This window comes from Pseudophryne corroboree, chromosome 3 (assembly GCF_028390025.1).
Source record: "Pseudophryne corroboree isolate aPseCor3 chromosome 3, aPseCor3.hap2, whole genome shotgun sequence".
Taxonomy (NCBI): Eukaryota; Metazoa; Chordata; class Amphibia; order Anura; family Myobatrachidae; genus Pseudophryne; species Pseudophryne corroboree.
Genome location: NC_086446.1, coordinates 135,222,277 through 135,283,224, shown reverse-complemented (window position 1 = coordinate 135,283,224; position 60,948 = coordinate 135,222,277). Strand labels below are relative to the sequence as shown.

Below are 60,948 nucleotides of genomic sequence, written 5' to 3'. Positions count from 1 at the left end.
CACAGTGTCAAAAGCAGCAGAGAGATCAAGTAGAATAAGTAGAGAGTAGTGTCCCTTAGATTTAGCAGCATGGAGGTCATTGCATACTTTTGTAAGGGCAGTTTCAGTGGAGTGGAGAGGACGGAAGCCAGACTGGAATGGGTCAAGCAGTGAGTGTGAGGAAAGAAAGGAAGTAAGGCGGTTGTAGACAATACGCTCAAGGAGTTTGGAGGCAAAAGGGAGAAGAGAGATGGGTCGGTAGTTGGAGAGAGTGTTTGGATCAAGGGTAGGTTTTTTAAGAATAGGAGAGATGAGAGCGTGGTTGAAGGCAGAGGGGACAGTGCCTGATGAGAGGGAGAGATTGAGAAGGTGGGAAAGATGGGAACAAGCAGAAGAAGAGATGTGGCAGAGGAGGCGGGAGGGGATAGGGTCAAGTGGGGAGGTGGTGAGGGGACAGGAACGAATGAGGGCCATGACTTCCTCTCCAGATGCATGGGAGAAAGATGACAGAGTTGGTGCGAGGGATGGGGAGGGTTGGTAAGGGATGGGAGAAGGCTGGTTACTGATAGTCTGGTGTGATGTGATGTCAGCTCTGGTAAAAGTCAGATTTCTTTGTCTCAGATCTTCCTCTAGCCTTGTTCTTATTTCGAGAGTTCCCTTGTGCTGCCTCAGTTGGATCTCCTTCACTTGACAGGGGGGTGCCCGAGCAGCGACCCTCCCCAGCTCTAGCCCAACTCCTACTAACCTGCCAGGTGAGATACTATAATCACGAAGGTGCTTCTCCCAGGGCAAGGCTCACCCATTGCACTCTGGGTGTGCTGCTCCTGCGATTTCCCCAAATGTGGGAAACTTGACTGCATAATTTGTGTTTCCCCTGGTCGGCTCTCGTATAATTCAGATCTCTTTGTCTCAGGTCTCTCTCCAGCCTAGTTTGCTGTCTGTTTCCACTTCTCTTTTCTTGAGCTGCTCCCTTCTATGCCCTTGCGCACTATCCTGACTTCTCCCGTCTGCTTACTTTGTGCCTTCCAACGCACAATGCGAACTACAGGTAGTGCTGCAGGTCCCACACCCTTTTATTTGCCTTACAGAGCAGCTCTGGAGCTGTTACAGTGCCCAGCTGCTGCAAGAAATCAGCTTGAATGCTTCGGGGCTGGGGCATAGCCAACATGAGCCCCACACCGAAGGAGGGTGGAGGTGTTTAATGCGAACTAGGGGTCATCCAAGCGCCGAAAAATGCTGCCATGCCCTGCACGCCCCTTTTCTCTTTTCATATGCAGACGAGGGTTGAAGCCAACTTTGACCCACTGCTTGGATGACATCACCATATGCAAATCCATCTGCTGCAGGCCTTCCCCCAGGAATGCTTGCACTAGTTGTTGCATTTGGTTTGTTGTTTGGGGGTGCTTCAGTATTAGGTAGCCTTCTGCCCTCCCATGTTCATCTGAAAATATGTGTTCTCCCTGCAGTTGTTGTCCCCAGATGAGAGTTCCCTTGTGCTGCCTCAGTTGAATCTCCTTTACTTGACAGAGATGTGCCTGAGCAGCGGCCCTCCCAAGCCCTATCCCAAATCATACTTATTTTGCATAGGAGATACCATGGTCATGAAGATTGTTCTCCCAGGGTGAGGTTCATTCATTGTATTCTGGGTATGCTGACCCGTATGATTTCCCCAAATGTGGGAAACTCGACTGCATTATTTGTGGTAGTGGGGGACTGTGTTTGTTCTTTCCTCTGGTCAGCTCTGGTAAAAGTCAGATTTATTTGTCTCAGATCTTCCTCTAGCCTTGTTCTTCTTTCGAGAGATTCCTTGTGCTGCCTCAGTTGAATCTCCTTCACTTGACAGGGGGGTGCCCGAGCAGCGACCCTCCCCAGCTCTAGCCCAACTCCTACTTACCTGCCAGGTGATATACTATGATCATGAAGGTGCTTCTCCCTGGGCAAGGCTCACTCATTGCACTCGGGGTGTGCTGCTCCTGTGATTTTTCCAAATGTGGGAAACTTGACTGCATAATTTGTTTTTCCCCTGGTCGGCTCTCGTATAATTCAGATCTCTTTGTCTCAGGTCTCTCTCCAGCCTAGTTTGCTGTCTGTTTCCACTTCTCTTTTCTTGAGCCGCTCCCTTCTATGCCCTTGCGCACTATCCTGACTTCTCCCGTCTGCTTAATTTGACTACAACCACCAATATATTCTGCTGCACTATATATATGCAAAGCTAATTCTGCTGGGTAATTACAACTGACTAAAACCACCAATATATTCTGCTGCACTATATCTATATTTGCAAAGCTAATTCTGCTGGGTAATTACAATTGACTACAACCACCAATATATTCTGCTGCACTATATCTATATATGCAAAGCTAATTCTGCTGAGTAATTACAATTGACTACAACCACCAATATATTCTGCTGCACTATATCTATATATGCAAAGCTAATTCTGCTGGGTAATGCAAATTGAAACATTATTGCATAGTATGTGATTTTGAAGTACTTTTTTAAAGTTTTGAATGATATAGACCCAGTTTAATCTTTGTGGAATGCCTGGTTGTTGTTTTTAAGGTAATTTATTGCCTGGCATTTGAGGGGGTGGGGTGTGGTTACAGATTTCAATTATTGGTTTCACTTGTAATAGTCTTCTACTTAAGTCCAATGGTGTAGGCTGTGCAAAGCCGTTTGGCTGTGCATTTATTGATCTAAGCATGCATTTTTATCAAAGCGTGATAAAATTGACACATAACAGCAGTGTTCAATCAGCATTAATTTATCTTCAGCTGATATCGATTGTGAATTGACGTTTCTTCTCTTCTTGTCACCTACAGGTAATTACAATTGACTACAACCATCAATATATTCTGCTGCACTATATCTATATATGCAAAGCTAATTCTGCTGGGTAATGCAAATTGAAACATTATTGCATAGTATGTGATTTTGAAGTACTTTTTTAAAGTTTTGAATGATATAGACCCAGTTTAGTCTTTGTGGAATGCCTGGTTGTTGTTTTTAAGGTAATTTATTGCCTGGCATTTGAGGGGGTGGGGTGTGGTTACAGATTTCAATTATTGGTTTCACTTGTAATAGTCTTCTACTTAAGTCCAATGGTGTAGGCTGTGCAAAGCCATTTGGCTGTGCATTTATTGATCTAAGCGTGCATTTTTATCAAACCGTGATAAAATTGACACATAACAGCAGTGTTCAATCAGCGTTCAATCGAAGTGAAAAAGAAGGAAAACAGAAGCACACCAATCTAACAAAACAAAGAAAACTGAAGAACTAATAACAAATGTGAGTCACTTACTCCTCAGATCACTCACCTCCTGATTGTTGCATCTGATTACATAGCACAGAACTACCTTACTTGGACATTTCATAAACCATCCATTTCACCTACAAATGCCTGTATCTGTATTATTGTAATTTTGTTTTTTAAGCACAGCTGCACCAATGCAATTTTACCTGCAAACACTTAAAACATCTAACATAATTACCATTGCTTCTTAAACCTCTCACAATCCTTTCATTTCTTACACTCCAAATACTTTTCTGCACCCACTTTATCTACGCTTTTGACTCATTTCATACTAAATCTACACCCCTTGAGCCTACACAGCTTTTCTCACCTGCATTTCTGCAATTCTTCTGCTCGGATTGCCTTACAGTCTCCTCTCCTACTTCCACTTTCCCTCAACCTATTTACCTACTTAACACTATGTCAAGGTTTTCTTATACTCCCCACATCACTAAGTGTCTACCTAATAATGTATCTTTAGCCTTCCCCCCTAGTCTCCTCCACCTCCTCCTCTCTCCCCTCCTCTGTCTCCCCTCCATCCCTCTGTTTCCTTCCCCCACCTTTCCTGTTACCCCACTTTCATTCACCTCTGCCCCATGGTCCTGCTACCCCACAACTCAGCCCTGCTCCCTCTCTCCCTTCCCTGTCACCTCCCCACACCCCCATCCACATCACACTGACCTCCCTCCCTGCCCACCTCCTGCAGTTTCCCCTCCTAGCTCAGGCACCCGTACCATCACTACTCTCTCATCATCCCTGCCCTCAAAGTTAATCCCACCTCATCGCTACAGCAACCCTGAAAATCTAATTCACATCTCTCCCACAAACTCATACCCCCTATCCTGTGCCCTCTGGAATGCCAGATCTGTTTATAACAAACTGGTCCCCACTCATGACCTTTTCATTTCCAACTCCCTACACCTACTAGCCATTACTGAAACTTGGATTACGCCCTCTGACACTACTTCTGCTGCTGCTCTCTCTGCTGGGGGCCTTACATTCACACACACACCCCGACCTGGGGGTCGCCATGGGGGTGGTGTTGGGGTCCTTTTACCTTCTAGTTACTCCTACCAACTCATACCACCAGAACCATCCCTTATATTCTTTACATTTGAGGTCCACGCCATATGCCTCTTCCAACCAGTTTATCTTAGAGTAGCTGTCATTTACCGCCCCCCTGGCACTGCTTCCAAATTAATCGACAACTTTGCTTCCTGGCTTCCTCACTTCCTCTCTTCTGACATTCCCACCATTATCCTAGGCGATTTCAACATCCCTATTGACATCCCCACACAATCCCCTGCCTCTAAACTCCTTAACCTCACCTCTTCACTTGGTCTCTCCCAGTGGACCTCCTCACCCTCCCATGTGAATGGGAGCTCACTGGATCTGGTCTTCACTCACCGCTGTGATATTTCTGATTTTTCCAACTCCCCATTTCCCCTCTCTGACCACCACCTGCTCTCCTTCAACCTATCTCTCTCGACTTTCCCATCTCTACCTCCTAAGGCTACCATCACTAAGCGTAACATTGAAGCTATTGACACCACATTCCTTTCCTCCCTGTTTGACTCACTTCTCTCTCCTATTCTCTCTCTCTCATGCCCTGAACAAGCCACTTCCACATACAATGCTTCCCTTACTTCTGCTCTTGACTCTGTTGCTCCACCAACCACTATTCACCCTCACAAATTAACACCTCAACCCTGGCACACCAAATGCACCAGATATCTGCAAAAATGCTCACGTACGGCTGAGCGACACTGGAGGAAATCACGCTCTAAGGCAGACTTCCTCCATTTCAAACTTATGCTCTCATCCTTCAGTGCTGCCCTTTCTCTTGCTAAACAGTCATACTTCAAGAACCTCATCTCCTCCCAGTCTTCCAACCCCCGGCGCCTCTTTGCCACTCTCAACTCACTCCTCTGCCCACCTCCACCTCGTCTCCCTTCCTCACTCTCTGCTCTTGACTTTGCCACTTACTTCACATCCAAAATTGACTCCATACGTCAGGACATCACATCACACCAGACTATCAGTAACCAGCCTTCTCCCAACCCTTACCAACCCTCCCCATCCCTCGCACCAACTCTGTCATCTTTCTCCCATGCATCTGGAGAGGAAGTCATGGCCCTCATTCGTTCCTGTCCCCTCACCACCTCCCCACTTGACCCAATCCCCTCCCGCCTCCTTTGCCACCTCTCTTCTTCTGCTTTTTCCCATCTTTCCCACCTTCTCAATCTCTCCCTCTCATCAGGCACTGTCCCCTCTGCCTTCAAGCACGCTCTCATCTCTCCTATTCTTAAAAAACCTACCCTTGATCCAAACACTCTCTCCAACTACCGACCCATCTCTCTCCTCCCTTTTGCCTCCAAACTCCTTGAGCGTATTGTCTACAACCGCCTTACTTCCTTTCTTTCCTCACACTCACTGCTTGACCCATTCCAGTCTGGCTTCCGTCCTCTCCACTCCACTGAAACTGCCCTTACAAAAGTATGCAATGACCTCCATGCTGCTAAATCTAAGGGACACTACTCTCTACTTATTCTACTTGATCTCTCTGCTGCTTTTGACACTGTGGACCATCCTCTCCTACTGCAAATCCTTCACTCCATTGGTCTGCGTAACAAAGCCCTCTCTTGGTTGTCGTCCTAACTTTCTGACCGTTCATTCTCTGTCTCCTCTCATGACTCCACCTCCCCCTCACTTCCACTAACTGTAGGGGTACCCCAAGGTTCTGTCCTTGGTCCTCTTCTCTTCTCTCTCTATACGTCCTCACTAGGTAAGCTCATTAGTTCTTTTGGTTTCCAATATCATCTCTATGCTGATGACACTCAAATCTATCTTTCCTCTCCAGACCTCTCCCCTACTCTCCTCACTCGTATCTCCAACTGTCTCTCTGCTATCTCTTCCTGGATGTCCCAGCGCTTTCTTAAACTTAACATGTCTAAGACCGAGCTGATCATCCTACCTCCCTCCCGCATAACCTCACCTCCTACAATCTCATTATCTATTGATGGCACTACTATCTCCTCTACCCCCCAAGTGCGCTGTCTTGGAGTAATCCTTGACTCCTCCCTCTCCTTCAAACCACACATTCAGCACCTCTCACAAACCTGCCGTTTTCATCTAAAAAATATTTCCAGGATCAGACCCTTTCTGACCCAGGATGCTACTAAGACTCTTATCCACTCACTGGTCATCTCCAGACTGGACTGCTGTAATCTCTTCCTGACTGGCATTCCTGACAAATACCTCTCTCCACTCCAATCTATCCTCAATGCTGCTTCCCGGCTCATTTTCCTCACCAAACGCACTACGTCCACCTCTCCTCTCTTACTAGTTCTTCACTGGCTCCCCTTCCCTTTCAGAATCCATTTCAAGCTTCTCACACTTGCTTACAAAGCCCTCACCCACTCCTCTCCCATCTACATCTCTGATCTTATCTCGCTTTACACTCCCACCCGCCCTCTTCGCTCTGCTAATGCACACCGACTCCTGCCTACGGATTACTTCCTCCCACTCCTACCTCCAAGATTTTTCACGTGCTGCACCACTTCTCTGGAATTCCCTATCTCTCCCCCTCAGACTCTCCACCTCTCTACAAAACTTCAAACGGGCTCTCAAGACCCACTTCTTCACCAAACCCAGCCAAATCTCATCCTAAACCTCTGTTCCACGCTCTCTATGTACCCCATCTGTCTCACCCCTGTCTGTCTACCCCTCCCTTTTAGAATGTAAGCTCTCACGAGCAGGGCCCTCTTCCCTCATGTGCTTACTCTTTTCTTACTTTAATAATCTTCAGCTGCACCAAATCCAGCAGTCTTCTGCCACCTGATACTTATTCCAGTGTCATCTGCTGATGTAGCTATGTTTATTTACCCTGTACTTGTCCTATATTGTTGTCAACTGTAAATTGCTGTTTTCCTGTTTGATTATTTGTTTATGTACTCTGTAATTGGGCACTGCGGAACCCTTGTGGCGCCATATAAATAAAGGATAATAATAATAATAATAAATAATATAATATATAGCAGTACGGTACAGTAGGCCACTGCTCTACCTACCTCTGTGTCGTCAAGTATACTATCCATCCATACCTGTGGTGCATTTTAGAAAAAAACATGTCTCGGCAGAGCAATCTATAAATCCATAATTTTTCAGACAGCAACAGTGGGTATTGTAATAGTCACCCAATCCATCACTTTTATAGGGTTACATGCACCCACATGCTACAGCCTGTCTCAATAATTTTACTGTCACGGTGTGTGTGTTTGTGTTTTTATTTGGGTATTTTTTGTTGTTGTAGAACTACAGGTACCAGCAAGCCCGTTATTTCCCCGCCTGCTGGTACTTGAGGTTCTCCAAGTACCAGCAAGCGGGGGAGGCTTGCTGGGCCTTGTAGTTCCACAACAACAAAAACAATATTCTTTTTTTACACACATGGCTATCAGCCCGGCACCCACCACCCAGGGGTGCTGGGGACAGCCTCGGGCTTCACCTCTGGCCCTTGGGTGCCTCGAGGGGAGGAACCTCTTGATTTAAGGGGTCCCCACTCCTCCAGGGAACCCCGGCCAGGGGTGACTAGTTGGAGGGGTAATGCCAGGGCCGCAGGGACCTACATAAAAGTGTCCCCCGTCTGTGGCATTATCTCTCTGGCTAGTGGAGCCCGGTACTGGTTTTAAAAATATGGGGGACCCCTACATCTTTTGTCCCACGTATTTTTGGAACCTGGACCGTTCTAAGAGCCCGGTGCTGGTTGTCTAAATACGGGGAACCCCTGTCCAATTTTCCCCCCAGTATTTAAATAACCAGGACCAGCTCAAAGAGCCCGAGGCTGGTTATACTAAGGAGGGGGGACCTCACGCATTTTTTTTAACCCATTCAGACCCTTCTCCTTTAAGTTAATGGAAGCCCTGGACAACAAAAGTGCATTCATGTCCTCCTCCCTCACCCTTCCCAGTCCCAAACACTCATTTTTTTTTCTTTAAAAATGTATAATATATAACAAGAACAATGAGCAGGCAGGCAGCGGGCATTGGCGGCATCGGACTGAGATAGAAATTAGTGGTGGAGGGCTGGGTCAGTTGATTGTGGGAGAGTTTGTAAGCCATTGATGGTGGCAGCGGGTATCGGCTCAGAGGCAGTAGCGGGCATTGGCTAAGGGTCATCGGCAGGATTCGGCGGAAATTATGGCTGTAGTGCCTCACTAGCCACTGACCTCACCGCACGCCACTGTGGGACAGATGTAACATGCAGAGAGAGGTAGATTTGGGAGGGGGAATGTCCTAGCATAACTGTTAATTGCAGTGTAATACTGTAATTCAGCTGTGCAGCATTTGTGGCTAAATGTCAAAGAAGCCAGTATTTACCCCGCATGCAAAACAATAAATGTATTTGAACATACCTCCCAACTATACCAATTTTTGCAGGACAGTCACTTTTTTTGGGAATGTCCAGCTAACAACCCCCCCCCCCCTGTGGGGGCCGCAGTGTCCCATAGTCATGGGGAAGGGGGGGGGGTGGAAGGCTCCCTGTAGCTTGTTGCTCTGCAAATATGCACATTGTGGGTAATTCAGACCTGATCGCTAGGGTGTGTTTTTTGCATCCCTGTAATCAGGTAGTTGCCGCCTACAGCGGAAGGGAAAATTTGCTGTGCAGGTGTGTGATCACATGTGCACAAGAGCTGCACAGCTCAGCACTTACTCAGCCATTGAGGTGACGTCACAAATCCTCCCACAAAACGCCGGGTCCCTCCAGTGTTTTTCCGGACACTCCCTAGAAACATTCAGTTGCAACCCACACAAACACCCTCTTCTTGTCAATCTTCTTGTGATCTCCGGACCGTCGCACTTACGCATTGTGGCGCATACGCTTGTGCAGTGCAGACCTGATTGCCCGTTGGGTGAAAATAAATTGAAGCGATCTGGTCTGAATAAGCCTCAATGTCTATTCACGGGAGACAGAGGGGCTGGGGCATGGCCAGCAGCTCACAGAGCACCTATAATGACAAAAATGGGAGACATGGCTCATGATTGCGATATACCTGCGAAGGTACGCCCTCTACTGATTGACAGGCAGAGGCATTCGCATTTTCTGCGGGGCACCCGGAGAAAATGTAGGCACGCGCACAGGATGGACCCTGCGTATATGCCCCAATCCTCTTCATAGTTTTTGCGGTTGGAACGCGTATTACGATCCAAACTGAATTAGGCCCTATGTCTTATATACACGAGCAGTGTGAAAATGGGGGTAATTCGATGGGGGTAATTCCAAGTTGATCGCAGCAGGAATTTTGTTAGCAGTTGGGCAAAACCATGTGTACTGCAGGGGAGGCAGATATAACATGTGCAGAAAGAGTTAGATTTGGGTGAGTTATTTTGTTTCTGTGCAGGGTAAATACTGACTGCTTTATTTTTACACTGCAAATTAGATTGCAGATTGAACACACCACACCCAAATCTAACTCTCTCTGCACATGTTAAATCTGCCTTCCCTGCAGTGCACATAGGTGGTCATTCCGAGTTGTTCGCTCGGTAATTTTCTTCGCATCGCAGCGATTTTCCGCTTAATGCGCATGCGCAATGTTCGCACTGCGACTGCGCCAAGTAAATTTGCTATGCAGTTAGGAATATTACTCACGGTTTTTTCATCGTTCTGGTGATCGTAATGTGATTGACAGGAAGTGGGTGTTTCTGGGCGGAAACAGACCGTTTTAGGGGCGTGTGGGAAAAAATGCTACCGTTTCTGGGAAAAACGCGGTAATGGCTGGAGAAACGGAGGAGTGTCTGGGCGAACGCTGGGTGTGTTTGTGACGTCAAACCAGGAACGACAAGCACTGAACTGATCGCACTGGCAGAGTAAGTCTCGAGCTACTCAGAAACTGCACAGAGATGTCTTATCGCAATAGTGCAAATCTTTCGTTCGCAATTTTAAGATGCTAAGATTCACTCCCAGTAGGCGGCGGCTTAGCGTGTGCAATGCTGCTAAAAGCAGCTTGCGAGCGAACAACTCGGAATGAGGGCCATGGGGGGTAATTCTGAGTTGATCGCAGCAGGATTTTTGTTAGCAGTTGGGCAAAACCATGTGCACTGCATTTACGAACAGATGATTTTTTATATAAATTTTAAAATGTTAGTAAATGTGTGTTTTTTTTTCAACCTGGAAGCCCAACATCGATTAAGATCGATCTTAAATAGACCCCTGGGTTTTAAGGATAACCATGGTTGAGTCCAATGGTTAATTCACATTGACCGAAGTTCTAATTAAGTCACCCGTGCTCAAGCATGATATCCTTAAAATCTGGATTGCAATGACAGCATTTGGGAACTATGCCTAAGGGTTTAATTTTTACATTTATCCACTGACAATAAATCTACCTACAATATCCCTGTAACTGTTATGATTACAGTATTTCACTAAATAATTTAATTTGCTGAACCCTCTGTAAAAAGAAATATTAAGATGCTGTAATTCCCAGATGCAGCAAATTTGTTAGCTAGTGGGCAAAACCATGTGCACTGCAGGGATGGGGGGGGGGGGGGGGGCAGATATAACATTTGCAGAGAGATTTAGGTGGGTTATATTGTTTGTGTGCAGGGTAAATACTGGCTGTTTTGTTTTTACACTGCAATGTAGATTTCAGTTTGAACACACCGCACCAAAATCTAACTCTCTCTGCACATATTATACACCCCCCCCCCCCTGCAGTGTACATGGTTTTAGCTAATAAATTTGCTGCTGTGATCAGATCTGAGTTAAGCCCTATGTATTTGGCACTGGCAAAGGGTTAGAGCCTTGCTGTAGAACTCACACCTTTCTTATCATGCATTGTAATATTTCCTATGTCCTGATGTTGTGCTCTCTGCTCCATCCAAGTAAACAGCAATGTAGCGTGGCTATCAAAGAGCGTGAAGATTGCAGATTTCCTGGGATTAATGCTAAAGAATGCTATTATAGAGGCTGCTGCTTTAATTCAAGTGTCACTGGGGTTAAATGGTGTTTTTACCTTAAAAACACAGGTAGAGTATACAGTACAGTGGTAGAGTGGGAGCATGTAGTGCTATTGATTACAGATTTGATGGAGCTTAAACATGGATAAGGTCAATAGCTATAAGAGTTTATCTTGTGTATCCTTTATTCTTAGTCATGGTCAGATAAGATTAGAAAATACCATTTAAGTGGAAATTTCCTGTTAGCTGTTTTTCAGTTTGCTCAACTGTCTGATTAACTGGTCCTAAAAAAGGACCAAAGGAGCTAAATTGCCCTGTGATCTAGCTAAATTGCACCAGTTAAAAAAAAAAAAAAACTAAGCTGCTGTAATTCCTGGATGTTTCCTTACTGCATCAACAGGAAGTGACAAGAAACAATGTAATGTGGAACCGTACAGCAGAAGGGATTGCGGCTACCCCACAATAAGTGCAGCGGAATGTAAGAAGAGGAATTGTTGCTTTGACTGCAGCATTCCCGGGGTTAACTGGTGTTTCTTCAAGTCACAAGGTATGGAGCTGCTGTATAGTTACTCGCAAGTCAGTAGTTGTATGATGCTCACACCTGTTAAGCTGGATACACACAGAATGCCCTACACAGGGGGTGAAATTAGCGCCCCCCCACCCCCCGTACGCTCAGCACACATCACGCTGTGCTGAGCGGGGGGAGAGATGTGTGCTGAGCAGTTCGCTCAGCACACATCTCTCCCCAAAATCGGTCCGTGAATACGGACCTTTAAACTGGATCCACACTTAGATTATCTGTCCATTTTTTTTTTCTAGTTGAAACAAAATTATGCTAATATGTGGCAGCAAATGACAATTGACCATTTGCTCACAAACACTGGAAAACATCCAAAAATGGTCATTTAGATAAATTGGTTAAATCCATTTCATTTAGCTAATTTATCCAAACTACCTTTATTGTATCTTTGTGGGTGAATGATGTGTGGGTCAGTGTTGAGGGTGGTGGAGGAGATGGGTAATAGGCACAGCAGGGTGTGGATAGTCAAATAGTGTGCTTAGAGGTTCAGAGTCATTGTATGAGACTCTGGCAACAGTGAATTGATGAGTCTGGTGTCCATAGGGTGGGACGCACTAACCTTTTTATGCTATTGAAATAGTTCTCCTCCTGACCGACGCAGTTCCTTGCTCCGAGGTTGGTGTATTGTCCTGTTGCAGCGCCTCTCCACTGTGGTCACAGTGAGCTGTGTGGTGTTGCTGGCGCATGTCAATCTCCCCCCAACCTCCCTCTGGCATTTCAGACCTACGTACGCATGATGGGATCTTGTATGATATGCGCGTGTGCTGTAGAGATGAAAGTGGCGGTGAGGAGGCAGATCGTGAGATGGGGAAACTTTGTGGACTGTTAGCGAAGGGGAGCACTGGGCAATCTGAGTTGCAAAGAGGGCAGCAGAAGAGGTTATTGCATGTGCACTGGTGACAGGTCCATCCTTGGTGGCTAGCCTCAGTGGTAAAGGGGTACATGAGCTAGTGTCCCTTGGTCAGCCATGTACCATGGCCACCTCCCTACCTCCTATATATTCTCCCAAATCTGTCACTTTGTTACGGTCTGCTGCTGGCACTGGTGTATCGTCCTGCAGATGCCGTCTCCGCCCATTGCTGTGACTTCCCCCAGAGTTAGCCACACAGAGTGACAGATCTGGGAAAATATATAGGAGATAATTACTTTCACTTGCAGCCTACCTTATTTTTTGCAGCCTAGCATGCTCCTGACCCCTTCTCTCACTAATACTTATACAACATTCATGAACTCATCTTAAGGTTTCTTTATTATTCAGTCACACTGTCTTGGATCCAAACCATTTCCTGTGGCATTGCAGTCAAACAATTGAGCTATTTACCCTTGCATAGAAAGGTATAATCTAAGCTAGAGAATTCTATTTGGAGCTCACCTTGTACTTTGTGAAGAAATAATCAGCATTGTGGCTGAGCAGATATATGGAGTGTGTGGCTGCACACTGCATTGATCTGCTGAGTTGCAATGCTAATAATTTTTTTTTGCAAAGTACCAATAGCTTCATATAATGTTCACAATTTTTATGCAGGATCAAGTAGCTCAATGGGTAGGGTGTTTGATTAGAATTCAACAGGTTATAGGTTTGAATCCTGGGTATGGTAGTTTGAGGTGTTATTTAATAAAGTGTGTTTATATATTAGTCACACATGGCTTACTTGTACAAATGGCATGTCACCAGTTAGTGCTGACTGCTGATATGCCATTTGCACAAGCAAGCCATGTGTGACTGTATATGCATTTAAGGAGGGCCCCCCGGCAATACCACAAACCATTGAGTGTCAAGTATACTAGATATATCTTCATATCTCATGTGCTTTCTCTGAGACCAATCTTGTTATGCCCCTTCCCCACGAGGCATGCGCCTTTTGTCCATATTGCAAAAATAGTGGGGGGGGGGGCATATAATTCTCTGTCACAGGGCACTAAAAAGTCTAGTTATGGCTCTGGTATGCATTATGTAATCTGGCAGACCATCTCTCCAACACTGGCTGATTGGAATAGAAATCCGGTTATCTATGTGAGCAAATGACCATCAACGATTTACTCTCAAACACTAGAAAATGGACAAAAATGGTCCCCTAAACAAATTGGTTAAATTTTGGGTTTAACCAATTTGTGTAATGACCATTTTTGACCACTTTTCTAGTGTTTGGGAGCAAATGGTTAATTGACATTTGCTCCTATACATTACCAGATTTTTATTCCATCCATCCAGACTGGATAGATAGCCTGACAGATAATTGTGTAGTGTACGCCCAGGATAACTGTCAGTTATGCTTTCTTTTATGATGGCACACAAATGGGTGGGCAGATCCAGGGCAAGCACTGCCCACTCATGCATAGTTGTCAACTGATGTGAAGTTCCAGGGGGCAATCTCAGTTATAAATAAAAGTATCTGGAAATTGTCCCTAGTTTAATAAAAAAAAAAAAAATTGATCAACTCCATTTATTTAGTATGATATCCCAGGTGATAGGATGCCGACATCTCAAACTACAATACCAAGGATTCAAACCTATAACCTGTTGAATTCTAATCAAACACCCTACCCATTGAGCTATTTGATCCTGCATAAAAATTGTGAACATTATATGAAGCTATTGGTACTTTGAAAAAAAAAGTATCAGCATTGCAACGCAGCAGATCCATGCAGTTTGCAGCCACACACTACATGTATCTGCTCAGCCACAATGCTGATTATTTCTTCACAAAGTACAAGGTGAGCTCCAAATAGAATTCTCTATCTTAGAATTATACCTTTCTATGCCAAACTTAGAAGTCGGGCCCCCCACCCTGGGATCCCCCAGAGGGAGGCCCGCCCCGTCATGCGGCAGGCTTGTCCGTTTTGGAAGCAGGCTGACGGGCAGCCCAGGCTTGCTTCAGTCTGGGCTTGGCAGGTCTGGAAGCATGAGCTTGCTTTGGGTATGCCTGACCATGGGTACGCTTTACCTGGAGGATGAAAGGGCCAAGGAAAAGTACTTTTAGCCTTCTACGTGGTAGGAGTCATACTAGGTAGGCAAGTTGTTTTAGCAGTAGCCAGATCAGCTACAATCTTATTGAGGTCTTCTCCAAAGAGAGTGTCTCCCTTGATAGGAAGCACCTCCAGGGTTTTCTTGGAATCCATATCCACCGACCAGGATCTCAACCAGCTGTATAAAGTATTACCTTGGAACTGGCTCTCCACTCCCCATTATCTGGTTATCATGACTTCCTCCGCCAGTTTCCAGACTCGCTTGCTGAAGCTCGGCCACTTCTTCCTAGCAGCAGGCTCCTGGATCACTGGGCAGCAGAGGTGCTTGGGAGCCGGATGGGGGAGGAGCAATAAGGCAGGCAGCCTTTGGCACACACACACACACACACACACACACACACACCAAAAAAGAACATATCCCAGTTTAACATAACGCTATGTGGTGCAAGGTATGGAGCTGGTCACTTGTATCAGACCTCTGACATTTGCCTTTTCACCCATATTGCATACTTTTTCTTGCAGGTTGTGTCTTAATTCAAGAAGTGTTCTAAGTACTTCAGCTTAGTATCTTTACTGACCCCTCTTTACCCCACACTACATAACTGACCCCTCTATACCCTACACTACATCACTGACCTTTCTATAACCATCACTGCATTACTGACCCCTCTTTACAGTACACTGACCTCTATATACCTGCTAGTACATCCCTGATGCCTATATTCCCTACGCTACATCCCTGACACCTCTATTCCCTACGCCACATCCCTGATGCCTCTATTCCCTACGCCACATCCCTGACGCCTCTATTCCCTACGCCACATCCCTGACGCCTCTATTCCCTACGCCACATCCCTGACGCCTCTATTTCCTACGCTACATCCCTGACGCCTCTATTCCCTACGCCACATCCATGACGCCTCTATTCCCTACGCCACATCCCTGACGCCTCTATTCCCTACGCCACATCCCTGACGCCTCTATTCCCTACGCTACATCCCTGACGCCTCTATACAGTACAATGCATTACTGATCCCTCTAGACCATACATCCTCATTACATCAGAGAGTTAGTGAAACACTGGAAAAAATAAGGGTATAAGTGGACTACAGAAACTGATGGTCTAAACAAAGGAGAGAGAGAGAGAGAGAGAGAGTAAAGCACAAGGGAAAGTGGGCAATTGGAACACCATAGAGAGAGGAGAGATAGAAATGCCTGAAAAAGTAAAGGGGGTTGGGTATGGCATCCGGCGCTCGGGATTCCAGAGGTCACATGATCCCCAATCCTAATACTAACCCTCTGGGGGGGTGGCGGATAGGGCTAACCCTCAGGGGGTGGCAGCTAGGGCTACCCCCCCCCCCTCCTAGTGCCTTCCCTTACACCACCTCCCCTGGTCCGACTCCTAACCCTCCCTCCAATACTCACCTTCGGGATGTTGGCTGTCTGTGTGCCGGCACCAGTCTCCCAAGTGGTGTCAGGATTCCAACATCGGTCAAATGACCGCCGGTATACCATCTGCCGGGATGGTAAATGTATCCTGAGGACAGGTAGTGAGTGTGGAGGGATAGGTGGTTCAGTAAAATGTAACGGCTCAAACTGCGATCATTCACTTATAAATTGATTTATAGCTCTCCCTTTTTAACCATTGCAATTATAAAAGCAATGTTTTTTTTAACTTTTAAATAAAGCTTGTTAGCATCCCCAGCACACTGTATATGCTGGGAGATGTAGTTCTCAATATGAAAACATTTAATTACTGTATGAACTCTAATCCCACAACTGAAACCTGGATGGTGCTCCTGGCAAGTGACATCCTGGCCAAGGGGTAGATACGCCCCTGAGGGTCAGGGCCAGCAACAGAAATCTTGGGCCCCAGTACACTGATATCTCTGGGGCCCCCTTAAGCCCCCCTTAACTTGGCAGAGGGATCTTTAAAAAAAAAATGGAGCCTTTGACTCGGACCGTCAGTGAGGCCGGCAGGTGGTTTTCATACTGGGCTATCCAGCTCTTCGGTGGCGGTGGCAGGGACATTCAGAAAAGGGCCAGCACAGCAACATGCATAATAATGGCAATACAGTATGGACAACAGGGACTGGACAAAGTGATGGGGTAAAAGGAGGGGGGAGGGTTTAGTTGGCCTGTTGACACTGCAGCATACTTACGACTGCAAGGGATATAGGACTCTTGAGTTCACGGGCCAATTTCATGGCAGTCTCGGATAGGAGGGCATTGTGGATTCACCAAGGGAATGCTGATGCTGACTCCAAGAAGAAAGGGAGTCTCTTCCCTATGAAGGTGAAGCCTTGTTTGGCGACGGCCTAGTTAATTTGATCTCGGCAGCTCCCGCAGGTAAGCCAACCTTCTTGCCCTATGTTCCCTCTCAACGGATGAAGACGCATCATTATCTACCGCAGTCATTTTGGCCCAATAGATATGCAAGAAGTTAAGATTCCCCTTTCTTTGCAGGTAGAGGAAGGAGAAGGAAGAGGTCTGTAGCCTCTTCAAGATCGCAGGAGCAGAGATTGTCCTCTGCTTCTGCCAAATCCACTGCGTGACGCTGGGGCTTTCTTGCAGGAGCCCACACCAGTGGGGGCACGTCTAAAACTCTTCAGTCAGTTCTGGATTCATTCGGACCTGGACTCGTGGGTTTTACAAATAGTGTCCCAAGGGTACAAACTGGGGTTTCAAGACGTTCCCCCTCACCGATTGTTCAAATCGGCCTTAGTCAGCAGGGAGAAGGTTTTTATTCAAGCCTCTTCGTGGTCCCGAAGCCGGACGGCTCAGTCAGACCAATCTAAATTCTGAAATCCCTCAATTTCTTCCTAAAGAAATTCAATTTCAAGATGGAATCTCTCAGGGTAGTGATCTCCAGTCCGGAGGAAAGAGATTTCATGGTTTTGGTAGACATAAAGGATGCCTACTTACATGTTCCCATTTAGCCACTGCATCAAGCTACCTAAGGTTTGCAATTCAGGATTGTCATTACCAATTTCAGACATTGCCGTTTGGTCTGTCCACGGCTCCGAGGATTTTCACCAGGGTGATGGCGGAAATGATGGTTCTCCTTCGCAAGCAAGGAGTCACAATTATCCCGTACTTGGATGATCTCCTGATAAAGGTGAGATCCAGGGACCAGTTGGTGCAAAACATTGCACTCTCCCTGACAGTTCTTCAACAACATGGTTGGCTCCTACACTTGCCAAAATCGCAGTTGGTCCCAATGACGCGGTAGTTGTTTTTGGGAGTCATACTGGACACAGAAGAGGTTTTCTTCCAGGGGAAAGGCTATGGAGATCCAGAGTCTGGTCAAACAAATTCTGAAACCAGCAAGAGTGTTAATCCATCAATGCATTCGGTTGCTGGGGAAGATGGTTGTGGCCTACGAGGCCATTCAGTTTGGCAGGTTCCATGCTAGAGTGTTCCAGTGGGACCTGTTGGACAAGTGGTCCGGATCCCACCTACACATGCACCGGAGGATAATCCTGTCTTCCAAGACCAGAATCTCACTCCATTGGTGGCTGCACAGTTCTCACCTCCTAGAGGGGCGATGGTTCGGGATCCAGCACTGGATCCTACGGACCACAGATGCAACCCTCCGAGGCTGGGGAGCAGTCACACAGGGGGAAAACGTCCAAGGAAGATGGTCAAGTCAGGAAAGTTGTCTCCACATAAATGTTCTGGAGTTAAGGGCCATTTAATAACTGCAGACACAGTACGCACTGGGACGGGTGCCCAGCATCCTCTACAGACTAAGAGAAAAGGATTTACCGGTAGGTATTAAAATCCTAGTTTCTCTAACGTCCTAGAGGATGCTGGGGACTCCGTAAGGACCATGGGGATAGACGGGCTCCGCAGAGTTCATGATCTTCACTGAGGTAACGCACAGCACTGCAGCTGTGCGCCATTGCTCCCATACACCTCACATACTCCGGTCACTGTAAGGGTGCAGGGCGCAGGGGGGGCACCCTGGGCAGCAATATAAACCTCTTTTTGGCAAAAATATAACATATATACAGCTGGGCACTGTATATATGTATGAGCCCCCGCCAATTTTACAGTTTAAGCGGGACAGAAGCCCGCCGCCGAGGGGGCGGGGCTTCTCCCTCAGCACTCACCAGAGCCATTTTTTCTCCAGAGCACCGCTGAGAGGAAGCTCCCCGGACTCTCCCCTGCTTATACCACGGTAGAGAAGAGGGTTGAAAAGAAGGGGGGCACAAAATTCGGCGCAAATTACATACAGCAGCGCTACTGGACAAACATTAAGTTATTGTGTTATTCCTGGGTTATATAGCGCTGGGGTGTGTGCTGGCATACTCTCTCTCTGTCTCTCCAAAGGGCCTTGTGGGGAAACTGTCTTCAGAAAAAGCATTCCCTGTGTGTGTGGTGTGTCGGTACACGTGTATCGACATGTCTGAGGAAGAAGGCTATATTAGAGAGGAGCGGGAGCAAATGAATGTGGTGTCTCCGCTGACACCTGATTGGATGGATATGTGGAATGCTTTAAATGCTAGTGTAAACTCATTGTACAAAAGATTAGACAAGGCTGAAGCTTTGGGACAGTCAGGGTCTCAACCCATGCCTGATCCTATGTTGCAGGGACTGTCAGGGTCTCATAAGCGCCCACTATCCCAGATTGTTGACACAGATACCGACATGGATTCTGACTCCAGTGTCGATTACGATGATGCAAAGTTACAGCCAAAATTGGCAAAATCCATTCGATATATGATTATGGCAATAAAAGATGTTTTGCACATCACAGAGGAACCCCCTGTCCCTGACAAGAGGGTACATATGTACAAGGGAAAGAAGCCTGAGGTAACCTTTGAGGGGGTCACACGAGCTGAACGAGTTATGTGAAAAAGCTTGGGAATCTCCAGATAAAAGACTGCAGATTTCCAAAAGGATTCTTATGGCGTATCCTTTTCCATCAACGGATAGGTTACGATGGAAATCCTCCCCTAGGATGGACAAAGCATTAACACGCACAGCTACAGTTGGAAAATCAAATTTTTTACCTTATGTTCCCTCAAAGCATAAGAAAGCTCCGCATTATCAAATGCAGTCCTTTCGGTCACAAAGAAACAAGAAAGTGCGAGGTGCGTCCTTTCTTGCCAGAGGTAGGGGCAGAGGAATAAAGCTGCACAACACAGCTAGTTTCCAGGAACAGAAGTCCTCCCCGGCCTCTACAAAATCTACCTCATGACGCTGGGGCTCCACTGGCAGAGTCCGGCCCATGTGATGTCATGCAGCTGCTCTGACCACACCTCCTGTTTCTCCGTTGCCGACCCCATTTTGAAACCATGCCCCCGCACCGCTCCATCTCCGACTTGGAAATGGAGTGTTGTTGACCCCCCTCCCACCCCCCCCTTCACCGATTCACAGACAGAGGCGATCGCATTATCTGCGGCGTGTCGCAGAAAATGCAGGCGGATGCGTATGCTCTTAGCAGTTTTTGCAGTTGGATTGCGATCCAACCTGAATCAGGCCCCATTACCTATCACAATGCACTGCGGGTAGTACAAAATGGGGTTAATATAGGAGAAAAAACCCCAACCTTAACTGTCCCTGGTGGCTAGTGGAGCGGCTGCCCAGTAATCAGTGTCCACGCCAGTGCGCACACGGCCCGCCCCCATCAGCGGCCTCGTGATCCCGGAGGGCGGTGTGTGTGTGTGACTGACCTTAGGAAGAAACCGGAGCCTCCGCTGCAGTGACCCAGCAACCGGGGCACGGGAGTATACTGCGCCATTGGGAGTGATGGAGCTGCAGTAAAGAAGTCTATTAGACCTAGCCTGCTGCAGCCCTTGTAGATTCTTATAAAAAAAGTTCTTCTTTTCTTGCCAAAATTAATAGCTAAGAATAGGCTGCCTGAGGCATCCCCCTGTTAAGTGGCCTGCTACTGAAGGCACCAACTACAAACTGAGCTCCCTGTTCATGGAAGCGAGGTTATAGAGGAGGGGGCGCTGAGCATCTTGGGAACAGTCAAAAGCTTTGAGCCTGTTGGTGCCTCAGATCAAGATCCTACTCTACACCCCAATGTGAATCCTTGTGGAGTCCAGTGTACCCCACAGAAGAAATTAATGTGTCACACCCATTGGCAGCAACATTAGAATAGCTGCTGATGGGCACAATTGAGAAAGGAAGGGGGGAAAACATTTGAATCCAGCACATATATGTAATTTGAATATGTAATTTGTACCTTCCTACTTTAAAATGTAATGGATGAACCTCACCCTGTGAGAACTATCTTCATGATCAAGAGACCTCATATGCAAGATAAGTATGTGTTGGGATAGGGCTGTGGAGGGCGGCTGCTCGGGCACACCCCTGTCAAGTTAAGGAGATTCAACAGAGGCAGCACAAGGGAACTCTCATCTGGGGACAACAACTGCAGGGAGAACACATTTTCAGACGAATGTGGGAGGGCAGAAGGCTGCCTAATACTGAAGCACCCCCAAACAACAAACCAAATGCAGCAACTAGTGCAAGCATTCCTGGGGGAAGGCCTGCAGCAGATGGATTTGAATATGGTGATGTCATCCAAGCAGTGGGCATAGTTGGCTGCAACCCTCGTCTGCATATGAAAAGAGAAAAGGGTCACGCAGGGCATGGCGGCCTTTGTGGGGTTGCGCTTGGATGACGCCTAAATCGCTTTATACACCCCCACCCCCCATCAGTGTGGGCTCATGTTGGCCATGCCCCAGCCCCTGAAGCATTCAAGCTGATTTCTTGCAGCAGCTGGACCCAGTAACAGCTCCAGAGTTGCTCTACAAGACAAGTAAAAGGGTGTGAGCCCTGCAGCACCACCTGTAGTTTGCATACACACATATATAGGACAGCATCTCTTATATGCCCCAGGGTCAATAAAATAGTATCCTTATCTAGGGTATCCATCCCCTCAGATAAGGTATCCGTCCATGCCGCTACAGCACTACACACCCAGGCCGACGCAATTGCCGGTCTGAGTAAGGTACCTGAATGTGTATAAATGGACTTCAGGGTAATCTCCTGTTTGCGGTCAGCAGACTCTTTGAGGGTAGCCGTATACTGGGACGGGAGGGCTACCTTCTTGGATAAGCGTGTTAATGCTTTGTCCACCCTAGGGGAGGATTCCCATCGTAACCTATCCATTGATAGGAAAGGATACGCCATAAGAATCCTTTTGGAAATCTGCAGTCTTTTATCTGGAGATTCCCAAGCTTTTTCACATAACTCGTTCAGCTCGTGTGACCCCCTCAAAGGTTACCTCAGGCTTTTTTCCCTTGTACATATGTACCCTCTTGTCAGGGACAGGGGATTCCTCTCTGATGTGCAAAACATCTTTTATTGCCATAATCATATATCGAATGGATTTTGCCAATTTTGGCTGTAACTTTGCATCATCGTAATCGACACTGGAGTCAGAATCCGTGTCGGTATCTGTGTCAACAATCTGGGATAGTGGGCGCTTATGAGACCCTGACAGTCCCTGCAACATAGGATCAGGCATGGGTTGAGACCCTGACTGTCCCAAAGCTTCAGCCTTGTCTAATCTTTTGTGCAATGAGTTTACACTAGCATTTAAAACATTCCACATATCCATCCAATCAGCTGTCGGTGGAGACACCACATTCATTTGCTCCTGCTCCTCTCTAATATAGCCTTCTTCCTCAGACATGTCGACACACGTGTACCGACACACCACACACACAGGGAATGCTTTTTCTGAAGACAGTTTCCCCACAAGGCCCTTTGGAGAGACAGAGAGAGAGTATGCCAGCACACACCCCAGCGCTATATAACCCAGGAATACACAGTAACTTAATGTTTGCCCAGTAGTACTGCTGTATGTAATTTGCGCCGAATTATGTGCCCCCCCACCCCCTCTTTTCAACTCTCTTGTCTACTATGGTATAAGCAGGGGAGAGTCCGGGGAGCTTCCTCTCAGCGGTGCTGTGAAGAAAAAATGGCGCTGGTGAGTGCTGAGGGAGAAGCCCCGCACCCTCGGCGGCGGGCTTCTGTCCCGCTTAAACTGTAAAATTGGTGGGGGCTCATACATATATATAGTGCCCAGCTGTATATGTGTTATATTTTTGCCAAAAAGAGGTTATATTGCTGCCCAGGTGCCCCCCCCCCCCCCCCCTGCGCCCTGCACCCTGCAGTGACTGGAGTGTGTGAGCTGTATGGGAGCAATGGCGCACAGCTGCAGTGCTGTGCGTTACTTCAGTGAAGATCATGAAGTCTTCTGCCACCTCTGAAGTCTTCTTTTCTTCTCATACTCACCCGGCTTCTATCCTCCGGCTCTGCAAGGGGGACGGAGGCGCGGCTCTGGGACGGACGGCGATGGTGAGATCCTGCGTACCAATCCCTCTGGAGCTAATGGTGTCCAGTAGCCTAAGAAGCAGGACCTTGCAACTCAGAGTAGGGCTGCTTCTCTCCCCTCAGTCCCTCGATGAGGGAATCTGTTGCCAGCAGTGCTCCCTGAAAATTAAAAACCTAACAAAATACTTTCTGTCAGAAAGCTCAGGAGAGCTCCTGAAAGCATCCAGTCTCCACTGGGCACAGTATCAAACTGAGGTCTGGAGGAGGGGCATAGAGGGAGGAGCCAGTGTACACCAAGAACTAAAGTCTTTCTTAAAGTACCCATGTCTCCTGCGGAGCCTGTCTATCCCCATGGTCCTTACGGAGTCCCCAGCATCCTCTAGGACGTTAGAGAAAATAGGATTTTAATACCTACCGGTAAATCCTTTTCTCTTAGTCCGTAGAGGATGCTGGGCACCCGTCCCAGTGCGTACTGTGTCTGCAGTTATTAAATGGCCCTTAACTCCAGAATATTTATGTGGAGACAACTTTCCTGACTTGACCATCTTCCTTGGATGTTTTCCCCTGTGTGACTGCTCCCCAGCCTCGGAGGGTTGCATCCGTGGTCCCTAGGATCCAGTCCTGGATCCCGAACCATCGCCCCTCTAGGAGGTGAGAACTGTGCAGCCACCAATGGAGTGAGATTCTGGTCTTGGAAGACAGGATTATCCTCCGGTGCATGTGTAGGTGGGATCCGGACCACTTGTCCAACAGGTCCCACTGGAACACTCTGGCATGGAACCTGCCAAACTGAATGGCCTCGTAGGCCGCAACCATCTTTCCAAGCAACAGAATGCATTGATGGATTAACACTCTTGCTGGTTTTAGAATTTGTTTGACCAGACTCTGGATCTCCATAGCCTTTCCACTGGAAGAAAGCCTCTTCTGTGTCCAGTATGACTCCCAAAAACAACAACCGCGTCATTGGGACCAACTGCGATTTTGAATAGAACCTCACCCTGGGAGAACAATCTTCATGACCATGGTATCTCCTATGCAAAATAAGTATGATTTGGGATAGGGCTGGGTAGGGCCGCTGCTCAGGCACATCTCTGTCAAGTAAAGGAGATTCAACTGAGGCAGCACAAGGGAACTCACATCTGGGGACAACAACTGCAGGGAGAACACATATTTTCAGATGAACATGGGAGGGCAGAAGGCTGCCTAATACTGAAGCACCCCCAAACAACAAACCAAATGCAACAACTAGTGCAAGCATTCCTGGGGGAAGGCCTGCAGCAGATGGATTTGCATATGGTTGTGTCATCCAAGTAGTGGGTCAAAGTTGGCTTCAACCCTCGTCTGCATATGAAAAGAGAAAAGGGGCGTGCAGGGCATGGCGGCCTTTTGCGGCGCTTGGATGACCCCTAGTTCACATTAAACACCCCCACCCTCCTTCGGTGTGGGGCTCATGTTGGCAATGCCCCAGCCCCTGAAGCATTCAAGCTGATTTCTTGCAGCAGCTTGGCACTGTAACAGCTCCAGAGCTGCTCTGTAAGGCAAGTAAAAGGGTGTGGGCCCTGCAGCACTACCTGTAGTTCGCATTGTGTGTTGGAAGGCACAAAGTAAGCAGACAGGAGGAGAAGTCAGGATAGTGCACAAGGGTATAGAAGGGAGGGGCTCAAAAAAAAAGAAGTGGAAACAGACAGCAAACTAGGCTGGAGAGAGACCTGAGACAAAGAGATCTGAATTATATGAAAGCCGACCAGTGGAAACACAAATTATGCAGTCAAGTGTCCCACATTTGGGGAAATCGCAGTAGCAGCACACCCAGAGTGCAATGGGTGAGCCTTGCCCTGGGAGAAGCACCTTCCTGATCATAGTATCTCACCTGGCAGGTAAGTAGGAGTTGGGCTAGAGCTGGGGAGGGTCGCTGCTCGGGCACCCCCCTGTCAAGTGAAGGAGATCCAACTGAGGCAGCACAAGGGAACTCTCGAAAGAAGAACAAGGCTAGAGGAAGATCTGAGACAAAGAAATCTGACTTTTACCAGAGCTGACCAGAGGAAAGCACAAACACAGTCCCCCACTACCACAAATAATGCAGTCGAGTTTCCCACATTTGGGGAAATCACAGGGGTCAGCATACCCAGAATGCAATGAATGAACCTCACCCTGGGAGAACAATCTTCATGACCATGGTATCTCCTATGCAAAATAAGTATGATTTGGGATAGGGCTGGGGAGGGCCGCTGCTCAGGCATATCTCTGTCAAGTAAAGGAGATTCAACTGAGGCAGCACAAGGGAACTCTCATCTGGGGACAACAACTGCTGGGAGAACACATATTTTCAGATGAACATGGGAGGGCAGAAGGCTGCCTAATACTAAAGCACCCCCAAACAACAAACCAAATGCAACAACTAGTACAAGCATTCCTGGGGGAAGGTTTGCAGAAGACGCATTTGCATACAGTGATGTCATCCAAGCAGTGGGACAAAGTTGGCTGGAACCCTCATCTGCATATGAAAAGAGAAAAGGGGTATGCAGGGCATGGCGGCCTTTTGCGGCGCTTGGATGACCCTTAGTTCGCATTAAATACCCCCACCCTCCTTTGGTGTGGGGCTCATGTTGGCAATGCCCCTGCCCCTGAAGCATTCAAGCTGATTTCTTGCAGCAGCTTGGCACTGTAACAGCTCCAGAGCTGCTCTGTAAGGCAAGTAAAAGGGTGTGGGCCCTGCAGCACTACCTGTAGTTCGCATTGTGTGTTGGAAGGCACAAAGTAAGCAGACGGGAGAAGTCAGGATAGTGCGCAAGGGCATAGAAGGGAGCGGCTCAAGAAAAGAGAAGTGGAAACAGACAGCAAACTAGGCTGGAGAGAAACCTGAGAAAAAGAGATCTGAATTATACGAGAGCCGACCAGGGGAAACACAAATTATGCAGTCAAGTGTCCCACATTTGGGGAAATCGCAGGAGCAGCACACCCAGAGTGCAATGGGTGAGCCTTGCCCTGGGAGAAGCACATTCATGATCATAGTATCTCACCTGGCAGGTAAGTAGGAGTTGGGCTAGAGCTGGGGAGGGTCGCTGCTCAAGCACCCCCCTGTCAAGTGAAGGAGATCCAACTGAGGCAGCACAAAGGAACTCTCGAAAGAAGAATAAGGCTAGAGGAAGAAATGAGACAAAGAAATCTGACTTTTACCAGAGCTGACCAGAGGAAAGCACAAACACAGTTCCCCACTACCACAAATAATGCAGTCAAGTTTCCCACATTTGGGGAAATCACAGGGGTCAGCATACCTAGAATGCAATGAATGAACCTCACCCTGGGAGAACAATCTTCATGACCATGGTATCTCCTATGCAAAATAAGTATGATTTGGGATAGGGCTGGGGAGGGCCGCTGCTCAGGCACATCTCTGTCAAGTAAAGGAGATTCAACTGAGGCAGCACAAGGGAACTCTCATCTGGGGACAACAACTGCAGGGAGAACACATATTTTCAGATGAACATGGGAGGGCAGAAGGCTGCCTAATACTGAAGCACCCCCAAACAACAAACCAAATGCAACAACTAGTGCAAGCATTCCTGGGGGAAGGCCTGCAGCAGATTGATTTGCATATGGTTATGTCATCCAAGCAGTGGGTCAAAGTTGGCTTCAACCCTCGTCTGCATATGAAAAGAGAAAAGGGGCGTGCAGGGCATGGCGGCCTTTTGCGGCGCTTGGATGACCCCTAGTTCGTATTAAACACCTCCACCCTCCTTCGGTGTGGGGCTCATGTTGGCTATGCCCCAGCCCCTTAAGCATTCAAGCTGATTTCTTGCAGCAGCTGGGCACTGTAACAGCTCCAGAGCTGCTTTGTAAGGCAAGTAAAAGGGTGTGGGCCCTGCAGGACTACCTGTAGTTTGCATTGTGCATTGGAAGGCACAAAGTAAGCAGACGGGAGAAGTCAGGATAGTGCGCAAGGGCATAGAAGGGAGCGGCTCAAGAAAAGAGAAGTGGAAACAGACAGCAAACTAGGCTGGTGAGAGACCTGAGACAAAGAGATCTGAATTATACGAGAGCCGACCAAGGGAAACAAAAATTATGCAGTCAAGTTTCCCACATTTGGGTAAATCGCAGGAGCAGCACACCCAGAGTGCAATGGGTGAGCCTTGCCCTGGGAGAAGCACCTTCATGATCATAGTATCTCACCTGGCAGGTAAGTAGGAGTTGGGCTAGAGCTGGGGAGGGTCGCTGCTCGGGCACCCCCCTGTCAAGTGAAGGAGATCCAACTGAGGCAGCGCAAGGGAACGCTCGAAAGAAGAACAAGGCTAGAGGAAGATCTGAGACAAAGAAATCTGACTTTTACCAGAGCTGACCAGAGGAAAGCACAAACACAGTCCCCCACTACCACAAATAATGCAGTCGAGTTTCCCACATTTGGGGAAATCACAGGGGTCAGCATACATAGAATGCAATGAATGAACCTCACCCTGGGAGAACAATCTTCATGACCATGGTATCTCCTATGCAAAATAAGTATGATTTGGGATAGGGCTGGGGAGGGCCGCTGCTCAGGCACATCTCTGTCAAGTAAAGGAGATTCAACTGAGGCAGCACAAGGGAACTCTCATCTGGGGACAACAACTGCAGGGAGAACACATATTTTCAGATGAACATGGGAGGGCAGAAGGCTGCCTAATACTGAAGCACCCCCAAACAACAAACCAAATGCAACAACTAGTACAAGCATTCCTGGGGGAAGGCCTGCAGCAGATGGATTTGCATATGGTTCTGTCATCCAAGCAGTGGGTCAAAGTTGGCTTCAACCCTCGTCTGCATATGAAAAGAGAAAAGGGGCGTGCAGGGCATGGCGGCCTTTTGCGGCGCTTGGATGACCCCTAGTTCGCATTAAACACCTCCACCCTCCTTCAGTGTGGGGCTCATGTTGGCTATGCCCCAGCCCCTTAAGCATTCAAGCTGATTTCTTGCAGCAGCTGGGCACTGTAACAGCTCCAGAGCTGCTTTGTAAGGCAAGTAAAAGGGTGTGGGCCCTGCAGCACTACCTGTAGTTTGCATTGTGCATTGGAAGGCACAAAGTAAGCAGACGGGAGATGTCAGGATAGTGCGCAAGGGCATAGAAGGGAGCGGCTCAAGAAAAGAGAAGTGGAAACAGACAGCAAACTAGGCTGGAGAGAGACCTGAGACAAAGAGATCTGAATTATACGAGAGCCGACCAAGGGAAACAAAAATTATGCAGTCAAGTTTCCCACATTTGGGGAAATCGCAGGAGCAGCACACCCAGAGTGCAATGGGTGAGCTTTGCCCTGGGAGAAGCACCTTCATGATCATAGTATCTCACCTGGCAGGTAAGTAGGAGTTGGGCTAGAGCTGGGGAGGGTCACTGCTCGGGCACCCCCCTGTCAAGTGAAGGAGATCCAACTGAGGCAGCGCAAGGGAACTCTCGAAAGAAGAACAAGGCTAGAGGAAGATCTGAGACAAAGAAATCTGACTTTTACCAGAGCTGACCAGAGGAAAGCACAAACACAGTCCCCCACTACCACAAATAATGCAGTCGAGTTTCCCACATTTGGGGAAATCACAGGGGTCAGCACACCCAGAATGCAATGAATGAACCTCACCCTGGGAGAACAATCTTCATGACCATGGTATCTCCTATGCAAAATAAGTATGATTTGGGATAGGGCTGGGGAGGGCCGCTGCTCAGGCACATCTCTGTCAAGTAAAGGAGATTCAACTGAGGCAGCACAAGGGAACTCTCATCTGGGGACAACAACTGCAGGGAGAACACATATTTTCAGATGAACATGGGAGGGCAGAAGGCTGCCTAATACTGAAGCACCCCCAAACAACAAACCAAATGCAACAACTAGTGCAAGCATTCCTGGGGGAAGGCCTGCAGCAGATGGATTTGCATATGGTTCTGTCATACAAGCAGTGGGTCAAAGTTGGCTTCAACCCTCGTCTGCATATGAAAAGAGAAAAGGGGCGTGCAGGGCATGGCGGCCTTTTGCGGCGCTTGGATGACCCCTAGTTCGCATTAAACACCTCCACCCTCCTTCGGTGTGGGGCTCATGTTGGCTATGCCCCAGCCCCTTAAGCATTCAAGCTGATTTCTTGCAGCAGCTGGGCACTGTAACAGCTCCAGAGCTGCTCTGTAAGGCAAGTAAAAGGGTGTGGGCCCTGCAGCACTACCTGTAGTTCGCATTGTGCGTTGGAATGCACAAAGTAAGCAGACGGGAGAAGTCAGGATAGTGCGCAAGGGCATAGAAGGGAGCGGCTCAAGAAAAGAGAAGTGGAAACAGACAGCAAACTAGGCTGGAGAGAGACCTGAGACAAAGAGATCTGAATTATACGAGAGCCGACCAGGGGAAACACAAATTATGCAGTCAAGTGTCCCACATTTGGGGAAATCGCAGGAGCAACACACCCAGAGTGCAATGGGTAAGCCTTGCCCTGGGAGAAGCACCTTCATGATCATAGTATCTCACTTGGCAGGTAAGTAGGAGTTGGGCTAGAGCTGGGGAGGGTCGCTGCTCGGGCACCCCCCTGTCAAGTGAAGGAGATCCAACTGAGACAGCACAAGAGAACTCTCAAAAGAAGAACAAGGCTAGAGGAAGATCTGAGGCAAAGAAATCTGACTTTTACCAGAGCTGACCAGAGAAAAGCACAAACACAGTCCCCCACTACCACAAATAATGCAGTTGAGTTTCCCACATTTGGGGAAATCACAGGGGTCAGCATACCCAGAATGCAATGAATGAACCTCACCCTGGGAGAACAATCTTCATGACCATGGTATCTATTATGCAAAATAAGTATGATTTGGGATAGGGCTGGGGAGGGCCGCTGCTCAGGCACATCTCTGTCAAGTAAAGGAGATTCAACTGAGGCAGCACAAGGGAACTCTCATCTGGGGACAACAACTGCAGGGAGAACACATATTTTCAGATGAACATGGGAGGGCAGAAGGCTGCGTAATACTGAAGCACCCCCAAACAACAAACCAAATGCAACAACTAGTGCAAGCATTCCTGGGGGAGGGCCTGCAGCAGATGGATTTGCATATGGTGATGTCATCCAAGCAGTGGGTCAAAGTTGGCTTCAACCCTCGTCTGCATATGAAAAGAGAAAAGGGGCGTGCAGGGCATGGCGGCCTTTTGCGGCGCTTGGATGACCCCTAGTTCGCATTAAACACCTCCACCCTCCTTCGGTGTGGGGCTCATGTTGGCTATGCCCCAGCCCCTTAAGCATTCAAGCTGATTTCTTGCAGCAGCTGGGCACTGTAACAGCTCCAGAGCTGCTTTGTAAGGCAAGTAAAAGGGTGTGGGCCCTGCAGCACTACCTGTAGTTTGCATTGTGCATTGGAAGGCACAAAGTAAGCAGACGGGAGACGTCAGGATAGTGCGCAAGGGCATAGAAGGGAGCGGCTCAAGAAAAGAGAAGTGGAAACAGACAGCAAACTAGGCTGGAGAGAGACCTGAGACAAAGAGATCTGAATTATACGAGAGCCGACCAGGGGAAACACAAATTATGCAGTCAAGTGTCCCACATTTGGGGAAATCGCAGGAGCAACACACCCAGAGAGCAATGGGTGAGCCTTGCCCTGGGAGAAGCACCTTCATGATCATAGTATTTAACCTGGCAGGTAAGTAGGAGTTGGGCTAGAACTGGGGAGGGTCGCTGCTCGGGCACCCCCCTGTCAAGTGAAGGAGATCCAACTGAGACAGCACAAGAGAACTCTCAAAAGAAGAACAAGGCTAGAGGAATATCTGAGACAAAGAAATCTGACTTTTACCAGAGCTGACCAGAGGAAAGCACAAACACAGTCCCCCACTACCACAAATAATGCAGTCGAGTTTCCCACATTTGGGGAAATCACAGGGGTCAGCATACCCAGAATGCAATGAATGAACCTCACCCTGGGAGAACAATCTTCATGACCATGGTATCTCCTATGCAAAATAAGTATGATTTGGGATAGGGCTGGGGAGGGCCGCTGCTCAGGCACATCTCTGTCAAGTAAAGGAGATTCAACTGAGGCAGCACAAGGGAACTCTCATCTGGGGACAACAACTGCAGGGAGAACACATATTTTCAGATGAACATGGGAGGGCAGAAGGCTGCCTAATACTGAAGCACCCCCAAACAACAAACCAAATGCAACAACTAGTACAAGCATTCCTGGGGGAAGGTCTGCAGAAGACGCATTTGCATACAGTGATGTCATCCAAGCAGAGGGCCAAAGTTGGCTGGAACCCTCATCTGCATATGAAAAGAGAAAAGGGGTATGCAGGGCATGGCGGCCTTTTGCGGCGCTTGGATGACCCTTAGTTCGCATTAAACACCCCCACCCTCCTTCGGTGTGGGGCTCATGTTGGCTATGCCCCAGCCCCTTAAGCATTCAAGCTGATTTCTTGCAGCAGCTGGGCACTGTAACAGCTCCAGAGCTGCTTTGTAAGGCAAGTAAAAGGGTGTGGGCCCTGCAGCACTACCTGTAGTTTGCATTGTGCATTGGAAGGCACAAAGTAAGCAGACGGGAAAAGTCAGGATAATGCGCAAGGGCATAGAAGGGAGCGGCTCAAGAAAAGAGAAGTGGAAACAGACAGCAAACTAGGCTGGAGAGAGACCTGAGACAAAGAGATCTGAATTATACAAGAGTCGACCAAGGGAAACAAAAATTATGCAGTCATGTTTCCCACATTTGGGGAAATCGCAGGAGCAGCACACCCAGAGTGCAATGGGTGAGCCTTGCCCTGGGAGAAGCACCTTCATGATCATAGTATCTCACCTGGCATGTAAGTAGGAGTTGGGCTAGAGCTGGGGAGGGTCGCTGCTCGGGCACCCCCATGTCAAGTGAAGGAGATCCAACTGAGGCAGCGCAAGGGAACTCTCGAAAGAAGAACAAGGCTAGAGGAAGATCTGAGACAAAGAAATCTGACTTTTACCAGAGCTGACCAGAGGAAAGCACAAACACAGTCCCCCACTACCACAAATAATGCAGTCGAGTTTCCCACATTTGGGGAAATCACAGGGGTCAGCATACCCAGAATGCAATGAATGAACCTCACCCTGGGAGAACAATCTTCATGACCATGGTATCTCCTATGCAAAATAAGTATGATTTGGGATAGGGCTGGGGAGGGCCGCTGCTCAGGAACATCTCTGTCAAGTAAAGGAGATTCAACTGAGGCAGCACAAGGGAACTCTCATCTGGGGACAACAACTGCAGGGAGAACACATATTTTCAGATGAACATGGGAGGGCAGAAGGCTGCCTAATACTGAAGCACCCCCAAACAACAAACCAAATGCAACAACTAGTACAAGCATTCCTGGGGGAAGGCCTGCAGCAGATGGATTTGCATATGGTGATGTCATCCAAGCAGTGGGTCAAAGTTGGCTTCAACCCTCGTCTGCATATGAAAAGAGAAAAGGGGTGTGCAGGGCATGGCGGCCTTTTGCGGCGCTTGGATGACCCCTAGTTCGCATTAAACACCTCCACCCTCCTTCGGTGTGGGGCTCATGAGTGCTATGCCCCAGCCCCTTAAGCATTCAAGCTGATTTCTTGCAGCAGCTTGGGCACTGTAACAGCTCCAGAGCTCCTCTGTAAGGCAAGTAAAAGGGTGTGGGCCCTGCAGCACTACCTGTAGTTCGCATTGTGCGTTGGAATGCACAAAGTAAGCAGACGGGAAAAGTCAGGATAGTGCGCAAGGGCATAGAAGGGAGCGGCTCAAGAAAAGAGAAGTGGAAACAGAGAGCAAACTAGGCTGGAGAGAGACCTGAGACAAAGAGATCTGAATTATCTCAGAGCCGACCAGGGGAAACACAAATTATGCAGTCAAGTGTCCCACATTTGGGGAAATCGCAGGAGCAACACACCCAGAGTGCAATGGGTAAGCCTTGCCCTGGGAGAAGCACCTTCATGATCATAGTATCTCACTTGGCAGGTAAGTAGGAGTTGGGCTAGAGCTGGGGAGGGTCGCTGCTCGGGCACCCCCCTGTCAAGTGAAGGAGATCCAACTGAGACAGCACAAGAGAACTCTCAAAAGAAGAATAAGGCTAGAGGAAGATCTGAGGCAAAGAAATCTGACTTTTACCAGAGCTGACCAGAGAAAAGCACAAACACAGTCCCCCACTACCACAAATAATGCAGTCGAGTTTCCCACATTTGGGGAAATCACAGGGGTCAGCATACCCAGAATGCAATGAATGAACCTCACCCTGGGAGAACAATCTTCATGACCATGGTATCTCCTATGCAAAATAAGTATGATTTGGGATAGGGCTGGGGAGGGCCGCTGCTCAGGCACATCTCTGTCAAGTAAAGGAGATTCAACTGAGGCAGCACAAGGGAACTCTCATCTGGGGACAACAACTGCAGGGAGAACACATATTTTCAGATGAACATGGGAGGGCAGAAGGCTGCCTAATACTGAAGCACCCCCAAACAACAAACCAAATGCAACAACTAGTACAAGCATTCCTGGGGGAAGGCCTGCAGCAGATGGATTTGCATATGGTGATGTCATCCAAGCAGTGGGCCAAAGTTGGCTGGAACCCTCATCTGCACATGAAAAGAGAAAAGGGGTATGCAGGGCATGGCGGCCTTTTGCATTGTGCGTTGGAATGCACAAAGTAAGCAGACGAGAGAAGTCAGGATAGTGCGCAAGGGCATAGAAGGGAGCGGCTCAAGAAAAGAGAAGTGGAAACAGACAGCAAACTAGGCTGGAAAGAGACCTGAGACAAAGAGATCTGAATTATACGAGAGCCGACCAAGTTCAATCCCACCCAGGAACGTAATTGACCTTGTTATCAGATTTTGGTGATCTTTAAGTAGACAAGTCAAAATTTCAAACCCCCTCTTATGGTGTAGGGTACCTGGCCTTCTCTGATGTAATCAGAGTTAGATTTGATTCAGTGATTTTATAAAAACAGCTAGGAAGCACAATTTAGCAGTGGGTTGCAGAGAAAAAGAAATATGCTGGCAAAAAAATCCAATTGAGTGATTAAACAGCTCTTCATTTTCTGGCTTTATTTTTATGCTAACAAATTTGTTCTCCTGAAAAGTGTCCACAAAGCCAAGTCTCTGATTAACACCTTTGTAAGGATGGTTTTTCACCTATTACTAAATTAAACTTGCTTCATTGGAAAGGCAGCAAGATGCATCCTCATTTCAATGTCTACTGAAATAATACGGGTTGACACCAGGAAACATTAACGCCACTGCATCCTTGCTGCTTTCTCATGTGGAAGTCTGTTTAATGTGAAAACAAGGTGATATCTAATTAGCACACAGGTAAGGAATTAAGAAAATCTTTATTTAAGGGTGAAGATGTTGCTAACAAAATCGTTGCCCCAATGCATCATTGAAATTCAAGCTGAAAAGATGATTTTAATATATCACTTGTACATTTTGTATTGCTCTTCTGGTGACAATGTAGTTTGTTTTTGTCAATTACCATTTTAATAATAGGGTAAAGAAAATTAAGTGGATTTTTGAAAGAAAACAATACTGTCAATATACTATTAAAACAAATTAAAATGGTAAAAGTTATTGTACTTTAAGTAAAAATAAAAGAACCAAAATATCAATCCCAGTTTTGGATTACTTTAATTAACAAAAAAAAAATGCATATAGCAAAGGATAGTTTCAATCTGCCTACCTCTGGGTTATGGGCCCAGCATGCTTCCATTGCAGTACTCTGCTGCACATGTAAGTGCAAGAGAACCTGAAGCACTCACTCATCATGGAAAAGTACCAATGTGTTTCTTCGTTGGTTGGTGGAAGAAACATCTTACAAAAACTCTCCAGATTATTGACTTTTTAAAGTTTTTCTAGGAAACGTTCTAGATAAATGCTTATTAGCCTTTGTCAGTATGTACTTTTTGCAAAGTGTCTCTGTGGCGCAATCGGTTAGTGTGTTCGGCTATTAACCAAAAGGTTGGTGGTTCAATCCCACCCAGGGACGTAATTGACCTTTTGATCAGATTTTGGTGATCTTTAAGTAGACAAGTCAAAATTTCAAACCCCCTGTTATGGTGTAGGGTACCTGGCCTTCTCTGATGTAATCAGAGTTAGATTTGATTCAGTGATTTTATAAAAACAGCTAGGAAGCACAATTTAGCAGTGGGTTGCAGAGAAAAAGAAATATGCTGGCAAAAAAATCCAATTGAGTGATTAATAGAGATGAGCGGGTTCGGTTCCTCGGAATCCGAACCCGCCCGAACTTCAGCTTTTTTTACACGGATCCGAGCGACTCGGATCTTCCCGCCTTGCTCGGTTAACCCGAGCGCGCCCGAACGTCATCATGACGCTGTCGGATTCTCGCGAGGCTCGGATTCTATCGCGAGACTCGGATTCTATATAAGGAGCCGCGCGTCGCCGCCATTTTCACACGTGCATTTAGATTGATAGGGAGAGGACGTGGCTGGCGTCCTCTCCATTTAGATTAGAAGAGAGAGAGTGAGATTGAGACAGAGACACTTGATTTACTGGAGCTTAGGAGTACTAGAGAGTGCAGAGTTTACTAGTGACTGACCACTGACCAGTGACCACCAGTGCAGTTTTATTTAATATAATCCGTTCTCTGCCTGAAAAAAAACGATACACAGTGACTCAGTCACATACCATATCTGTGCTCAGCCCAGTGTGCTGCATCATCTATGTATAATATCTGACTGTGCTCACACAGCTTAATTGTGGGGGAGACTGGGGAGCAGTTATAGGTTATAGCAGGAGCCAGGAGTACATACATATTATTAAAATTAAACAGTGCACATTTTTGCTGCAGGCAGGAGTGCCACTGCCAGTGTGACTGACCAGTGACCTGACCACACTGACCACCAGTATAGTATACTATATTGTGATTGCCTGAAAAAGTTAAACACTCGTCGTGTGACTTGTGTGGTGTTTTTTTATTCTATAAAAAACTCATTCTGCTGACAGACAGTGTCCAGCAGGTCCGTCATTATATAATATATACCTGTCCGGCTGCAGTAGTGATATATATATATTTTTTATATCATTATTTATCATCCAGTCGCAGCAGACACAGTACGGTAGTTCACGGCTGTAGCTACCTCTGTGTCGGCACTCGGCAGTCCATCCATAATTGTATACCACCTACCCGTGGTTTTTTTTTCTTCTTTATACATACTACATCTCATTATCATCCAGTCTATATTAGCAGCAGACACAGTACAGTACGGTAGTCCACGGCTGTAGCTACCTCTGTGTCGGCACTCGGCAGTCCATCCATAATTGTATACCACCTACCCGTGGTTTTTTTTTCTTTCTTCTTTATACATACTACATCTCATTATCAACCAGTCTATATTAGCAGCAGACACAGTACAGTACGGTAGTCCACGGCTGTAGCTACCTCTGTGTCGGCACTCGGCAGTCCGTCCATAATTGTATACCACCTACCCGTGGTTTTTTTTTCTTTCTTCTTTATACATACTACATCTCATTATCATCCAGTCTATATTAGCAGCAGACACAGTACAGTACGGTAGTCCACGGCTGTAGCTACCTCTGTGTCGGCACTCGGCAGTCCGTCCATAATTGTATACCACCTACCCGTGGTTTTTTTTTCTTTCTTCTTTATACATACTACATCTCATTATCAACCAGTCTATATTAGCAGCAGACACAGTACAGTACGGTAGTCCACGGCTGTAGCTATCTCTGTGTCGGCACTCGGCAGTCCATCCATAATTGTATACCACCTACCCGTGGTTTTTTTTCTTTCTTCTTTATACATACTACATCTCATTATCAACCAGTCTATATTAGCAGCAGACACAGTACAGTACGGTAGTCCACGGCTGTAGCTACCTCTGTGTCGGCACTCGGCAGTCCATCCATAATTGTATACCACCTACCCATGGTTTTTTTTTCTTTCTTCTTTATACATACTACATCTCATTATCATCCAGTCTATATTAGCAGCAGACACAGTACAGTACGGTAGTCCACGGCTGTAGCTACCTCTGTGTCGGCACTCGGCAGTCCATCCATAATTGTATACCACCTACCCGTGGTTTTTTTTTTCTTCTTTATACATACTACATCTCATTATCATCCAGTCTATATTAGCAGCAGACACAGTACAGTACGGTATTCCACGGCTGTAGCTACCTCTGTGTCGGCACTCGGCAGTCCATCCATAATTGTATACCACCTACCCGTGGTTTTTTTTTCTTTCTTCTTTATACATACTACATCTCATTATCAACCAGTCTATATTAGCAGCAGACACAGTACAGTACGGTAGTCCACGGCTGTAGCTACCTCTGTGTCGGCACTCGGCAGTCCGTCCATAATTGTATACCACCTACCCGTGTTTTTTTTTTCTTTCTTCTTTATACATACTACATCTCATTATCATCCAGTCTATATTAGCAGCAGACACAGTACAGTACGGTAGTCCACGGCTGTAGCTACCTCTGTGTCGGAACTCGGCAGTCCGTCCATAATTGTATACCACCTACCCGTGGTTTTTTTTTCTTTCTTCTTTATACATACTACATCTCATTATCAACCAGTCTATATTAGCAGCAGACACAGTACAGTACGGTAGTCCACGGCTGTAGCTACCTCTGTGTCGGCACTCGGCAGTCCATCCATAATTGTATACCACCTACCCGTGGGTTTTTTTTCTTTCTTCTTTATACATACTACATCTCATTATCAACCAGTCTATATTAGCAGCAGACACAGTACAGTACGGTAGTCCACGGCTGTAGCTACCTCTGTGTCGGCACTCGGCAGTCCATCCATAATTGTATACCACCTACCCGTGGTTTTTTTTTCTTTCTTCTTTATACATACTACATCTCATTATCAACCAGTCTATATTAGCAGCAGACACAGTACAGTACGGTAGTCCACGGCTGTAGCTACCTCTGTGTCGGCACTCGGCAGTCCATCCATAATTGTATACTAGTATCCATCCATCTCCATTGTTTACCTGAGGTGCCTTTTAGTTGTGCCTATTAAAATATGGAGAACAAAAATGTTGAGGTTCCAAAATTAGGGAAAGATCAAGATCCACTTCCACCTCGTGCTGAAGCTGCTGCCACTAGTCATGGCCGAGACGATGAAATGCCAGCAACGTCGTCTGCCAAGGCCGATGCCCAATGTCATAGTACAGAGCATGTCAAATCCAAAACACCAAATATCAGTAAAAAAAGGACTCCAAAACCTAAAATAAAATTGTCGGAGGAGAAGCGTAAACTTGCCAATATGCCATTTACCACACGGAGTGGCAAGGAACGGCTGAGGCCCTGGCCTATGTTCATGGCTAGTGGTTCAGCTTCACATGAGGATGGAAGCACTCAGCCTCTCGCTAGAAAACTGAAAAGACTCAAGCTGGCAAAAGCACCGCAAAGAACTGTGCGTTCTTCGAAATCCCAAATCCACAAGGAGAGTCCAATTGTGTCGGTTGCGATGCCTGACCTTCCCAACACTGGACGTGAGGATCATGCGCCTTCCACCATTTGCACGCCCCCTGCAAGTGCTGGAAGGAGCACCCGCAGTCCAGTTCCTGATAGTCAGATTGAAGATGTCAGTGTTGAAGTACACCAGGATGAGGAGGATATGGGTGTTGCTGGCGCTGGGGAGGAAATTGACAAGGAGGATTCTGATGGTGAGGTGGTTTGTTTAAGTCAGGCACCCGGGGAGACACCTGTTGTCCGTGGGAGGAATATGGCCGTTGACATGCCTGGTGAAAATACCCAAAAAATCAGCTCTTCGGTGTGGAAGTATTTCACCAGAAATGCGGACAACATTTGTCAAGCCGTGTGTTCCCTTTGTCAAGCTGTAATAAGTAGGGGTAAGGACGTTAACCACCTCGGAACATCCTCCCTTATACGTCACCTGCAGCGCATTCATAATAAGTCAGTGACAAGTTCAAAAACTTTGGCCGACAGCGGAAGCAGTCCACTGACCAGTAAATCCCTTCCTCTTGTAACCAAGCTCACGCAAACCACCCCACCAACTCCCTCAGTGTCAATTTCCTCCTTCCCCAGGAATGCCAATAGTCCTGCAGGCCATGTCACTGGCAATTCTGACGAGTCCTCTCCTGCCTGGGATTCCTCCGATGCATCCTTGCGTGTAACGCCTACTGCTGCTGGCGCTGCTGTTGTTGCTGCTGGGAGTCGATGGTCATCCCAGAGGGGAAGTCGTAAGCCCACTTGTACTACTTCCAGTAAGCAATTGACTGTCCAACAGTTCTTTGCGAGGAAGATGAAATATCACAGCAGTCATCCTGCTGCAAAGCGGATAACTGAGGCCTTGACAACTATGTTGGTGTTAGACGTGCGTCCGGTATCCGCCGTTAGTTCACAGGGAACTAGACAATTTATTGAGGCAGTGTGCCCCCGTTACCAAATACCATCTAGGTTCCACTTCTCTAGGCAGGCGATACCGAGAATGTACACGGACGTCAGAAAAAGACTCACCAGTGTCCTAAAAAATGCAGTTGTACCCAATGTCCACTTAACCACGGACATGTGGACAAGTGGAGCAGGGCAGGGTCAGGACTATATGACTGTGACAGCCCACTGGGTAGATGTATGGACTCCCGCCGCAAGAACAGCAGCGGCGGCACCAGTAGCAGCATCTCGCAAACGCCAACTCTTTCCTAGGCAGGCTACGCTTTGTATCACCGCTTTCCAGAATACGCACACAGCTGAAAACCTCTTACGGCAACTGAGGAAGATCATCGCGGAATGGCTTACCCCAATTGGACTCTCCTGTGGATTTGTGGCATCGGACAACGCCAGCAATATTGTGTGTGCATTAAATATGGGCAAATTCCAGCACGTCCCATGTTTTGCACATACCTTGAATTTGGTGGTGCAGAATTTTTTAAAAAACGACAGGGGCGTGCAAGAGATGCTGTCGGTGGCCAGAAGAATTGCGGGACACTTTCGGCGTACAGGCACCACGTACAGAAGACTGGAGCACCACCAAAAACTACTGAACCTGCCCTGCCATCATCTGAAGCAAGAAGTGGTAACGAGGTGGAATTCAACCCTCTATATGCTCCAGAGGTTGGAGGAGCAGCAAAAGGCCATTCAAGCCTATACAATTGAGCACGATATAGGAGGTGGAATGCACCTGTCTCAAGTGCAGTGGAGAATGATTTCAACGTTGTGCAAGGTTCTGATGCCCTTTGAACTTGCCACACGTGAAGTCAGTTCAGACACTGCCAGCCTGAGTCAGGTCATTCCCCTCATCAGGCTTTTGCAGAAGAAGCTGGAGACATTGAAGGAGGAGCTAACACGGAGCGATTCCGCTAGGCATGTGGGACTTGTGGATGGAGCCCTTAATTCGCTTAACAAGGATTCACGGGTGGTCAATCTGTTGAAATCAGAGCACTACATTTTGGCCACCGTGCTCGATCCTAGATTTAAAACCTACCTTGGATCTCTCTTTCCGGCAGACACAAGTCTGCTGGGGTTGAAAGACCTGCTGGTGAGAAAATTGTCAAGTCAAGCGGAACGCGACCTGTCAACATCTCCTCCTTCACATTCTCCCGCAACTGGGGGTGCGAGGAAAAGGCTCAGAATTCCGAGCCCACCCGCTGGCGGTGATGCAGGGCAGTCTGGAGCGACTGCTGATGCTGACATCTGGTCCGGACTGAAGGACCTGACAACGATTACGGACATGTTGTCTACTGTCACTGCATATGATTCTCTCAACATTGAAAGAATGGTGGAGGATTATATGAGTGACCGCATCCAAGTAGGCACGTCACACAGTCCGTACTTATACTGGCAGGAAAAAGAGGCAATTTGGAGGCCCTTGCACAAACTGGCTTTATTCTACCTAAGTTGCCCTCCCACAAGTGTGTACTCCGAAAGAGTGTTTAGTGCCGCCGCTCACCTTGTCAGCAATCGGCGTACGAGGTTACATCCAGAAAATGTGGAGAAGATGATGTTCATTAAAATGAATTATAATCAATTCCTCCGGGGAGACATTGACCAGCAGCAATTGCCTCCACAAAGTACACAGGGAGCTGAGATGGTGGATTCCAGTGGGGACGAATTGATAATCTGTGAGGAGGGGGATGTACACGGTGATATATCGGAGGATGATGATGAGGTGGACATCTTGCCTCTGTAGAGCCAGTTTGTGCAAGGAGAGATTAATTGCTTCTTTTTTGGGGGGGGTCCAAACCAACCCGTCATATCAGTCACAGTCGTGTGGCAGACCCTGTCACTGAAATGATGGGTTGGTTAAAGTGTGCATGTCCTGTTTTGTTTATACAACATAAGGGTGGGTGGGAGGGCCCAAGGACAATTCCATCTTGCACCTCTTTTTTCTTTTATTTTTCTTTGCGTCATGTGCTGTTTGGGGAGGGTTTTTTGGAAGGGACATCCTGCGTGACACTGCAGTGCCACTCCTAGATGGGCCCGGTGTTTGTGTCGGCCACTAGGGTCGCTTATCTTACTCACACAGTCAGCTACCTCATTGCGCCTCTTTTTTTCTTTGCGTCATGTGCTGTTTGGGGAGGGTTTTTTGGAAGGGACATCCTGCGTGACACTGCAGTGCCACTCCTAGATGGGCCCGGTGTTTGTGTCGGCCACTAGGGTCGCTTATCTTACTCACACAGTCAGCTACCTCATTGCGCCTCTTTTTTTCTTTGCGTCATGTGCTGTTTGGGGAGGGTTTTTTGGAAGGGACATCCTGCGTGACACTGCAGTGCCACTCCTAGATTGGCCCGGTGTTTGTGTCGGCCACTAGGGTCGCTTATCTTACTCACACAGTCAGCTACCTCATTGCGCCTCTTTTTTTCTTTGCGTCATGTGCTGTTTGGGGAGGGTTTTTTGGAAGGGACATCCTGCGTGACACTGCAGTGCCACTCCTAGATGGGCCCGGTGTTTGTGTCGGCCACTAGGGTCGCTTATCTTACTCACACAGTCAGCTACCTCATTGCGCCTCTTTTTTTCTTTGCGTCATGTGCTGTTTGGGGAGGGTTTTTTGGAAGGAACATCCTGCGTGACACTGCAGTGCCACTCCTAGATGGGCCCGGTGTTTGTGTCGGCCACTAGGGTCGCTTATCTTACTCACACAGTCAGCTACCTCATTGCGCCTCTTTTTTTCTTTGCGTCATGTGCTGTTTGGGGAGGGTTTTTTGGAAGGGACATCCTGCGTGACACTGCAGTGACACTCCTAGATGGGCCCGGTGTTTGTGTCGGCCACTAGGGTCGCTTATCTTACTCACACAGCTACCTCATTGCGCCTCTTTTTTTCTTTGCGTCATGTGCTGTTTGGGGAGGGTTTTTTGGAAGGGACATCCTGCGTGACACTGCAGTGCCACTCCTAGATGGGCCCGGTGTTTGTGTCGGCCACTAGGGTCGCTTATCTTACTCACACAGCGACCTCGGTGCAAATTTTAGGACTAAAAATAATATTGTGAGGTGTGAGGTATTCAGAATAGACTGAAAATGAGTGGAAATTATGGTTTTTGAGGTTAATAATACTTTGGGATCAAAATGACCCCCAAATTCTATGATTTAAGCTGTTTTGTAGGGTTTTTTGAAAAAAACACCCGAATCCAAAACACACCCGAATCCGACAAAAAAAATTCGGTGAGGTTTTGCCAAAACGCGGTCGAACCCAAAACACGGCCGCGGAACCGAACCCAAAACCAAAACACAAAACCCGAAAAATTTCCGGCGCTCATCTCTAGTGATTAAACAGCTCTTCATTTTCTGGCTTTACTTTTATGCTAACAAAGTTGTTCTCTGAAAAGTGTCCACAAAGCCAAGTCTCTGATTAACACCTTTGTAGGGATGGTTTTTCACCTATTACTAAATTAAACTTGCTTCATTGGAAAGGCAGCAAGAAACACTAGACTAATTGGAGGTGCGCCCTAAAGCAAATTACAATGTTAGGATTAGGGGGTTCGGAAAGACCTCTAGTGTATACTGTCACGATCCGGGTATCTGGACGCCATAACTTACCTTTCAGATGCCTCCTAAGGCTGGCTCAGCGCTCCAGGACCGGATCCCATCTGTTATTCTGATGTCCCCATTCCTGCCTCCTCTCCTGTCACTCTGAGACGCTGTCACAGCGGCGCCATGTTACATCTTGAATGGCATCTCCCGCGGCCTCCGCCGCCGTCCCTGAGTTTCTGCATGCAGGATGTCAGAGTGGCGCTTATGTCAGCCGCGGCCTCCGCTGTTGCCCGCGTGGTTCAAATGTGCACTCATCAGTCTGGCGTCTCCTGTTTACTGTGGCCGGCGCCGCCATTGCTGTTAAAGTTCCCACATGGATTATCAAACCAATCTTCCCTCCAAGTGTCTGCATGGGCGCAGCCATGTTGGATTCTGTCACCTGTTCATTTCCACCAATCCGATGTTTCCATTGTAATCTGCATAATTGCCTAGCCAATCCCTTCCTTGCTGCAGGTATAAGTATTCTGTGCCTGAGCAAGGAAGGCGTCAGTGATTTGGTTGTCAAACCTAGTTCCAGTTTGTCTCTCTCCCGTGGTTGTTTTCCAGGTTCCAGTTACCATCTCCAAACCTCCACTAAAGAGACCCGCTCTAGTCTACCACCTGCGGTGCAGCCTGACTCTCCAGTCCTCTGGGACTCATCTGTTTCCAGTTACAGATTTACCTGCTTCCAGCCTAGCTTCCAGCAGAGATCAGCTCTTCTTAAAGTGCCGGTATCATTTCCGCAGATTACCACTCACCACCGGCACTATTATTTCACCGCTCTCAAACTCCATATATCAATCATATTTCATCGCTCTCAAGCTTCATTTATTATTTGGCTGGTTCCATCCAGCAATCCACTCCGTGCTTACATCAGTCTGGTTTCAGCCAGTACCCACAGCAGCCATTTTATCCACAGCAGCCCAGCTTTTCCTGGAACACCAGCTAGTATGATCCTGGGCTATCTCCATTGCTACAGTCGGGCCTAGTAAGGACTTTCCAACTAGAAGATAATAAGAACTGTCTCATACTACCAGAGCCCTGTGGTCCTTGCCCTCCTGTAGTACCCAGGAACTGTATTATTTCTCTGCTGATTTTATGTTTCTCTTTTATTACTGCTGTGATGCATGGAGTTTGTCAAAATAAACATCATTGACTTTTATCCTGGTTGTCGTGGGCACGCCTTCGGGCAATTCTTCTACATTTAACTTACATGTCCAGGGGTCTGATACAACCTCCCAGGTTCCACTACACCTCAGCCCCTACAACTGAGGCTGCCTCCAGTCAGCTCAGGCCCTCAGTTGTGACATATACACTGTATATACATTTTAAGATAGGAAGGTACAAATTACATATTCACATTGCATCTATGGGCTGGATTCAAATGTCCCTTTCCTCCCTCAATCGTGCCCGTCAGCAGCTATTCTATTCTATATAAGGAGCCACGCGTCGCCGCCATTTTCACTTGTGCATTGGAGATGATAGTGATAGGGAGAGGACGTGCAGCGTTTTCTCAGTTTCTGTGTTCAGTGTGCTGCAAATATCTGTGCTCAGTGTGCTTGCAAATATCTGTGCTCAGTGTGCTTGCAAATATCTGTGCTCAGTGTGCTGAAAATATCTACGTTCTCTGCCTGAAAAATGCTCCATATCTGTGCTGCATTGTATTATATAGTATGAGGACAGGGCAGAATTTTGCTGACCACCAGTATATAATAATTAGCAGTACGGTACAGTAGGCCACTGCTCTACCTACCTCTGTGTCGTCAAGTATACTATCCATCCATACCTGTGGTGTATTTTAGTAGTTGTGCGCAGTATATATAGTAGGAGGACAGGGCAGAATTTTGCTGACCACCAGTATATAATATATAGCAATACGGTACAGTAGGCCACTGCTCTACCTACCTCTGTGTCGTCAAGTATACTATCCATCCATACCTGTGGTGTATTTTAGTAGTTGTGCGCACTATATATAGTAGGAGGACAGTGCAAAATTTTGCTGACCACCAGACTTCTACTTAAGTCCAATGGTGTAGGATGTGCAAAGCTGTTTGGCTGTGCATTTATTGATCTAAGCATGCATTTTTATCAAAGCGTGATAAAATTGACACATAACGCAGCGTTCAATCAGCGTTAATTTATCTTCAGCTGATATCGATTGTGAATTGACGTTTCTTCTCTTCTTGTCACCTACAGGTAATTACAATTGACTACAACCACCAATCTATTCTGCTGCACTATATCTATATATGCAAAGCTAATTCTGCTGGGTAATTACAATTGACTACAACCACCAATCTATTCTGCTGCACTATATCTATATATGCAAAGCTAATTCTGCTGGGTAATGCAAATTGAAACATTATTGCATAGTATGTGATTTTGAAGTACTTTTTTAAAGTTTTGAATGATATAGACCCAGTTTAATCTTTGTGGAATGCCTGGTTGTTGTTTTTAAGGTAATTTATTGCCTGGCATTTGAGGGGGTGGGGTGTGGTTACAGATTTCAATTATTGGTTTCACTTGTAATAGTCTTCTACTAAAGTCCAATGGTGTAGGCTGTGCAAAGCCATTTGGCTGTGCATTTATTGATCTAAGCGTGCATTTTTATAAAAGCGTGATAAAATTGACACATAACAGCAGTGTTCAATTAGCGTTCAATCGAAGTGAAAAAGAAGGAAAACAGAAGCACACCAATCTAACAAAACAAAGAAAACTGAAGAACTAATAACAAATGTGAGTCACTTACTCCTCAGATCACTCACCTCCTGATTGTTGCATCTGATTACATAGCACAGAACTACCTTACTTGGACATTTCATAAACCATCCATTTCACCTACAAATGCCTGTATCTGTATTATTGTAATTTTGTTTTTTAAGCACAGCTGCACCAATGCAATTTTACCTGCAAACACTTAAAACATCTAACATAATTACCATTGCTTCTTAAACCTCACACAATCCTTTCATTTCTTACACTCCAAATACATTTCTGCACCCACTTTATCTACGCTTTTGACTCATTTCATACTAAATCTACACCCCTTGAGCCTACACTGCTTTTCTCACCTGCATTTCTACAATTCTTCTGCTCGGATTCCCTTACAGTCTCCTCTCCTACTTCCACTTTCCCTCAACCTATTTACCTACTTAACACTATGTCAATGCTTTCTTATACTCCCCACATCACTCAGTGTCTACCTAATAATGTATCTTTATCCTTCCCCCCTAGTCTCCTCCACCTCCTCCTCTGTCTCCCCTCCATCCCTCTGTTTCCTTCCCCCACCTTTCCTGTTACCCCACTTTCATTCACCTCTGCCCCATGGTCCTGCTACCCCACAACTCAGCCCTGCTCCCTCTCTCCCTTCCCTGTCACCTCCCCACACCCCCATCCACATCACACTGACCTCCCTCCCTGCCCACCTCCTGCAGTTTCCCCTCCTATCTCAGGCACCCGTACCATCACTACTCTCTCATCCCTGCCCTCAAAGTTAATCCCACCTCATCGCTACAGCAACCCTGAAAATCTAATTCACATCTCTCCCACAAACTCATACCCCCTATCCTGTGCCCTCTGGAATGCCAGATCCGTTTGTAACAAACTGGTCCCCACTCATGACCTTTTCATTTCCAACTCCCTACACCTACTAGCCATTACTGAAACTTGGATTACGCCCTCTGACACTACTTCTGCTGCTGCTCTCTCTGCTGGGGGCCTTACATTCACACACACACCCCCCGACCTGGGGGTCGCCATGGGGGTGGTGTTGGAGTCCTTATACCTTCTAGTTACTCCTACCAACTCATACCACCAGAACCATCCCTTATATTATCTACATTTGAGGTCCACTCCATATGTCTCTTCCAACCAGTCCATCTTAGAGTAGCTGTCATTTACCGCCCCCCTGGCACTGCTTCCAAATTCATCGACAACTTTGCTTCCTGGCTTCCTCACTTCCTCTCTTCTGACATTCCCACCATTATCCTAGGCGATTTCAACATCCCTATTGACATCCCCACACAATCCCCTGCCTCTAAACTCCTTAACCTCACCTCTTCACTTGGTCTCTCCCAGTGGACCTCCTCACCCTCCCATGTGAATGGGAGCTCACTGGATCTGGTCTTCACTCACCGCTGTGATATTTCTGATTTTTCCAACTCCCCATTTCCCCTCTCTGACCACCACCTGCTCTCCTTCAACCTATCTCTCTCGACTTCCCCATCTCAACCTCCTAAGGCTACCATCACTAAGCGTAACATTGAAGCTATTGACACCACATTCCTTTCCTCCCTGTTTGACTCACTTCTCTCTCCTATTCTCTCTCTCTCTCATGCCCTGAACAAGCCACTTCCTCATACAATGCTTCCCTTACTTCTGCTCTTGACTCTGTTGCTCCACCAACCACTGTTCACCCTCGCAAATTAACACCTCAACCCTGGCACACCAAATGCACCAGATATCTGCAAAAATGCTCACGTACTGCTGAGCGACACTGGAGGAAATCACGCTCTAAGGCAGACCTCCTCCATTTCAAACTTATGCTCTCATCCTTCAGTGCTGCCCTTTCTCTTGCTAAACAGTCATACTTCAAGAACCTCATCTCCTCCCAGTCTTCCAACCCCCGGCGCCTCTTTGCCACTCTCAACTCACTCCTCTGCCCACCTCCACCTCGTCTCCCTTCCTCACTCTCTGCTCTTGACTTTGCCACTTACTTCACATCCAAAATTGACTCCATACGTCAGGACATCACATCACACCAGACTATCAGTAACCAGCCTTCTCCCATCCCTTACCAACCCTCCCCATCCCTCGCACCAACTCTGTCATCTTTCTCCCATGCATCTGGAGAGGAAGTCATGGCCCTCATTCGTTCCTGTCCCCTCACCACCTCCCCACTTGACCCTATCCCCTCCCGCCTCCTCTGCCACATCTCTTCTTCTGCTTGTTCCCATCTTTCCCACCTTCTCAATCTCTCCCTCTCATCAGGCACTGTCCCCTCTGCCTTCAAGCACGCTCTCATCTCTCCTATTCTTAAAAAACCTAACCTTGATCCAAACACTCTCTCCAACTACCGACCCATCTCTCTTCTCCCTTTTGCCTCCAAACTCCTTGAGCGTATTGTCTACAACCGCCTTACTTCCTTTCTTTCCTCACACTCACTGCTTGACCCATTCCAGTCTGGCTTCCGTCCTCTCCACTCCACTGAAACTGCCCTTACAAAAGTATGCAATGACCTCCATGCTGCTAAATCTAAGGGACACTACTCTCTACTTATTCTACTTGATCTCTCTGCTGCTTTTGACACTGTGGACCATCCTCTCCTACTGCAAATCCTTCACTCCATTGGTCTGCGTAACACTGCCCTCTCTTGGTTGTCGTCCTACCTTTCTGACCGTCATTCTCTGTCTCCTCTCATGACTCCACCTCCCCCTCACTTCCACTAACTGTAGGGGTACCCCAAGGTTCTGTCCTTGGTCCTCTTCTCTCTCTATACGTCCTCACTAGGTAAGCTCATTAGTTCTTTTGGTTTCCAATATCATCTCTATGCTGATGACACTCAAATCTATCTTTCCTCTCCAGACCTCTCCCCTACTCTCCTCACTCGTATCTCCAACTGTCTCTCTGCTATCTCTTCCTGGATGTCCCAGCGCTTTCTTAAACTTAACATGTCTAAGACCGAGCTGATCATCTTCCCTCCCTCCCGCATAACCTCACCTCCTACAATCTCATTATCTATTGATGGCACTACTATCTCCTCTACCCCCCAAGTGCGCTGTCTTGGAGTAATCCTTGACTCCTCCCTCTCCTTCAAACCACACATTCAGCACCTCTCACAAACCTGCCGTTTTCATCTAAAAAATATTTCCAGGATCAGACCCTTTCTGACCCAGGATGCTACTAAGACTCTTATCCACTCACTGGTCATCTCCAGACTGGACTACTGTAATCTCCTCCTGACTGGCATTTCTGACAAATACCTCTCTCCACTCCAATCTATCCTCAATGCTGCTGCCCGGCTCATTTTCCTCACCAAATGCACTACGTCCACCTCTCCTCTCTTACTAGTCCTTCACTGGCTCCCCTTCCCATTCAGAATCCATTTCAAGCTTCTCACACTTGCTTACAAAACCCTCACCCACTCCTCTCCCATCTACATCTCTGATCTTATCTCGCTTTACACTCCCACCCGTCCTCTTCGCTCTGCTAATGCACGCCGACTCTCCTGCCTACGGATTACTTCCTCCCACTCCTACCTCCAAGATTTTTCATGCGCTGCACCACTTCTCTGGAATTCCCTACCTCTCCCCCTCAGACTCTCCACCTCTCTACAAAACTTCAAATGGGCTCTCAAGACCCACTTCTTCACCAAACCCAGCCAAATCTCATCCTAAACCTCTGTTCCACACTCTCTATGTACCCCATCTGTCTCACCCCTGTCTTTCTACCCCTCCCCTTTAGAATGTAAGCTCTCATGAGCAGGGCCCTCTTCCCTCATGTGCTTACTCTTTTCTTACTTTAATAATCTTCAGCAGCACCAAATCCAGCAGTCTTCTGCCACCTGATACTTATTCCAGTGTCATCTGCTGATGTAGCTATGTTTATTTACCCTGTACTTGACCTATATTGTCATCAACTGTAAGTTGCTGTTTTCCTGTTTGATTATTTGTTTATGTACTCTGTAATTTGGTGCTGCGGAACCCTTGTGGCGCCATATAAATAAAGGATAATAATAATAAATAATATAATATATAGCAGTACGGTACAGTAGGCCACTGCTCTACCTACCTCTGTGTCGTCAAGTATACTATCCATCCATACCTGTGGTGCATTTTAGAAAAAAAACATATCTCGACAGAGCAATCTATAAATCCATCATTTTTCAGACAGCAACAGTGGGTATTGTAATAGTCACCCAATCCATCACTTTTATAGGGTTACATGCATCCACATGCTACAGCCTGTCTCAATAATTTTACTGTCACGGTGTGTGTGTTTGTGTTTTTATTTGGGTATTTTTTGTTGTTGTAGAACTACAGGTACCAGCGAGCCCGTTATTTCCCCGCCTGCTGGTACTTGAGGTTCTCCAAGTACCAGCAAGCGGGGGAGGCTTGCTGGGCCTTGTAGTTCCACAACAAAAAAACAATATTCTTTTTTTACACATATGGCTATCAGCCCGTCGCCCACCACCCAGGGGTGCTGGGGACAGCCTCGGGCTTCACCCCTGGCCCTTGGGTGCCTCGAGGGGAGGAACCTCTTGATTTAAGGGGTCCCCACTCCTCCAGGGAACCCCGGCCAGGGGTGACTAGTTGGAGGGGTAATGCCAGGGCCGCAGGGACCTACATAAAAGTGTCCCCTGGCTGTGGCATTATCTCTCTGGCTAGTGGAGCCCGGTGCTGGTTTTAAAAATATGGGGGACCCCTACATCTTTTGTCCCACGTATTTTTGGAACCAGGACCCGTCTAAGAGCCCGGTGCTGGTTGTCTAAATACGGGGAACCTCTGTCCAATTTTTCCCCCAGTATTTAAATAACCAGGACCGGCTCAAAGAGGCTGGTTATACTAAGGAGGGGGGACCTCACACATTTTTTTTAACCCATTCAGACCCTTCTCCTTTAAGTTAATGGAAGCCCTGGACAACAAAATTGCATTCATGTCCTCCTCCCTCACCCTTCCCAGTCCCAAACACTCATTTTTTTTCTTTAAAAATTTATAATATATCACATGAGCAGGCAGGCAGCGGGCATTGGCGGCATCGGACTGAGATAGAAATTAGTGGTGGAGGGCTGGGTCAGTTGATTGTGGGAGAGTTTGTAAGCCATTGGCGGTGGCAGTGGGTATCGGCTCAGAGGCAGTAGCGGGCATTGGCTAAGGGTCATCGGCAGGATTCGGCGGACATTATGGCTGTAGTGCCTCACTAGCCACTGACCTCACCGCACGCCACTGTGGGACAGATGTAACATGCAGAGAGAGGTAGATTTTGGGAGAAGGAATGTCCTAGCATAACTGTTAATAGCAGTGTAATACTGTAATTCAACTGTGCAGCATTTGTGGCTAAATGTCAAAGAAGCCAGTATTTACCCTGCATGCAAAACAATAAATGTATTTGCACATACCTCCCAACTAACCCAATTTTTGCAGGACAGTCACTGTTTTTGGGAATGTCCAGCTAACCCAAACAACCCCCCCCCCCAGTGTCCCATAGTCATGGGGAAGGGGGGGGGGGTGGAAGGCTCCCTGTAGCTTGCACATTGTGGGTAATTCAGACCTGATCGCTAGGGTGTGTTTTTTGCATCCCTGTGATCAGGTGGTTGCCGCCTACAGCGGAAGGGAAAATTTGCTGTGCAGGTGTGTGATCACATGTGCACAAGAGCTGCACAGCTCAGCACTTACTCAGCCATTGAGGTGACGTCACAAATCCTCCCACAAAACGCCGGGTCCCTCCAGTGTTATTCCGGACACTCCCTAGAAACATTCAGTTGCCACCCACACAAACACCCTCTTCTTGTCAATCTTCTTGTGATCTCCGGACCGTCGCACCTACGCATTGTGGCGCATACGCATGTGCAGTGCAGACCTGATTGCCCGCTGGGTGAAAATAAATTGAAGCGATCTGGTCTGAATAAGCCCCAATGTCTATTCACGGGAGACAGAGGGGCTGGGGCATGGTCAGCAGCTCACAGAGCACCTATAATGACAAAAATGGGAGACATGGCTCATGATCGCGATATACCTGCGAAGGTACGCCCTCTACTGATTGACAGGCAGAGGCATTCGCATTTTCTGCGGGGCACCCGGAGAAAATGTAGGCACATGCACAGGATGGACCCTGCGTATATGCCCCCATCCTCTTCATAGTTTTTGGGGTTGGAACGAGCAGTGTGAAAACATCAATCGATGGGGGTAATTCCAAGTTGATCGCAGCAGGAATTTTGTTAGCAGTTGGGCAAAACCATGTGCACTGCATTTACGAACAGATGATTTTTTATATAAATTTTAAAATGTTAGTAAATGTGTGTTTTTTTCAACCTGGAAGCCCAACATCGATTAAGATCGATCTTAAATAGACCCCTGGGTTTTAAGGATAACCATGGTTGAGTCCAATGGTTAATTCACATTGACCGAAGTTCTAATTAAGTAGTGATGTGCACCGGAAATTTTTCGGGTTTTGGTTTTGGGTTCGGTTCCGCGGCCGTGTTTTGGGTTCGGACGCTTTTTGGCAAAACCTCACCGAAATTTTTTTGTCGGATTCGGGTGTGTTTTGGATTCGGGTGTTTTTTTCAAAAAACCCTAAAAAACAGCTTAAATCATAGAATTTGGGGGTAATTTTGATCCCATAGTATTATTAACCTCAATAACCATAATTTCCACTCATTTTCAGTCTTTTTTGAACACCTCACACCTCACAATATTATTTTAATTGGTATTTGGTACCGGGGACACAGTACCTCAATCAAGTCTATAGTTGGCTCTGAAATCAGCATTAAACTGGATCCACACTTAGATTATCTGTCCAATTTTTTTTTCTAGTTGAAACAAAATTATGCTAATATGTGGCAGCAAATGACAATTGACCATTTGCTCCCAAACACTGGAAAACATCCAAAAATGGTCATTTAGATAAATTGGTTAAATCCATTTCATTTAGCTAATTTATCCAAACTACCTTTATTGTATCTTTGTGGGTGAATGATGTGTGGGTCAGTGTTGAGGGTGGTGGAGGAGATGGGTAATAGGCACAGCAGGGTGTGAACAGTCAAATAGTGTGCTTAGAGGTGCAGATAAATAGGGATATCTAATAATTCACCCACTATTCTGTAGAATTATTAGATATCCCTATTTATCTGCATTACTCACCTAACACTCAGCATTTATCTACATGCTGATGCTATTCATAGCACTTAGCTTGCAAGTATTTTACCCATAAGGAGACACATTAGATGTTCCCTCTCTTTTCATTAAAGACGTCCCCAGCAACCATACTGTACTATACTACAACAGGAATAATTACTGTGGGGGATTATACCATTTGATCTGGAATAAAGGGAAAATATTGTGGAAAGAGTGCTGTAAGTGTATGATATGTAGAACTATTGCCAGGTTCTGACATTTGTCAAGTGAATTACTAATATACATTCAACTAATATTACATAGTGTCCAGTAATTCAATATCAGACTAATTGATATAGTCAATTTGGATCAATAATAAAGACACAACACAGGTAGCGAACCTTGATATTAATAAATGTATTTCCATTTATTATATATGGTAATTACATTATACAAACTTATTGTACTTTATTTCGTGTTTAGACAATTTTAACAAATTTATTAAAAGTTAATTTTTAAATCATCATTTGTGCGCCAGCAAAAGAGACATTCTTTTCTCTTCTCCTTTCCTGCATAACATTACTTGTCTCTGGTAGCACCCCCGAACGTCCTACAATTAATATTTAATATAACTGATGGACATTTATTGGGGCCTCTTCATACAAATATTTAGAATTTAATAGCTGGTGCAGAACACATCCCCTTCCCCCCATTCCCTGTATATCTGGATTCACCAAGGAAATGCTGATACTGACTCCAAGAAGAAAGGGAGTCTCTTCCCTATGAAGGTGAAGCCTTGTTTGGCGACGGCCTAGTTAATTTGATCTCGGCAGCTCCCGCAGGTAAGTCAACCTTCTTGCACTATGTTCCCTCTCAACGGATAAAGACGCATCATTATCTGATGCAGTCATTTCGGCCCAATAGATATGCAAGAAGTTAAGATTCCCCTTTCTTTGCAGGTAGAGGAAGGAGAAGAGGGAAGAGGTCTGTAGCCTCTTCAAGATTGCAGGAGCAGAGATTGTCCTCTGCTTCTGCCAAATCCACTGCATGACGCTAGGGCTTTCTTGCAGGAGCCCGCACCAGTGGGGGCACGTCTAAAACTCTTCAGTCAGTTCTGGATTCATTCGGACCTGGACTCATGGGTTTTATAAATAGTGTCCCAAGGGTACAAACTGGGGTTTCAAGACGTTCCCCCTCACCGATTGTTCAAATCAGCCTTAGTCAGCAGGGAGAAGGTTTTTATTCAAGCCGCTTCGTGGTCCCGAAGCCGGACTGCTCAGTCAGACCAATCTGAAATCTGAAATCCCTCAATTTCTACCTAAAGAAATTCAATTTCAAGATGGAATCTCTCACGGTAGTGATCTCCAGTCCGGAGGAAGGAGATTTCATGGTTTTGGTAAACTTAAAGGATGCCTACTTACATGTTCCCATTTAGCCACTGCATCAAGCTACCTGAGGTTTGCAATTCAGGATTGTCATTACTAATTTCAGACGTTGCCATTTGGTCTGTCCACGGCTCCGAGGATTTTCACCAGGGTGATGGCGGAAATGATGGTTCTCCTTCGCAAGCAAGGAGTCACAATTATCCCGTACTTGGATGTTCTCCTGATAAAGGCGAGATCCAGGGACCAGTTGGTGCAAAACATTGCACTCTCCCTGACAGTTCTTCAACAACATGGTTGGCTCCTAAACTTGCCAAAATCGCAGTTGGTCCCAATGACGCGGTTGTTGTTTTTGGGAGTGATACTGGACACAGAAGAGGTTTTCCTCCAGTGGAAAGGCTATGGAGATCCAGAGTCTGGTCAAACAAATTCTGAAACCAGCAAGAGTGTTAATCCATCAATGCATTCGGTTGCTGGGGAAAATGGTTTTGGCCTACGAGGCCATTCAGTTTGGCAGGTTTCATGCCAGAGTGTTCCAGTGGGACCTGTTGGACAAGTGGTCCGGATCCCACTTACACATGCACCGGAGGATAATCCTGTCTTCCAAGACCAGAATCTCACTCCATTGGTGGCTGCACAGTTCTCACCTCCTAGAGGGGCGATGGTTCGGGATCCAGGACTGGATCCTAGGGACCACGGATGCAACCCTTTCGAGGTGGGGAGCAGTCACACAGGGGGAAAACGTCCAAGGAAGATGGTCAAGTCGGGAAAGTTGTCTCCACATAGATGTTCTGGAGTTAAGGGCCATTTAATAACAGCAGACACAGTACACACTGGGACGGGTGCCCAGCATCCTCTACGGACTAAGAAAAAAAGGATTTACCGGTAGGTATTAAAATTCTAGTTTCTCTAATGTCCTAGAGAATGCTGGGGACTCCGTAAGGACCATGGGGATAGACGGGTTCCGCAGGAGACATGGGCACTTTAAGAAAGACTTTAGTTCTGGGTGTGCACTGGCTCCTCCCTCTATGCCCCTCCTCCATACCTCAGTTTGATACTGTGCCCAGTTGAGACTGGGTGCTTTTCAGGAGCTCTCCTGAGCTTTCTGACAGAAAGTATTTTGTTAGGTTTTTAATTTTCAGGGAGCACTGCTGGCAACAGACTCCCTGCATCGAGGGACCGAGGGGAGAGAAGCAGCCCTACTCTCTGAGTTGCAAGGTCCTGCTTCTTAGGCTACTGGACACCATTAGCTCCAGAGGGATTGCTACGCAGGATCTCACCCTCGCCGTCCGTCCCAGAGCCGCGCCGCCGTCCCCCTCGCAGATTCAGAAGATAGAAGCCGGGTGAGTATGAGAAGAAAAGAAGACTTCAGAGGCGGCAGAAGAGTTCATGATCTTCACTGAGGTAACGCACAGCACTGCAGCTGTGCACCATTGCTCCCATACACCTCACATACTCCGGTCACTGTAAGGGTGCAGGGCGCAGGGGGAGCGCCCTGGGCAGCAATATAAACCTCTTTTTGGCAAAAATATAACATATATACAGCTGGGCACTGTATATGTATGAGCCCCTGCCAATTTTACAGTTTAAGCGGGACAGAAGCCCGCCGCCGAGGGGGCGGGGCTTCTCCCTCAGCACTCAGCAGCGCCATTTTTTCTCCACAGCACCGCTGAGAGGAAGCTGCCCGGACTCTCCCCTGCTTATACCATGGTAGACAAGAGGGTTGAAAAGAGAGGGGGGGCACATAATTCGGCGCAAATGACATACAGCAGCGCTACTGGACAAACATTAAGTTACTGTGTTATTCCTGGGTTATATAGCGCTGGGGTGTGTGCTGGCATACTCTCTCTCTCTGTCTCTCCAATGGGCCTTGTGGGGAAACTGTCTTCAGAAAAAGCATTCCCTGTGTGTGTGGTGTGTCGGTACACGTGTGTCGACATGTCTGAGGAAGAAGGCTATATTAGAGAGGAGCGGGAGCAAATGAATGTGGTGTCTCCACCGACACCTCATTGGATGGATATGTGGAATGTTTTAAATGCTAGTGTAAACTCATTGCACAAAAGATTAGACAAGGCTGAAGCTTTGGGACAGTCAGGGTCTCAACCCATGCCTGATCCTATGTCGCAGGGACTGTCAGGGTCTCATAAGTGCCCACTATCCCAGATTGTTGACACAGATACCGACACGGATTCTGACTCCAGTGTCGATTACGTTGATGCAAAGTTACAGCCAAAATTGGCAAAATCCATTCGATATAGGATTATGGCAATAAAAGATGTTTTGCACATCACAGGGGAACCCCCTGTCCCTGACAAGAGGGTACATATGTACAAGGGAAAGAAGCCTGAGGTAACCTTTCCCCCCTCACACGAGCTGAACGAGTTATGTGAAAAAGCTTGGGAATCTCCAGATAAAAGACTGCAGATTTCCAAAAGGATTCTTATGGCGTATCCTTTCCCATCAACGGATAGGTTACGATGGGAATCCTCCCCTAGGATGGACAAAGCATTAACACGCACAGCTACAGCTGGAAAATCAAATTTTTTACCTTATGTTCCCTCACAGCATAAGAAAGCTCTGCATTATCAAATGCAGTCCTTTCGGTCACAAAGAAACAAGAAAGTGTGAGGTGCGTCCTTTCTTGCCAGAGGTAGGGGCAGAGGAAAAAAGATGCACAACACAGCTAGCTCCCAGGAACAGAAGTCCTCCCCGGCCTCTACAAAATCTACTGCATGACGCTGGGGCTCCACTGGCGGAGTCCGGCCCATGTGATGTCATGCAGCCGCTCTGACCACGCCTCCTGTTTCTCCGTTGCCGACCCAATATTGAAACCCTGCCCCCGCACCGCTCCATCTCCGACTTGGAAATGGAGTGTTGTTGACCCCCCCCCCCCCCTGCACCGATTGACAGGCAGAATCGATCGCATTATCTGCAGGCGGATGCGTATGCTCTTAGCAATTTTTGCAGTTGGATTGCTTATTGCGATTGCAATCCAACCTGAATCAGGCCCTATTACCTATCACAATGCACTGCGGGTAGTACAAAATGGGGTTAATATAGGAGAAAAACCCCCAGAGCTGTGCTCCTTAACTGTCCCTGGTGGCTAGTGGAGCAGCTGCCCAGTAATCAGTGTCCACGCCAGTGCGCACACGGCCCGCCCCCTACAGCCACGCTGGATCACGGTATAAAGTGGGCACAGAAGCCCCTTACCACCCTTTCATCAGCGGCCTCGTGATCCCGGAGGGCGGTGTGTGTGTGACTGACCTTAGGAAGAAACCGGAGCCTCCGCTGCAGTGACCCAGCAACCGGGGCACTGGAGTATACTGTGCCGCTGGGAGTGATGGAGCTGCAGTAAATATGTCTATTAGACCTAGCCTGCTGCAGCCCTTGTAGATTCTTATTAAAAAAGTTCTTCTTTTCTTGTCAAAATTAATAGCTAAGAATAGGATGCCTGAGGCAGCCCCCTGTTAAGTGGCCTGCTACTGAAGGCACCAACTACAAACTGAGCTCCCTGTTCATGGAAGCGAGGTTATAGAGGAGGGGGCGCTGAGTATCTTGGGAACAGTCAAAAGCTTTGAGCTTGTTGGTGCCTCAGATCAAGATCCTACTCTACACCCCAATGTGAATCCTTGTGGAGTCCAGTGTACCCCACAGAAGAAAAAAATGTGTCACAACCATTGGCAGCAACATAAGAATAGCTGCTGATGGGCACAATTGAGAAAGGAAGGGGGGAAAACATTTGAATCCAGCACATATATGTAATTCGAATATGTAATTTGTACCTTCCTACTTTAAAATGTAATGGATGAACCTCACCCTGTGAGAACTATCTTCATGATCAAGAGATCTCATATGCAAGATAAGTATGTGTTGGGATAGGGCTGTGGACAGAGCCGGATTAAGGGGGGGTCACAGGGGGTCAGTACCCCAGGCCCTCTAATCTTAGGGGGCCCCCCTGACCGACGATCATCAGCGCTGCTGAAAGATGTTTTTTTTTTTTTTTCATTTCATTCGTTTAAAAAGTCAGGAGCCCGTAGCTTCGACACATTGGTATACCGTGACCTTGTATATAGTTTTTTTTTTTTTAAATAAAATCTGATTGCCCCTGCCTTTTTTTTTACCAGGGGGAAAAAAAAGTAAAATCTATCTATCATATAGTGGGGGCGGCACTCAATGGACTTCATAACGCAAATACTAACGTATTAGAACTTTATTCCTTCATCAGAGTTCACTGATGAAGGCTTAATGTTCCGAAACGTTAGTGCTGTACATGTGGTTGGTACAGTGATTTTTGTTTGCCTCATGATGTCCGTTGAGTGCCGCCTCCACTATGTCTGCTATTAAATCCTTATGGGCCATTGTAAATATTGTTGAGAGTGCCGGGCACTGCTGCATCTGTATATGTATGTAATATATATATGTATGTAATATATATATCCTACAGTACATACATGTACGGAAACCCCCAACAAAAATCCTGCGTTTGCCACTGCCCCAGCTAGAGCTGTCCTGCCTCTGACACAACCGCCCCCTGCTGTCTTGCACACTGAAGTCATTCTGCATCGCTGAGTGGCAGCACGAAGGGTTACGCAGCTACTGTACAGTGTACAGCAGTAGCAGACCACACCTCCTCCCAGCGTCTCTCTGAGGAGAGACAGACCAAGCGGATTGAAGCAGAGAATGAACAGACCTCTGACTGCAGCTGATAAAAAGTGGCAAAGGTCAAACAAGTAAAGAAATCTGGATTTTGAAAAGGCGAGTGCCAATCCCACACAGTGTCATCTTCTGTGTGAATGTATGCAGGGCCGGTTCCGGGGCTTCTGGCGCCCCGGGCGGCATTGGGGGTGTGTGGCTTCATACAGGGGGCGTGCATTTACGCCCCCTGTACAGACTGGAATGATGCGCGGTGCGCGATGACATCATCGCGCACCGCACAGTAAAGGACCTCTCCACGAAGGGAAACTAGACGCGTACGCGTCTAGTTTCCCTTCCCAGAGGAAGGCGGCGCCCCGGGCAAAAGTCCTGCTTGCCCGTGGCAAGATCCGCTACTGAATGTATGCCATGAAGTGTGTATGTCAGTAAGTGTGTCAGTGTGTGTTTTTGTGTCAGTAAGTGTGTTAGTGTGTGCATGTCAGTAGGTTTGTGTGTCAGTAAGAGGTATCAGCCAATAAGTGGTGTCTATGTCAGACAGTCAGTCAGTCAGTCAGTCAGTCGTTTCTGTGTGAATAAGTGTGTTGTGTGTGTCAGTAAGGGGTATCTGTGTTAGTAAGTTTTCTCTGTCAGTAAGGTGTGCCTGTAGATATGTATGATAATGTGTCAGTAAATAGTGTCAGTAGGGGATATCTGTCAGTAGGTGGACTCTGTGTCAATAAGTGTGTGTTTCAGTAAGTGTTTGTGTCAGTAAGGGTTGTCAGTAAATGTTTGTATCAGTAACTTGTATCTGTATCACTAAGGGGTGGCTCTAAGTATGCATATGCCAGTAAGTGGTGTGTAAGTAAGGTGTGTTTGTCTGTGTCAGTAAGGGTGTCTGTCAGTAAGCGGTGTCTGTGTCATTAAGTGTATGTGTGTCAGTGTTTGTATCAGTAAGATGCGTCTGTGACATGTCAGTAAGTGGTAACTGTCAGTAAGAGGTGTCCATGTCAGTAAGGCAGTGTGTGTGTGCAGCTATGGGGGCAGTATGTATGTGTTCAGCTATGGGGGCAGTGTGTGTGTGTGTGTGTGTGTGTGTGTGAAACTGCATTCAATCGAGGGAGGGGGGACCTACACTGATGGTCTAAATCTGGCTCTGGATGTGGGTACAGCGAATTGCTGTAGTGGGAGGAGCAGGCACACACATAATGGACATTACCAGGGGGGTAGTTCTGATAAGAGGGCCCCCCTATCTAAAGTACCCCAGGCCCCCTGAAGGCTTAATCCGGCCCTGGCTGTGGAGGGCGGCTGCTCGGGCACACGCCCGTCAAGTTAAGGAGATTCAACTGAGGAAGCACAAGGGAACTCTCATCTGGGGACAACAACTGCAGGGAGAACACATTTTCAGATGAATGTGGGAGGGCAGAAGGCTGCCTAATACTGAAGCACCCCCAAACAACAAACCAAATGCAACAACTAGTGCAAGCATTCCTGGGGGAAGGCCTGCAGCAGATGGATCCAATAACAGCTCCAGAGTTGCTCTACAAGACAAGTAAAAGGGTGTGAGCCCTGCAGCACCACCTGTACTTTGCATACACACATATAGGACAGCATCTCTTATATGCCCCAGGGTCAATAAAATAGTATCCTTATCTAGGGTATCCATCCCCTCAGATAAGGTATCCGTCCATGCTGCTACAGCACTACACACCCAGGCCGACGCAATTGCCGGTCTGAGTAAGGTAGCCGAATGTGTATAAATGGACTTCAGAGTTATCTCCTGTTTGCGGTCAGCAGACTCTTTGAGGGTAGCCGTATCCTGGGACGGGAGGGCTACCTTCTTGGATAAGCGTGTTAATGCTTTGTCCACCCTAGGGGAGGATTCCCATCTTAACCTATCCATTGATGGGAAAGGATACGCCATAAGAATCCTTTTGGAAATCTGTAGTCTTTTATCTGGAGATTCCCAGGCTTTTTCACATAACTCGTGTGAGGGGAAAAGGTTACCTCAGGCTTCTTTCCCTTGTACATATGTACCCTCTTGTCAGGGACAGGGGGTTCCTCTGTGATGTGCAAAACATCTTTTATTGCCATAATCC

At 47.2% G+C, this 60,948-nt stretch overlaps 18 non-coding genes and 1 pseudogene across 18 annotated transcripts; 3 read left to right on the top strand and 16 right to left on the bottom strand.

The window, feature by feature from the left end:
* The first annotated feature begins 716 nt into the window (after positions 1 to 716).
* On the top strand, positions 717 to 879 carry LOC134899397 (U1 spliceosomal RNA). Its single transcript, XR_010173073.1, has one exon. It is a non-coding gene; the product is annotated as a U1 spliceosomal RNA (small nuclear RNA).
* Positions 880 to 1,549: 670 nt separating this feature from the next.
* On the top strand, positions 1,550 to 1,713 carry LOC134899016 (U1 spliceosomal RNA). The gene has a single exon (XR_010172703.1). It is a non-coding gene; the product is annotated as a U1 spliceosomal RNA (small nuclear RNA).
* Positions 1,714 to 1,865: 152 nt separating this feature from the next.
* Positions 1,866 to 2,028, top strand: LOC134899617 (U1 spliceosomal RNA). Its single transcript, XR_010173270.1, has one exon. It is a non-coding gene; the product is annotated as a U1 spliceosomal RNA (small nuclear RNA).
* Positions 2,029 to 24,796: 22,768 nt separating this feature from the next.
* On the bottom strand, positions 24,797 to 24,959 carry LOC134899441 (U1 spliceosomal RNA). The gene has a single exon (XR_010173120.1). It is a non-coding gene; the product is annotated as a U1 spliceosomal RNA (small nuclear RNA).
* A 152-nt stretch (positions 24,960 to 25,111) lies between these two features.
* Positions 25,112 to 25,275, bottom strand: LOC134898711 (U1 spliceosomal RNA). The gene has a single exon (XR_010172402.1). It is a non-coding gene; the product is annotated as a U1 spliceosomal RNA (small nuclear RNA).
* Positions 25,276 to 25,946: 671 nt separating this feature from the next.
* LOC134899358 (U1 spliceosomal RNA) lies at positions 25,947 to 26,109 on the bottom strand. The gene has a single exon (XR_010173037.1). It is a non-coding gene; the product is annotated as a U1 spliceosomal RNA (small nuclear RNA).
* Positions 26,110 to 26,261: 152 nt separating this feature from the next.
* LOC134898994 (U1 spliceosomal RNA) lies at positions 26,262 to 26,425 on the bottom strand. The gene has a single exon (XR_010172682.1). It is a non-coding gene; the product is annotated as a U1 spliceosomal RNA (small nuclear RNA).
* A 671-nt stretch (positions 26,426 to 27,096) lies between these two features.
* LOC134899208 (U1 spliceosomal RNA) lies at positions 27,097 to 27,259 on the bottom strand. The gene has a single exon (XR_010172888.1). It is a non-coding gene; the product is annotated as a U1 spliceosomal RNA (small nuclear RNA).
* Positions 27,260 to 27,411: 152 nt separating this feature from the next.
* On the bottom strand, positions 27,412 to 27,575 carry LOC134898868 (U1 spliceosomal RNA). The gene has a single exon (XR_010172556.1). It is a non-coding gene; the product is annotated as a U1 spliceosomal RNA (small nuclear RNA).
* A 671-nt stretch (positions 27,576 to 28,246) lies between these two features.
* Positions 28,247 to 28,409, bottom strand: LOC134899229 (U1 spliceosomal RNA). The gene has a single exon (XR_010172910.1). It is a non-coding gene; the product is annotated as a U1 spliceosomal RNA (small nuclear RNA).
* A 152-nt stretch (positions 28,410 to 28,561) lies between these two features.
* Positions 28,562 to 28,725, bottom strand: LOC134898703 (U1 spliceosomal RNA). The gene has a single exon (XR_010172395.1). It is a non-coding gene; the product is annotated as a U1 spliceosomal RNA (small nuclear RNA).
* Positions 28,726 to 29,396: 671 nt separating this feature from the next.
* LOC134899489 (U1 spliceosomal RNA) lies at positions 29,397 to 29,559 on the bottom strand. The gene has a single exon (XR_010173161.1). It is a non-coding gene; the product is annotated as a U1 spliceosomal RNA (small nuclear RNA).
* Positions 29,560 to 29,711: 152 nt separating this feature from the next.
* On the bottom strand, positions 29,712 to 29,875 carry LOC134899015 (U1 spliceosomal RNA). Its single transcript, XR_010172702.1, has one exon. It is a non-coding gene; the product is annotated as a U1 spliceosomal RNA (small nuclear RNA).
* A 671-nt stretch (positions 29,876 to 30,546) lies between these two features.
* On the bottom strand, positions 30,547 to 30,709 carry LOC134899636 (U1 spliceosomal RNA). Its single transcript, XR_010173287.1, has one exon. It is a non-coding gene; the product is annotated as a U1 spliceosomal RNA (small nuclear RNA).
* A 152-nt stretch (positions 30,710 to 30,861) lies between these two features.
* On the bottom strand, positions 30,862 to 31,025 carry LOC134898710 (U1 spliceosomal RNA). The gene has a single exon (XR_010172401.1). It is a non-coding gene; the product is annotated as a U1 spliceosomal RNA (small nuclear RNA).
* A 671-nt stretch (positions 31,026 to 31,696) lies between these two features.
* Positions 31,697 to 31,859, bottom strand: LOC134899451 (U1 spliceosomal RNA). Its single transcript, XR_010173129.1, has one exon. It is a non-coding gene; the product is annotated as a U1 spliceosomal RNA (small nuclear RNA).
* A 152-nt stretch (positions 31,860 to 32,011) lies between these two features.
* Positions 32,012 to 32,175, bottom strand: LOC134898709 (U1 spliceosomal RNA). The gene has a single exon (XR_010172400.1). It is a non-coding gene; the product is annotated as a U1 spliceosomal RNA (small nuclear RNA).
* A 693-nt stretch (positions 32,176 to 32,868) lies between these two features.
* LOC134899553 (U1 spliceosomal RNA) lies at positions 32,869 to 33,010 on the bottom strand (annotated as a pseudogene).
* A 152-nt stretch (positions 33,011 to 33,162) lies between these two features.
* LOC134898780 (U1 spliceosomal RNA) lies at positions 33,163 to 33,326 on the bottom strand. Its single transcript, XR_010172470.1, has one exon. It is a non-coding gene; the product is annotated as a U1 spliceosomal RNA (small nuclear RNA).
* Between the last annotated feature and the right edge of the window lie 27,622 nt (positions 33,327 to 60,948).